Source organism: Biomphalaria glabrata, chromosome 7 (genome assembly GCF_947242115.1).
Source record: "Biomphalaria glabrata chromosome 7, xgBioGlab47.1, whole genome shotgun sequence".
Lineage (NCBI taxonomy): Eukaryota > Metazoa > Mollusca > Gastropoda > Planorbidae > Biomphalaria > Biomphalaria glabrata.
The window spans coordinates 9,859,910-9,930,827 of record NC_074717.1 but is presented as its reverse complement, the minus strand read 5'-3'; the positions used below and the strand labels follow the sequence as shown (position 1 = coordinate 9,930,827).

At 37.6% G+C, this 70,918-nt stretch overlaps 6 protein-coding genes across 8 annotated transcripts; all 6 read left to right on the top strand.

Moving 5' to 3' along the window:
* The first annotated feature begins 7,586 nt into the window (after positions 1–7,586).
* On the top strand, positions 7,587–11,340 carry LOC106073978 (uncharacterized). The gene is made up of 4 exons (XM_056034274.1): positions 7,587–7,747; positions 8,765–8,906; positions 10,053–10,276; positions 11,184–11,340. Exons 2-4 carry the CDS (start codon positions 8,769–8,771, stop codon positions 11,221–11,223), a joined length of 402 nt encoding a protein of 133 aa, XP_055890249.1. The 5' UTR covers positions 7,587–7,747; positions 8,765–8,768; the 3' UTR covers positions 11,224–11,340.
* Positions 11,341–18,297: 6,957 nt separating this feature from the next.
* LOC106073980 (uncharacterized) lies at positions 18,298–20,332 on the top strand. The gene is made up of 4 exons (XM_056034269.1): positions 18,298–18,449; positions 19,005–19,149; positions 19,761–19,984; positions 20,186–20,332. Exons 2-4 carry the CDS (start codon positions 19,009–19,011, stop codon positions 20,235–20,237), a joined length of 417 nt encoding a protein of 138 aa, XP_055890244.1. The 5' UTR covers positions 18,298–18,449; positions 19,005–19,008; the 3' UTR covers positions 20,238–20,332.
* Positions 20,333–26,401: 6,069 nt separating this feature from the next.
* On the top strand, positions 26,402–28,770 carry LOC106063397 (uncharacterized). Its single transcript, XM_056034268.1, has 4 exons — positions 26,402–26,558; positions 27,409–27,553; positions 28,218–28,441; positions 28,635–28,770. Exons 2-4 carry the CDS (start codon positions 27,413–27,415, stop codon positions 28,684–28,686), a joined length of 417 nt encoding a protein of 138 aa, XP_055890243.1. The 5' UTR covers positions 26,402–26,558; positions 27,409–27,412; the 3' UTR covers positions 28,687–28,770.
* Positions 28,771–33,961: 5,191 nt separating this feature from the next.
* Positions 33,962–35,775, top strand: LOC106073979 (uncharacterized). Of its 2 annotated transcripts, none has more exons than XM_056034271.1 (4): positions 33,962–34,015; positions 34,538–34,682; positions 35,230–35,453; positions 35,632–35,775. In XM_056034271.1, exons 2-4 carry the CDS (start codon positions 34,542–34,544, stop codon positions 35,681–35,683), a joined length of 417 nt encoding a protein of 138 aa, XP_055890246.1. In that variant the 5' UTR covers positions 33,962–34,015; positions 34,538–34,541; the 3' UTR covers positions 35,684–35,775. The 2 variants fall into 2 exon arrangements, with proteins under 2 accessions (XP_055890246.1, XP_055890245.1); XM_056034270.1 differs by having other exon boundaries at positions 33,966–34,033.
* A 5,259-nt stretch (positions 35,776–41,034) lies between these two features.
* Positions 41,035–43,819, top strand: LOC106073981 (uncharacterized). 2 transcript variants are annotated; one of them, XM_056034272.1, is made up of 4 exons: positions 41,035–41,194; positions 42,044–42,185; positions 42,973–43,196; positions 43,651–43,819. In XM_056034272.1, the coding sequence occupies exons 2-4, from the start codon at positions 42,048–42,050 to the stop codon at positions 43,688–43,690; spliced, it is 402 nt and encodes a 133-aa protein (XP_055890247.1). In that variant the 5' UTR covers positions 41,035–41,194; positions 42,044–42,047; the 3' UTR covers positions 43,691–43,819. The 2 variants fall into 2 exon arrangements, with proteins under 2 accessions (XP_055890247.1, XP_055890248.1); XM_056034273.1 differs by having other exon boundaries at positions 41,061–41,189.
* A 9,949-nt stretch (positions 43,820–53,768) lies between these two features.
* LOC129927104 (uncharacterized) lies at positions 53,769–63,340 on the top strand. The gene is made up of 4 exons (XM_056034267.1): positions 53,769–53,891; positions 54,752–54,890; positions 61,379–61,602; positions 63,215–63,340. The coding sequence occupies exons 1-4, from the start codon at positions 53,815–53,817 to the stop codon at positions 63,243–63,245; spliced, it is 471 nt and encodes a 156-aa protein (XP_055890242.1). The 5' UTR covers positions 53,769–53,814; the 3' UTR covers positions 63,246–63,340.
* Positions 63,341–70,918: the final 7,578 nt, after the last annotated feature.

Sequence of the window (70,918 nt, the reverse complement as noted above, 5' to 3'; positions counted from 1 at the left end):
TATATATCTTGAGGCCTTTCTCTTGACAAAAAGCGTTTTCTTCTATTCTTCACTACAGAAACGCATTCTTATGACATCTCCAGCGCATTTTTCGTCCTATTAAAAAGGACATTTTGAATAATGCTTAACTTGAAAATATTCTAATATGAATTTACAGACCCGCACTACAATACAACAGATTTGTTACACATTGAGATTAAGACTTTGAGAATCGCCGCCGAAAAACAAATAATGAAAACAATAACATTTATAAAAAAAGCTCATTTGTTAGTGATACATTTTGTTCAATAGACATGTTTGTAACTTTGTTTTGTTAAAGAACTATAATTCAAAGCATTGGCGTAGCCAGGATTTTTTTCGGGGGGGGGCGGTTTGGAGGGGATTTTTTTCTCCCCCCCCCTCCCGTCCCCCCCCCCCGGCAAAAATTGTTATATATAGAAATATATATATATATATAATATATATATATATATATGTATATGTTTGTATGGATAAATGTGTGTGTGTACATAATTAATCTCTATTACATTCTGACCCTTCATTCTTTTGAAAGACGTTTATTGTGCCCTACATAGGTTCTTCCTGGAGTTAGTGAAAAAATTGTAGACTCCTCGCCCTTGCTAGCAAGGGGTCTGGGGGAGCGCTGAGCGCGGGGCGAACTTCATTACAAATGTTGCATTGGGGTCTCTGCTTGAACTTTTGAAGTATAACTCTACCGCAAAATAAGCGTCATTCTCTTTTCTTTGATTAACTTTCTTTTGTTCGAAGTCAATGTTCATGAGTTGGTCCATAATAAATTTATTTCCATTGACTAGAATTCGATGGCGTATTATTGGCGTGATTAGATCTTCACCAAAGGAATGTTTGATCTCACAATGGTGTTTCAACGCACTGATGGACAGTCAATTCATTTGTTGAAAAATGTAATCTGCTACAACGGAGATGTGGTCTGCTACAACGGAGATGTGGTCTGCAACAACGGAGATGTGGTCTGCAACAACGGAGATGTGGTCTGCTACAACGGAGATGTGGTCTGCTACAACGGAGATGTGGTCTGCTACAACGGAGATGTGGTCTGCTACAACGGAGATGTGGTCTGCAACATCTATTTTTGAATGAGAAATATACAAAATCCAAAGAAAGAAGAACCAATAAAATCAAAAAGGTCTACTTTTAAACAAGGATGTTACATTCATTACAAGTGCACTCTGTATCCTCTGGAAGTATGTCCTTGTTTATATTCGTCACCAACACTTTTTTTTTTTATTGAAGCTTGACGATCGTTTCATAATTTGTTTGGTAATAATGTACTTTGAGTAATGTCCCTTTCTACTACATATATTCATGTATATGTATATATTCACTATGGTACAAATATGTATGTTACAACACATTAGAGACAAACAAATACAAATTCCGATTAAAAAATTGCCAAAACCCCCCCTCCCCCCCCCCCCCCACACACACAATTTTCCCAAAGGGGTCGCGAAACACAAGGTTGAGAACCCCTGATGTAGACAACACAGGTTGAACTGAGCATTATTATTGCTTGAAAAGCAGCCATCGTAGCCTTGGCCGAGTAGTTTGTTCATGTGTAAAATGTACATAATGTATTCGCTGACAATGAAGTTAGTCACAGGCTCTGCGTCTCTCTAAACAACAGTGACAAAACCTATGAATTCTTCTCGAGTACAATCGCCATCAACAAATCCAACTCTCGAACACATCAATTCAGTGCTAGAGATATCTCCATTTTCATTACCTAAAATACCCAGTACATGCAGTTCATTAATTATGCTTCTGCTCGTATTAGTTTGTTTCATGCTACCGCCAGTGCTCCGTCGATACTAATCAACATTTTGACTCAGACAATTGCCTGTAAAGAACGTTCTTGTATTTCTTCTGTCGTAAACTGATGGACGTTAACCTCCTATTTTATCGATCGCTAACGCTGACCGCAATGAATTCATTCTATATTGATTTCATTGGTCTATAAGTAGAGCTACGATCCTTGAGAGATTGTTATTGTAATCAGATGCCCGAGTTTTGATGTCTAATCGCAAAAATACTGTACAAGGCAGTGTCATAGTTGTGTCTATTTAGTAGATGAACAGTTGATGCTTTATCTACTATTACAGTTATTCTGATTGCTTTTTTATTAAATTTATATTTCTGTTAATAATTGATCCCAGACATCTCCTTATATTATTGAAAGAAAAGGTTTATTTTGTCCATTTCAAAGCCATGTTAGGAGTTCAAAACACTAGGCCTTAACTAAATACAATGGTAATTAGAATTATGTAAAAATGAAAACAAATCGTCGCGATCAATGTGCTATATAATATTGAATGGCAAGCCTATAATAAAGCGTACACGGTCGGACATGAACTAAAGATGAGCCAATTCTAGTTGAATACACCAACAGCTTATCCTTATAACAGTATTTCAGTGGAAGCACTGCATGCTAATTTGCTCGCTAGCACAAGTTAATTGATTTGGAAGTGTAAAAAATTGCTAAAATTTTGGCTACGCAGAATTCAGACGAGTGCATGTACATAGACAGCCATCAATTCATAATAAACCTAGGCTAGTCAACTATAACTGTACTTCAGTCACCAGTGGAAGCACTACTTGTTCAGTTGCTTTTTAGATTTTAATTAATCTGATGGTGCAAAAAAAAAAATGGCTAGAATTTGGCTACTCAGAATCCAGGGGGGTGCAAATGCCGATTGTGCGCAACTAAATACATTGGAAATGAGTAAAAATGTTAATAATATCTCCAGCGTAGTAGCTTTTATTTGTATCAGATCTACTTTATTATCGCTTGGTAGTTGTTCATGAGTTTTTAAATAACGTATAAGTCAGACGTTCTTAAACTTTTTTCAGTTTGGGGACCCTTTACAAGCCTAACGATATTAGCGCACACAGCCTGATTTGTCTGCCCTAATCGCATGTTTCTAAGGCTACTGGTATAATCAAACTCTCAGCAACCGTGTCTACTTTTGCGCTATTTGCAATGTCATAATGTATGAAGCCTTAAGAGTTTTTTTTTATTCACTCTTGTCGTATTGCTAATAAATTTCTGTTTATTTACCTTCAGTCTTTCAATATCATTTGTTTAAGAACTAAACAGATTTGTCTATTATTTCATTATGATTTATTACAACATGAAGCTTCAATGTTTTCGTTCGATAAAGCATTCAAACAAACGGCACATTTTTGGCTGATCACTTTTGCATTTGTACAGTATATACTAATAGATATATCCCAGTTGTAAATATTCAGGAGCATATTTACATAATCCTGTCTGACGAGGTGCGGCCTCTCTTACGGTATCGTGTCTCAGTTCATTGCCACTATTTCCACTATACTCTTTCTTTCTTCTGGCGTCTACCTTACGCTTGAAATCATTCATTGGCCTCCTTCAGTCGTAGAACGACTATGGTTCATCTCAGATCACACTTCCTCATGTGGCTGTGGAGCCCTATTTTGGAGAGACACTCCCGTCCACAGATTTGAGATGAAAGCCTGGGCATTGTTTATGGTCGGAACGATGTCGCCCACACGGCAGTTCCCCCCTCTCCGCGCAGCTGATGTGACGAAAGGAACGGAATATCCAATACAGTTTGGGATCAGTAGCGCCGCAGGATCTGCCAGGCTGTAGCACGGTGTGCCACAGTCTGCCTAAGGGTCACCAGCTCCTGATTTTCCCTCAGGATTGTCTCCCGAAGTCTTTCCCGTGTTTGGGTATAGCCGCAGGGCAGCGGATGTTTGGATTCAGAGTTTTCCTTCTCCTAGATGGATAGCCAACCAAGGCTAACGAGCCCCTCCTGCCCGAAGCTTACTGGTTTAGGCGCCAGTTGCTCGCCTTTGCCCCTTCTCCTGTCTGTAGTAACGGTTCCTCCAGGCTCAGTAACTGAGCCACACGTGAAGGCCAGGAGTTGGACTGGTTGTCAGAGGCTATTTGAGACGCAAGCCATTCGAAGCACTTGAAATATTTATCCATATTCTAACGATTACATGGGCGTGTGAAAAACAATTTAGCAAACACGAATTACCAATGTATAACTTTATAAGTAATTGTAGAATGTGCTCGATTTATAATGACCAGACTGATGTTGGTGTGTCGTAGAGTTTAATGGTCGTCGATTGGAAACTTGAAAACGAGGCTTTGACTAGTTCTTTTGAATGGCGTGATGAAGAAGGGAAATTGAAAGACCCACTCTGATTAGCTTGAAAAAGCAGGGAAATTGAAAGACCCACTCTGATTGGCTTGAAAAGAAGGGAAATTAAAAGAAAGATTGGTTTGTAAAATAAGTACATTTGCTTTTCATGAGCTAATTACATTTTTTTCCAGGACTGTTAACAATCATCGTTGTTTTGACAAGCTGTGTCAATAAATGACGTCGTCGCAGAAGAGTTCGTAATAGACATTTTAAAAAGCAATGAGGGGCCAGCTGATTATTATTTCAACTATCCGATCGCTGAAACTAACGTTTACCTAAGAACTTTTTATAATTGTATACACTTGTATATATTTGCGGACCCTCACATAGTTGGAAAGTTGAATATTTTCTTCCATATTGAAATAAATCTGTGCTACAAATGGAAGAGTTTAAAACATTTGATTCTGCAGAGCTAAACGTGCACAGAACTTATCAAAGAGTTAAAAAAATAAATAGCTTATTAATACTTCCTTTATGTTATACACCGGATACACCTAAATGCTAGCTATTTATAGCTTTTCCGACATATATGAAAACCTCTAATAGGAAAGGACACCTTAAAAAATCAAAAGCACCACGCTAAGGGTCGGATATGGCCCGCGGTCCGTATATCATTGAACCTGACGCCCTAGAGTTACAGAGTTCAATTGATCTTATCAGTAAGTCATAATTTTAATTTCAAGATTTGGAGCACATTTAAAATGAAATGATAGTCTAGTGTCAACTAGTACAGAATTTTTTAGCATTTAACGTTTTTTGTTTTGTTTTTTACAGATCACATGATCACATTATTTTTTAGCAAAAGTGTGGACCTAATTAATCTAATTACATTTCAATCCATTAGCTCCATTATTTTCATAAAGTTTTCTGTTGTAAAAAAAATGTGGGCTTGACATATGATATGGTTTTACATGTTGGTTAAACAACAAAACTAAAGTCGACATGATAAAGGAAGCTACACGCAAACTCGAAGGCGAGCCATGGGGCCAGTTGTACTTACAAATTACGTTATATACATGCAGACGCAATTAGATATAAATTGTATAAACATCTGAAGATAAAATTCATTTCATGAAACTATTAACACAAACTTCCTTTCAAATATTTGATTTTCAGTTTTGATTTTTAAATATGTGCAAACCTATGATTTTTTGTGCGCCGAAATATGTAAGTCACAGCTGGGCCTATGTAGACTCATGTTACACATCACACTTAAGTAGTTATTGGGCTTGAAAACCAAAGGGTACTATTCATCATGTTTCGCATGTGGGGTGCAAGTTGCCACCTATGGCTCATAGTTGTAGCTTCAACTTTTTTTATTACAGAGAATATTAAGTTCACTGTAACTACTTGTTTCATGAAATAAACAACTAACATGTAAACAAACTATTTACTGTACTTGTTGGTAAGTTTAGCCGTGCGGCCCGTGCAGAACAACGGCCCATAACAACAAAAAATGCCAACTCTGCCAAAAACTGTCCATAAGTTTACTACTGAATTGCTTCTCGTTGCGATGGACAAGCCGGCGATGAACGCTAATCTGGCAGTTCTGATAAGTTTCTGTACGTTGCAGCTCTTGCATCGTTTTAGGATGTAAACAAAACAGGTTGAACTGAGCATTATTATTGCTTTAAAAGTTAGACGTTAATGAAGAAACTAACGCTTCAAGATACGTAATGTAAAGCCGTGTTCTGGAATAATCCCAAATTCAAAACATATGTTTTTTTCTCGTTGTGCCTGTCGACTGCAAATTCTCAGCTGCGTCTACTCAATACCCCGTTTGTCTACCAGCATAGTTGCCTTATTCAGGATGTCATCAATGAAGGGTTCCTCAGCATGGTCAAGTTTGTTTTTGGTTTATGTCATAAATGTCACTATTGATGTGCTGTTGAGCGACAACTTAGGCTACGATGGACAGGCTGCAACAAGAATGGACAAATAATTGACGACAATTAAAAACCAATCAGAAACAAAGCAGGCACTTATTACACATATGCAGTTTGTCTGGTTTCACTTACAACCGTTATTTTTAAAATCCACCAAATAGTCAAAGATCTTCTCAAAGTTGTGACTTAAAGGGCGAATGAATTAGTATTTCTCTGTCCATCGTGTCTCACATAGAAGTGGTAAATTTAGCACCAACGCTTGGGACTGTTACGAAAGAAATAGATAATCTTCGTGATGACACCCACAGCATTACTTATACCGGAATCGTCATTCAGGTCAATAATAACAAGTTTAAGCGCGCAATGGACAAGGTCTGCTTTTGGATATTTTTCACGAATCCTTGCCTGAATACAGATCTGAATGCTACCCATCACGGGGCAGCCATCGTAGACTACGTCGAGTAGTTTGTTCATGTTTAAACTGTACGTAATGTATTCGCTGACAATGACGTTAGTTTCAGGCGTTTCTCTTAACAACAGGGACAAAACCTATAGATTGCAAGGTCTGAATAGGAGAACTTCACTTTAAATAACCTGAAAGAAGGTTGCAGCACTGCTGATAACAAGTCTTCCTGATAATTGTTATGTTGATGTATTATTAATGATCTGTCGTATCTTACATCCTATATTTTACAAAATAATTTTATTTTTACTTGCCAGACATATCTAAATCTTGTTTTAAAATACATTTTAATGTCAAGATTACTAATACTTTCCGATTGAGACCTGGTTTGATTCTTTAGCTCAACATCATTAACAAATTCTAGCTTTTGCTTCTGTTATTTATTATTAATTTTTACTTTCTCGTTTACAGTTTAAAAGTAATGTAACATATTGGATGGGAAGAGGTTTCAATAATTTCATTTTCCTAAAATGGTTTGCTAATGTTACAAAAATTAAAGTTTAATCTATCGAAGATATTTAATTATAGATGTAAATGTTTGAAGCTTGATGGGAAAAATGTTCATTGCCTATCTGAGGTCTCAGGTTCGAGTCCAAGTCTTGATTCTATTAGAATATTTAAGTACTTTAATTCATACATTCAGCTGATAGCCTCGCATCTTTAGTCCAGAACACTGAGATAAACAGCTTTCCTTTATATTAGCGTCTTGCGTTAGTAGTCTTAAATTTATTTTTTTAACTTTTGATTGCGGTTAAAAAAAAACATTTTAAAAATCACGATTATCTCATTTCGTTAATGACATTTCAAATTTACTTACGCCCCCCCCACCCTTTCCTTTGACTTTCCACTGCCCTAGTTTTAAAAATATGATTACCAAAACTTAAACCTAATTCAATATTTTGAAAAAAATAAAGACCCAAAATACTAATCACTGGACTATTCTTCCCCGACCCCCAGATAACAACCTGCGAGGCCGACTGGCCCTGCGTTCGTGTGCTAGTAGTTTGATGAACTGGCACCGGAAAAGATGAAAATGTCACACGCATTTAAAACATGCTTTTATTCTTGGCCTAAGGTATAAATATCTCGGTTGTACAAGTCTACCAAACCAAGTTCACTAGTCATTGACTCTGTGCTGTGATATCTTCCTTGTAGCCTAAACCCAACAGAAGGTAATTAGATGTTTGTCAAGCTGGCGTAGTGCTTAAAAGTGAAAAGAGCTCATACTGAGCTATAATTCTAGAGGTGGTATAGGACATTATGAGATGGTATAGGACATTATGAGATGGTATAGGACATTATGAGGTGGCATAAGACATTATGAGATGGTATAGGACATTATGAGATGGTATAGGACATTATGAGATGGTATAGGACATTATAAGATGGTATAGGACATTATGAGATGGTATAGGACATTATGAGATGGCATGTGATATTATGAGATGTTGTAGGTCAAAATGAGATAGCATAAGACATTTTAATATGGTATAGGACATTACGACATAGTATAATAATAATAATAATAATAATTTTATTTATAAAGCGCTGTTAACAAACAAAATGTAGGCTCAAGGCGCTGTATAGGGCATTATGAGATGGTATATGATATTATGAGATGGTATAAGCCATTATTAGATGACATAGGACATTATGAGGTGGTGTAATACGCTTTGAGCTGGTAAAAGACTTTATAAAATGATATAGGACGTTATTGGCAGCAGTATTTCAAGACCATTATGACCCTAAACCACTGCTAACAGTTGTTGAAAGCAAAATATGTAATTTATAAGATAAGAAGATAAGCAATGCTGCATGATCATTGTCCCGGCCACATGGTGTACATTAACATTTAAACATGTAAATAGATAAATACGTTGAAGGTACTGGCGGAGCAATTATAGTATTAAATGTATTGAAAATCTTCTTTTTGTATCTAGTAAAATTAAGTAACAAGTTATTTTGTTTAAAATTAATCTGTAGCACCGAATTATACAGCTTCCTGTTAGCATAATATTATTATTACTTAAATATTCAAACCAAAGTTGGAAAATCTTTAAGTGTACCCTGTAATGGAATGTCTGTCAATGACAGAAAACATTCAGTGGACCAAACTCTTGCATATAGCTATGTATCTTGTCTGGAGTTCAGATACCTTATAAATATATATATTAAATCTATCTCCATAGAACCATGTTCGCCTACGCTTTGTTGATCTGCTTGCCAATGTTGGCATTCGGCCAAGATTTTTTGGCCAACCAAGAGTTCAACAGATTTGATGTTGACGGTGATGGTAACATTGAGCCCAGAGAAGTCCAACAATACTTCAGAGTAAGCTGTTTATTAACTTTATTTTTTTTTAAATGATTCTTTTTTATTTCTGATGGTTCACGCTTATAGCATGCTCAGTGCGCTATGGTCTAACCACTTTTGTGGACCTGTGGGGGAGGGGGCTATCTAAGATAAGGTTTTCACTCTGTCTTCTGGAGCTCAGCAAACACAACTCAGCACGAGCCGAGATTGAACATCTGTATTTATAAATGGTGCCTGATTTTATCTAAATTTTATCTAAAGTCCAACTTTATTTTACGTTGACAATTAAAACTTTCAGCACAGAAGAGTAAAATACTAAAAGATCAGTTTGGACGATAAGAAAGCTTAGCAGAACATAAAACTATAGTGAATAGATAAGAGTAGGTAAAGAGTGTTTTCCATGTCGAAAATCTTTTCTGATTATTTATCTTATAAAATTGGATCAATAATAATAATAATGATAATAATGTAGTGTAATTTATATAGTAGTTTACTAACGCAAAAATCAACAACATAAACTTGGGAGTTAAAATGGCAAAGTATCCTAAATACGTTTTAAAATGATAGGCCTTAATTTTGTTCTTGAATATAGTGATGCATAGTGTCTGAGATAAATACGTTTCAAACCTTTGGACTCATGCACTTAAAAATCCGTAAAGTTTGAGGGAAAACACCACAGCTAGATTCAAAAACATCATGCATAGAAGTTGGAACAATAGAGTTTAGACTCAGACAATTCCTATGTGAAAATGTTTCCACTACGTTCCTAACACTTAGATCTGGAATTGTAGATCGACAAAATAACTTATACAAATTTTGGAAAATAGAATTCAATGTGACCTTCGCATAGTAAATATTAAGAAACGCAACTTTTATGATTGAACCTTTGAATAGAAACGCACAGAATTATACTTATGATAATAATAAACAAAAATGTAATTGTTAATGTTTCTGTATAATTTAAGAATGTTTGAGATACTTACGACAATGATGACATAGTCCAAGACTCTAAATAGATCTTTAATGTTAACAACTATGTGAAAGTCTCTAAAGCCTTTGTATTATTTAGTACTATTTAGGCCTGATGTTAAAGATAAGAGCTTATATTATTGATACACGTTTGAAGATGTTGCCTGCTAGTAATTTAACGAAATATTTTTTTAGCGCTTTGACGCTAACGGAGACAATGAAATCTCCAGACAAGAGTACAGACAGGAAGTAGATACTCATCACATCAACAACCCAGAAGCTCACCGCGCCCTCCTGCGTCTCTTTGACGAGATTGACTACAACAATGACGGAGTCCTTGACCAATCAGATTTTAACAAACTCTTCACCAACGCTGACGCCAACCAGAACGACCTCGTCAACCACAACGAGTTTGTGACGTAAGTACATAGTGAACTAAGTACATAGTGTACTGTTAGCTAGATCAGCTTGTTAGCTCTTCTTAGAGAATTCTCATCATTCGAACAATTAAGTTTTCTGTTATTAGAGAATTAGTCGTGAATCACTGAAACAGCCGTTCTCCATCATAAGATTAGTGTATGGATGTATGGTGTCTGGAAATTTAGGCACCTGAAATTTAATCACCGGTCATTAAGGCACCAGGAAATTTGGGCTTCCCGAAATTTAGGCAACTGGAAATTTAGGCTCATGCAAATTGGGCATTTTATGGCAAGGCAGAATATAAGTCACAGGAAAATTGGGTACTCTATACACTGTACACACTATAGTGATAATAAGAATTTGTCTCATTCAAACACATAAACAACGCGCTTAATGCCCTCCTTCCCTCCCCTCTCCAGGCAATTTTCTCGAGGGTTGATGTTGAAATTGTTTGTAGAAATTACGTTATGAGTCTATATGCTGCACAATAGGTAAGGGATATGAAATCAGATTAGTACAAAGATGCTAGAAATAAAATTCTTGGGATTATAACAAGCACCATACTTATAAAAACCTTAACAGAGCCAAATGTTATTTTCAGTGTACATATCCTTGTGTTGAAGTGAGACCAATCGTTACAGTAGGCCTAACCGCAGACCTGTGACGTGGTAACGAGTGGTCAGTCAGGCCCACTGTTATGATTGGTCTCGGTTGAAGCCTTATGGAGTTTCTTTTTAAATACTGCCATAACTGAGTGTGAGAAAGATCTAGTTTTCAAGAAAATTATAGAAAAAGAAACACGACCATTTATAGGGTATTCAATAAACTTAAAAAGACAATTTTAATTTTTCCTAAGAACATAGTTGAGATAAGTTTAATGTTTGATTTTTTTGTTTCATCCTCTAGATACTTCCACCAGTTGACCGGAGGCCCAGTTATCGGTTAAATCAGACAAAGCACCATCCATGATCAAGACTTTGGTTTGAAGCATTTAATGTGACAGTGTTCGGGATTTTCTGAATGTAAATGTGAACAATACAATAAAACTTATTTGAATAATCAATATCTTTATGTGTGCCTTAAGTTGTGTCGACATTAGTTGAGCATAAATACGTAGTCAAAACTACTACGCAAAGCTAGTGGTATATCTCGAAAACGCCTCAAACGATCTTCCTAAAAAATTAACAGGTTATGTATGTGTTTGAGTATAGAATTACTAGCTAATTGGCCACACAGGGAAAACTCTGATTAGACCATTATATTTTTGTTTCAAAATACTATCATCTTAAAGGAGGCGCGGCGGCTCAGCGGTAAAGCGCTTGGCTTCCAAACATGGGGTTCTGGGTTCGAATCTTGGTAATTACCTGGATTTTAAATTTCGGGATCTTTCGGCGCCTCTGAGTCTACCCAGTTCTAAAGGGTACCTGATAATAGTTAAAGGAAAAAGTAAAGGCGGTTGGTTGTTGTTTTTGTCTCATGACACTCTCATCTGCAAGGTCCGAAAGGGAAACTTTATTTTGTACTTTCTATCATCTCATAATTAAATTTGGCTTTCATATTTGAGGACCAGAAAAAATCTGTTAGGAGTGGGGAAGATCAGTGATGCCCAGCCTAATTCGACCTGCGGGCCATTTTAATTTCAAACTCTCGTGTCGCGGGCCACATGACCGAAAAGATACAAAAAAGAAATGAAATGGAACTACAACTATTTTATTAGAAACACGTGGATGTAGCACTGACATTAATTAGTGAGATGTTTAAAGTTTATCTTCTTTTATACCCTTCGGAAAAATAGCTTCATTTCTCTTCTTAAAATGTGAGCTACATTATATCTAGCTTAACCGTCTCTTTTTGGCAACTATATTCAGTCCTATAATGTCTAGGCGTGGTTTAACAATATTTTATTCGCGACTCAATTCAAGAATGCTGCCACATTTGTTTTTTTGTTGTTTTTTTAAACAGACAATTTTTCTTTACATGTTAAATACATTGGCTTATTATCATGTTCCACAACAAAGTAAAGATCCGTTCACTTTTTCTGTTAGATTATACATCTAGTCCCATTTCATAAACACAATGTTAAAGGTCATGGTACCAAACTACCAATCCATCAGAGAAAAAGTTAGGGCGCAAACGTATGTAAAAATAACTTTATCAACCCTTTGGAGAGGGGATTTTCTACACTTTGTGCCGCCGTTTCGGCGGGCCGGATGGAACCACTTCGCGGGCTGGATCTGGCCCGCGGGCCGTATTTTGGGCATCACTGAGTTAGATCGTAGCACAGCACAAGTATCAACTAGTTAGAATATAATAATAATAATAATAATAATAATAGGCCTATTCTGACCTACAAAAAGTTAGATTTCAATCGACCGATCTTCTGTTCGTTAATAAAAAAGAAAAAAACCGCTATCAGTATCGACATCGCCGTACCATTGTCTCATAACTTAAGAAAAACTAATATAGAAAAACAAAGAAAATATGGGAACCTAGGCTTAGAGATTAAGCGTATATGGAAATTGTCCAAAATAACAATATACCTCATTGTTATATCAACTGAGGGGATAACAACAAATGACCTCACAGACACCTTCAAGACCCTTAACATTCCTAGGAACATCCTCGTTGCCTGTCAGAGGGCGGTACTGCTGCAGACCTGCCACATCACCAGAAAACTTCTCAGTGGAAACTGTTAAAGAGACTACGATGAATTTTGTTTCTCTTTAGGTTTGTGCAAAATGTCCATCTGTCCATCTGTCCGTCTGTCACACTCAGATCTTGAGAACTAGAAGAGATATCAAAAATATTATTTCACCATTAAATGCGGCTTGAAAAGTGTAGGTGCAACGGCTACTTTTAGTTTTCTAAAAGCAAACCGTTTAATTTATAAAATTAATTATGCAAGCGATTTTTCATAAAAATACACCAATTCTAAAACAATTCTAAAACAATTACGTAAATGTAAGGAAGGCAATGTTACAATATGCTAAAAAAGAAGAACAATTCTTTGTGTATTTCCAGTATCACAAAGTCAAATATATTCATAAAATGTACTAGAAATGTTTACAACAAATATAAATAATAGTTAAAGGTGATTTTTCTGGTCAATTAGCTGTTTGTTTATAAAGGCTAAGAATGCACTTTGTATGTAAATATCACAGACAATTTTTAAAATGGATTTTTTATGCAGCGACTTTTGTGTAGTAGCGTGAAGCCCGGCCATGTCATGGTGGTACACCAATTTCTTAAACTTGTTTTAAAAATCAGATTTTATTTATTCTTTATTTTGTGCCCCCATCAGAATGAAAGAAGCCTATTTTTGTGCGTTTTGTCTGTTGGTCGGTCTGTCCGTCACGGTTAGCTTCAAAAAAATAGAACTAATAAAACATTTTTAAACAAGAAGATTTTATTTTTATTTTTTTGTTTATTGCCCCATCAGGATATAAGCCGCTTATTTTTGTGCGTTTTGTCTGTTGGTCGGTGTGTCCGTCACGTTTAGATTTTAAAAAAAAAACTAAAAGGAATTTAAAATCTGATTTAACCTTTCATGTTCCTTCCGAAACATCTCTATAGTTTTGAATATCTATAATAGCTTGTTCCGGATGGTTTCGTAAAAACAAATCAATGTCAAAGAATGTATGTTTGCTCTTCTAATTAATATTATATCTAATTTTCGTGCTTAAACGTTGCAAAACACTTTATCAATCATATGTTGTTTCGGTTTTTTAATGTCAATAGAATATAAATGCTAAATGAAAATCTCTATACTGAATATATATATTTCATTAAATATGAAGTTGTTCCTGAAATTGTTACATAAAAAATAAATTATGTCAAATGATTGTTTGAAATCACATCAGTGACTCACATTACACTTGTATTCTTTGAAAATATGTCACTATAGTTTAACTATCGATATCAAATCGTTCCGTATTTTCAACTTAAAACAAATTTATGTCAAATGACTTTTTTTTGTTTTTAAATATCGATAATATGTCGTTCAGAATTTTTTTAAAAAAGGAAGTAATTTACTAGAAACGATTATTGAAAAGCACTTTTTAGACTTATTTTACATTGAATTTTCTTGCTGAAACATAACAGAGGTTTTTTTTTATATGTTAAGAATGTTCCGGATTTGATTTTGAAAAAGAAATCAACCAATATTACTTACATTTTCTTACAAATTGTCGCAAAAATTGTTCCGAATTTTATATAAAAAATTTACTAACACAAACAACTGTTTGAAATCCCTCTTCTAATAAATAAAACAAATAATTTTCTTCTCATTTACGAATATCGGTTGTTCCGGATTTTTAAGAAAAACATTCTAACTCTATTTATGTAAAATTGCACTTCTGTCGTATATTACAGTTAATTTTCTAGCTAAACGTTTTAAAATTTAATTATCGTTAATAGTATGTTCCGATTTTAAAGGAAAACAATTTTCTAACACCTAAATATGGTTAAAAAATCTCTCCGGAAGGCTATGGTACATCTAATTTTTTATACGAAACCATTCCAAAAATTTAATTAACGGTTTTTAATTTATCTAGAATTCAATAGTATCTTCCGATTACATCAACAGAGTAAAAAACTTAAAAATCATCATCATCATCATCATCAAACTCCATTTGAGTGAGGGCTTGAGAGGCTCAAATCATTTCTTGCAAAAGCCCTGGACAGAAACCCTGCTGTCTTGCGTAGTGCATAAATGTCGCCATACAGGTTGAGAATTTTGGGTTTCCCAGACCTGTCGAGACGGAGATCAGCAAGTCTGGGGCAGTCAAACAGAATATGAGGCACGGTTTCCTCTTCTTCCCCACAGCGGGGGCACCGTGAGTCAAAATTTGGCCATAGCCGCGAGAAATATGAGCCAACAGGACAGTGGCCTGTCTTGCACTGTGCTATAATAGCTTGCTCAGGCCTGGACAGCCTCCACCACGGGGAAGTGCGGTCAGGGCGCCTCATGCGCTCCCAGACTCCACGGGCTTTTTGGGACTTGTCCCAGCACTCAAACCACTTTTTCATTTCTGTTTTTTGTATTATAGCCAGGGCTTGATGAAAGCTTACAGCCTGATCAGTGGGTGGAATTTGCCCTACCTGGTGGGCCAGAGAGTCTGCTATTGTGTTGCTCGGTACCCACTGCATTATTACAGGGGTGCCATAGCGTTGTTTGATGTTATGTGAAGCCATGATGACAGTGTTGATATTGGGGGGCTATGGTCCAGGGCTTTGCAAAGCCTGTAGTACAGATTTTGAGTCAGTGACCACAACAATCTGTGTTGCCCTCAAATGTCCCTCGCCGAGTTCAGAGTCAATGACTTTTAAGGCTTCGCAGACTGCCATGGTCTCCGCATCAAAACTGCAAACACTACCACATGGTCCAAAGATTTTGACTGTGTAAGAGCCAAGAAAGTCGATGTAGGCTCCATAGCCTGCTCTTCGAGAATCTATTGATGCCGACCCATCAGTGTATGCAAAAATAGCACTGGGCTTGAAGGTATTAATGGTCTCCAGAGCTAGGATTTGAAGGTCGTTAGATGAACGGCTTTGCTTAGTGGCATTAGGGTCTACTAATTTCAAGCGTATGTCTGGGGTTGTTGGGCGACACCAAGGGGGAAGATGATGAAAGCCTTGAATGTTTTGTCGTTTGGTGGAGAGGCCAGCTTCATAAGATAGTCTAGTGACATGATGCATAAAAGACTGCATCTGGATACGTCTTCTGCATCTCCAACCATCCACTAGTTTTCTAGCTGGGAGGTATTCATCCAGCCTTTTATACCGCTCATAGCAGGTCAGTACTGACCTTTCCCTCCTAAGGGTTAGTGGGCCTATATTAGCCATTATTTCAGCCGCATTTACTGGACTTGTCCTAAAGGTTCCACAGACAAATCTTAGTGCTTGGGACTGTATTTTATCAAGTTGTTCAAGAGCAGTCCTAGAGACATAAATTTGCACAGGTCGGCTGTAGTCTATTTGTGATCGGACTGCTCCTAAATACAGGGATCGGAGTATGTCTGCTCGGGCTCCCCACTTCGTGGATGCCAGCTTCCGCACAATGCAAAGTTTCCCTGAGGCCTTTCTTACAACATCCTGGATGTGCTCACACATTTTTAGTTTGCGATCTAAAGTTACACCAAGGTACTTGGGTTGCTTTTCCATGCTGAGAGCCACTCCGTTGAGGGAGAGCTGGAAAGGCTGCCCGAGAATGCCAGTCCCGAGCGTGAACAGAGAAAAGACCGTCTTGGAGATGTTTATTTCTAGCCTCCTTTTTTGTGAATGAGCAGAGCGTATGGAGGTCTTCTTGTAGCACTTTTTGTATAGAGGTTGCTCTCCTTCCGGATTTCCAAAGGACAATATCATAAGCATATAGCAGCTTTTGGCATTTTAGCTGAGCCGGTAGGTCATTTATGAAGGCCGTGAAAACGGCGCATGACAGGACGGAGCCCTGGGGGAGGCCGTGCTCGAGGGTCATTTCCCCTGAGACTTCTCCGTACATCCTTGTTCTTATTGTACGCTCTTGTAGGAAGTCTCTAATCCAGTAATATATCCGTCCCCGCACCCCCACGGCTCTTATCTTATGAAGCAAACCAGGCCGCCATACTTTATCATATGCCTGTTTTAAGTCAATGAAGACTGCGTATGTGCTTTCGGTCCTTTGGAATCCATCTGCTACGCTCTGCACAAAGATGTTGACTTGGTCTATAGCGGACATTCCAGCCCAACTTAAAAATAGAAAATGGGATTCCTGAACTCAATTTTAACGTTGTTTCATTCTTAAATTAGAAGCGAACTCATTTGTCTATATCTAGTTAGCCAGCTTTAATTTTGTAATTTTTAAACTTGTTTTTTTGTTTCACTTTCTTCTTTGATCTCCATGTCCCACTTAATGCCCAGCGCCCCCCATACAGTCCCCATTCCCCATTTCAAGAAATCGCCCCCAAGAGAGAGTGAAAGAATGGGGTATTTGGGTGATCACTTTTTAAATGAATTTTTTTTTAAAGTGAAAGATCTTCTCATCCTTCTCGTCCTCCTCAAGCAAGTAAAGGTAACCATTGTGGTAAGTAAGAAGATATTTATGGAAATAATTCTATAGTTATTTACAAACTTTTCTTTCTACAAACAATAAAAGGGGGTCTAATTCAGCTTATACCACAACTTCAGTCAAGTATAATTTTTTCCCTTGTTCGAGATACCAAACAAAATTGCTTACCAATAGTAAATTAACTAATTTGTTATTTTGTATTGATTTTTGTTTTTACAGGTAAAAGAAATAATTGTGCCAAACTACAGCGTGACCCGAGACTGGGTGTCGGAGTAATAAGGTGTACAAACTTTTTACCGGATAGACAGCCATAGATTGACAGAGTAAGTTGATATAAGCTTTGTAAAAATTGAACACGTGAAACAAACATGTTCACGAGGAACTGTACTTACGTGATACTGTGGATATGTTCAATGCCAGACAGAGATTAGTCAATTGAGATCACGTGAGCCATTCATGCACAACACTTTCCTTTTTTCACCAGTAATGATAAACAGCTTTCCATTTTACCACTTCCTCTATAAGTGAACTTTCTGTCGTATTTAGACGTAAAAGGTCATTTTGAGGTAGAGGACATTTTGAGGTAGAGGTCATTTTAAGGTAGAGGTCATTTTGAGGTAGAGGTCATTTTGAGATAGAGGTCATTTTGAAGTAGTGGTCATTTTTAGGTAGAGGTATTTTTGAGGTAGAGGTCTTTTTGAGGTAGAGGTCTTTTGAGGCCCTTTATGAGTCCAGATATATGTCAGAGCTAAACATTTCTTAGGGGCCTTATCTTGTACTGCCTATAGATTACCTTAAGATTGCTAAAAAAAAAAACATGACCACTTTTATTCTTGTTAGTTAACGTTTTAATATCAATAAGCACTTTCACAAAAACACTCATAAGTTTTCACTTCCCAACCTTTAGATTATACAAAAATTTTCTGGGACGCGTGACCCTTGAGTTGGAATGCTAGTAGTTTGATGAACCGGTGCCGGAACAAATGAAAACATTACGCACAGTGCAGACGTGACAGTTATTTTTACAGAAAGTATATATAACTCAGTTGTACATGTCTACAAACTAAGTTCACAAGTCTCTGCCGCAGTGGTGTGATAGCTCCTTAAAGCTAAAACTAAGCAATCAGGTAATTAGATTTTGTAATATTTTGCGTAGTGCTGAATAATTGTGTCTGCCGAACTAAAATCCAAAAGAAGCTGGGAGTTACACTTGAGTCTTTCTGAGCGCTATTGACTAAAATATACTAAAAATATTGGAATGAAGAGTTTTTATATTATTGTAATCTAAGAGTGTTAAGAAAATATTGACTAGAGTTTTCTGGTGTTATCTGTTTTAAAGTTTATTGAGAGATTTATTTATTATTATCTTCATGGTAGAGAATAGAGACAACTTTTTCGGCTCCATTTTTTTCCAGAGCTTAGTCTTATGTTTTTAGATGACCACATATTTTTTTGTCACCTTCTTTCTCCCAAAAGTGTGGTCAAAAACTATATCTACCCAGCAGACAACATCCATGTTCACTTCTTTGAAATCACGTTTAATTACATGCGATGAAAGCAACCAGTTTTTCTTTGCCCATTGCTGTTTGTCTAAAAAGTTGTTTACATAAACAAAGAACATTCTCTTGCTGCTCTCTAGCGTTACTTATTTTTTAAAGTTTCTATTCTATCATTCTCCATAGAATTATGTTTGCCTACGCTTTGTTGGTCTGCCTGCCAATGTTGGCCTTTAGCCAACCAGATCTTTTGGCCACTCAAGAGTTCGATAGATTTGATGTTGATCTTGATGGTAACATTGAGCCCAGGGAAGTCCAACAATACTTCAGAGTAAGTTGTTTATTCTGTTAATAGTATAATTATCGTTTTAGATGGTGTTTACATTTGGACGATGTTGAACCAGACATTTAGTAAATTTTTTTAGCAAAAAGTTACAAATACATTTTTTTTTGTCTTTGTTTTACAATTTTTGTTTTTTCCGACATAAATAAAGACTACTACGTTCTCGACGTGGTGGGTGAGTGGTAGAGAGCTTGGCTTCCGAACCAAAGGTTTCTCGTTCAAATCCTGGTGAAGACTAAGATTTATAATTTCGAGATTTTTCGGCGCCTCTAAGTCCACCCAGCTCTGATAGGTACTTGACAGTTGTTGGGAAACAACAGAAATAAATGACATTTACACCATCTGCCCTATAGATTGCAAGGTCCGCTTTACTATTAAATACCCTACCTTCACATCTATAGGCGCAGATGACGAAAAGCTCAATTATTTCTATATCCGATGGTTTACGAGGTTGTCATTTAGACATTACATAGACAAACCGACTTTAGTTTTCCATCAAATGTAAGGTATCAACTTTTCGACAAAGATTGTTTTCTATTTAAAATTCTATAAATTTTCATCAACTGTGTCAAAGTCGTAATTTAACGAAATATTTTCAGCGCTATGACACTAACGGAGACAATGAAATCTCTAGACAAGAGTACAGAGTGGAAGTAGAATCACACCACATCCACAACCAAGAAGTACAACGCGTCCTTCTGCGTTTCTTTGACGAGATTGACTTCAACAACGACGGAATCCTTGACCAATCAGATTTCAATAAATTCTTCGCCAACGCAGACGCCAACCAGAACAACCTTGTGAACGAGAACGAGTTTACAACGTAAGTACAAAGTGATCGATCAATCATATCAGCTTCATATAGATAGATAGATAGATAGATAGATAGATAGATAGATAGATAGATAGATAGATAGATAGATAGACAGTCTATTGTTAAATATGACATTTTTACGATACAATTGCTATAATAGCAGCAATTTTTCTACTGAGTTAAATGTTAATTTTTATTTCATCCATCTAGCTACTTCCACCAGTTGACCGGAGGCCCAGTGGTCGGCCCAGCTGTTGGTTAAATCTCTTTCAGGTTTTCACATTGATCACGACTTTGATATCATTCAGTAAATTTTATGTAAACAATACGATTAAACATTTATTTTAACAATCATAATGTTATATGTGTTCTGAAAATTATATGAACAAAAGTGTATATGTATGAATGTCTTGTATGATTTTTATATCTAGTGGTGTATTTGGAAAATGACGAAAACGACGCATATAGTTTTTATTTTTATTTTAATGTTTTTTTCGCTAACTGAAATGCGATAGAAATTTTAAAAATATTTTTTTTTGTTTTGGCTGATGATGTCAGATAAGACCTGGTCCTTCTCCAAGCCTTATGTAAGAATTAAGGCTGATGTTTTAATATTAGCTGAAACATATGCTTAATCTGTTTGTATTTTCCATAAATCTATATTGAAATTTAAAAAAAGTCCCCTTTTCAGATCTTGCATTCTATAGGGCATATCTGTTTCCATGGCCGACGATTAAATTTGTTCTCGTTAGCTTTGGTAAGCCACCCTCCTATGAAAAGGAGATCAAAATCTAAGCCTCAGAAAATCTGATGAAATACCAGAGCCTTAGCAAATTGTGGCAGATCATGCGACCCTACTGATCCCAAAATATCATATCATTTAAACACATTAGCTTAATGGAGAGAGGGGAAACTGCCATAAAAAAAGACCAGAATTTTATCTCGTTTATCCAAAGCTCTAGTCTTGTATCTCGAGGATAGCTCAAGACAGTAACATTAAAAAGTGTTCTTTAAGATGAAACATAGTTGCTCAACGACTGTATGAAGCTAATAAAATGTCGCCAGCACAATGACAAGGAGACTAATTTATCTACATCTGTAAATGGAATGTTTGGCTGAACTAATTCAAGGTTAATGTTGAAAAGCAAACTTTATTTGTAATTTTTTAAAACCTTTTTTTTTTCTTTTTTTTTGTGTGCTCAAAGAAAACGAAAATTAAAAAAAAATAATTTTTTAAGCATTTTAACGACCCACAATAGAAGAAGAGCAGATTTTAGATGCACGTTAAATATCCTTAAAAGAAAACTGAACGTTTTAAAATAGTTTTCTATTCCTCTCTTAGACGTTGCGATCAATGGGGCAGAAAAGTCATTTGTTTCTTTGGCCAACTGTTAAAGAGTGTAGTGTCACGTGGCTAGCACCACTATTAACGTCCTTACTTCTCCAATTAAAGTCAAATACACTTTAGAGTTGGGTGCACTAAAAACCCCTAAATTCAAAATCCCAATCTTTTCAAGATTTGAACCCGAAACCCCATGTTTGGAAAGCCAAGCGCTTAACCACTCAAGCACCGCACCCTCAGTTTTCTTCATTTGTGACTCAAAACTGTCTCAGACGTCTTTTTCTGGAATTTTTTAATGTCCAACTTATGAGAAAAAACAAAGTAGTTTGTTATGTAAAATATTTTAGTTGAACTAAAACTTGTCATTTTTCTTGGTGAATATTTAATTACGGATTTATAACAAGATGAAAATCTAATACTTGTTGTCCATTAAAAAAGCTAATTACTGGCATCGCCTTCTCTTCACCTTTATTAGAACATTTTTTCCCAATTTGAAAAACACTGATTTAAAGTAATGCAATAAATTCAAAGCTATAAGCTGATAGTCTCAATCTTAGTGTCAATTTGTACAAATTTTTCCGTCATATCGTAGTTAAACTTGTATTAAAAGACTTGATTTTATTGTTTAACAAAGTATTCATCCAGTGGCGTAGCTAGGGTAGGGTAGGGTCCTGGTTTAAAATATCACGGGCCCCTACTTAAAGTATTCCTCCAAATGAGTGTTAGAAATGTATTTTTACTTTGAATATTTTTGACATTATTTCATTTCAAGACGCCAAATGTCAAAATGAAGGCCCCTAAAGAGGTGAAGGCACCGGATCCCCTAATCCCTAGCTGCTCCACTGTATTGACCTAATTAAACTAATTCAACTAAAACCACTACATCCATCTACACTAATTGGTTAATTGTTTTTAATTGAATCCTTTTTTGTTGGGTAAAAGAAATAATTGGACACATTTTCAACTTGACCCAAGTGTATGAGAAATAACGTGTACAAAACTTTTACCAGAAAGACAGACAGAGTTAGTTGTTAAAGGTTTTGTAAAAAAAAAATCGACCTTTAGGGTTCAGGGCTCATCAAACAAACATAGAAAACGCTGAGCCAGCGAAGTGCTTACGAAAATATAAGACTCCTTCTGTCTCGGAAGATAATGGGTGCGCCTAGATAATTTCTGGCTTTGCTTACGTCTTGAGATAGGGCAGTATCTGTAGTGACTGATCAAGCCTATTCTGAAGTGGCAGATATTGCCACAGTTCGTGCATGTATATGTATCTGTCCTAGGGCTAACTAACAGGCAGCTTTCTTTTTCTTTCTCTTGGCTGATGCAGCTACGTTTCTTTTGCATTTGGTAAAGTTCGTACCAGCAAGTACAGTCTCCATGTTGTCCAGTCTTGGGCTATCTCCTCCCACATACTTTGGTCGATGCCCGTGGCTCTCATGTTTTTCTTACAGACATCTCTGTAGGTTAGTCTTGGGCGGCCCTTGGGTTTGACTCCCTCTGCAAGCTCAGCTTATAGGATATCTTTAGTGATTCTTCGATCTGGCATGCGAGTGACATGACCAAGCCAGCGTAGTCTTCTCTAATGAAGGAGAGCAAAGATGCTGTGCATATTGGCCCGTTTCAAAACGTCCTGGTTGGTGACACGATCCCTCCAGGATATGCACAGTATGCGTCGCAGGCAGGTGGAAGCTATTTAATCTATGTTCTTGGCGCATGTAAGTTACCCAACTCTCACTGCCATAAAGAAGTGTGATCAGAACGCAGGCATTGGGTTTTTGTTGTCTTATTGCCATTGCTTCAGAAGCCTTTCCAATTCTTTTTATCAGCTCAGTGTCTATATCTAGGTTTCTGTCTATTGTTTTTACCAAATATGTGAATTTCTGCACCACCGTAAGTTTGTGATTTCCAATATGTGTCACTGGTATTTCTGCGACATCTTTTGCCAGGATTTTGGTCTTGGAGAGGCTTATTATAAGACTAAACTCTTGACAAGCAGCTGCCAGAGCATTCACAAGTCTTAATCCTTATGCGGCATAATCGGCAAACAGCAGTTCCTTAATTAGGATACACCTTCTCTTTGTTTTAGCTTTAAGGCGTGCCAGGTAAACTAGCTTTCCATCGGATCTACTGTGGACATATACTCAATCTTCCAGGGATTTAAAAGTGCTGGTGAGTACAATTGAAAGAAGATGCCGAATAGTGTTGGAGCCAGAACACATCCTTGTTTTACTCTGCTCTTGATGGAGAATGGTCTAGAGGCGAAACTGTCAAACTGTACGGTGCCCTGCATATTTTCATGAAAAGCTGACACTAGTTTCTGTAGCTTGTGTGGACAGCCGATTATCTCTAATACGGCAAACAAGCCGGTTCTGCTGACAATGTCAAACGCCTTGGTCAAGTCAATAAAAGTCAATAAAAGCTATAAAGAGGAACTGCCTTTGTTCTCTGCTTTTCTCCTATAGCTGCCGCAAGGTGAAGATTATATCTGTTGTTATCTACCGGCCCTAAAGCCATACTGCGATTCTGGGTAAACTCGTTCTACCAAGACCTCAGTATTACTCTGGCTCAAGCCAATGCTAAGAAGTGAAATTCCTCTAAAACTGTTACAAACGGAGCAGTCGCTTTTAATTTTGTAAATTGTTACTATTTTGGCTTCCTTCAATTCCTGGGGGGGGGGGGGGGGTGAAGATATATGTCAGAGCTAATTTTTTATTTAGCTTGTGTTTATTTGCGTAGCCTGGGGGGTTGGGGCTCAACCCCGTCCAACATATGGTTTCAAAATCCCCTCTTCAAGTACAGTCACCTAATTCTATGAGCTTAGCTAAGGGGGTTTAGAGTTTGTTAAAAAAAACTCCAGAGATTTTTTACCTTATAATCCCCCCGAACAGATGATTTAGACGACAAAACTTCCCTTTTCGATATAAAATCTAGAACAAACTTCAGGGGAATTTTTTGACTGATTTATTTTCGATGCTACTGTTTATTTTAGGTGAGATATTACTATTAAACTATCACTTTCCCAGCGTAGCAATAGGGTTTGAGTTCAAAATTCCCTTTAGTGTGGTTTTGCTGTTAAACGCCCTTATTCTGTAAAACGAAAAAATGCAAACAACAATCCCCAAAATCCACGAGCGTAGCCAAGGTGGGATTTTGATTTTAAAACCCCTACCAAATTGTTTTTACGATACCCCACTCCCCAATTAATATAAGACTAAAGCATACTTCAGTCAGCAGATTATATTCTATTCTACTCCCGAGGAGTTTGAGTTACCCACCATTTAGCTGGGTTTTTTAAGCTACAAACAACCACTTCAATATAAAAAAAGGTTTAAAACCCCTTCAGATGTTTTGATTTTATGATCACCCTACAGATAGTTTTGAGGTTGAAAACCCCTCTTCAATATTATTCTAAAGCAAGCTACAGTCATAAAATTTTATGAGCGCGCTATGGGGGTTTTGAGTTTGCTTTAAAAAATAACAGAGATTTTTTAAAATTTAAAACCCCCCAACAGATTTTGACAATAAAACTTCCTTTTTGGATATACAATCTAAAGCAAACTACAGTCATCAATTTCCAAGAGCGTAGCAAAGAGAGGTTACAAACTTCTACCGGTCGCTGGGCTTCATTAATTAATAAAGTGCAGTGATTAGAATGGAAGTCATATGCGAAATTGTAAAAAGACTAAATGTGGCTTAACAAAGATGGCTAAGACGTATTTTCGGAATCATTTATACAGTCTGGGTCTCAATCTAGGAAATCCTATGCCAATCTGGGAGTCGACCACTTAGTAAGGTTGTAACAGAGCGTTGCATTAGGTTTGCAGGACATGTGACAAAATGAATTAGGCATTCCAAGAGTTACGATGACATTGAAGCCATTACGAGGCAAGTGCAAGCATGAACATCCTAGTATAACGTGGTATAACACTTACATGGAGGACCTTAGAGCAGTAGTCAACAAGTGGGAAGAGGTTACAGATATTGCCAGTGACAGATTTTTGTGGAGATAGCTTGCTGCCCAACGCTCCTAACTACGTGGAAGGATCTAAATCCTAAGTAAGTAAGAATAACAGATTAGGTTTTTGAACTAAATATTTTTAAAAGCAAGATAATGCACTGTAGATACCTCAGTATATGCATTTTTTTGTATTTTAAATATTTAAAAAACCGGAAATAATGCCTGAGTGTGTGGCTCAGCCCCGAACACCGCTGGCGAAACTTACAGCAATCCCCCAGACCCCAGGGTGGTGTCTACAGTTTCTTCACTAAGTTCAAGAACCTATTCTAGGGTACAATAATCGTCTTCCGAAAAAATGAGGATCATAATGTAATAAAGATAATATATGTACACACACATGCACACACACATATATATATAAAAGGTGGTTGACGTAACAGAGGTTCTCCGATGGAAACCCTTTAAAGACCAGATTAGGCCTCCTTCTGACATAGAAGATAGCATCTGTTTGCATGCGGCCTCAGAACGAGACAGCTGGAAGTCATTCACAAAGACCGCGAGATACACATTTGAGTAAAATAAAATCCGTTGCCGAGGACAGATGCAGACGGCGAAAAGAAAATCTTAATTGACCACGGCGGACAATGGTTATGCTTGCCCTATGTGTGGCAAAATATGTAGGTTACAGCTGGGACTGCGTAGCCACGGGAAATGCTTCATAATAATATTATATATATATATATATATATATATATATATATATATATATATATATATATATATATATATATATATATATATATATATATATATATATATATATATATGCCGGGGAGAGGATAACAAAATTCCCCCCCCCCCCCGAGAAACATCTTGACTACTCCCATGCTTGTGTTACCTACTGTCAGATCCGGCCCTGAGATAACTAAACTTATGATTGAAAAAAACAAAACAACAACAACATTATCTCTTTTATTCCTTGTTAATTTATGTTTGAATATCCGTTCGCACTTCACAAAAATAAAAACACTCTAAAAACACTCAATCCCCAGCTGCAAGATTATAAAAAACTTTCTGGGACGCGTGACCCCTGGCTTGGAATGCTAGTAGTTTTATAAACCGGTGCCGGAACAAATGAAAACATTACGCACACGTATTGACGTGACTGTGTGTTTGGCAGAAAGTATAAATAACTCAACTATACAAGTCTATTAAACCGAGTTCACCAGTATCTGACTCTGTGGTGTGATAGCTCTTTGAAGCTGAAACTAAGCAATCAGGTAATTAGTTTTGTTATGTTTCGCGTAGTGCTGAAAAATTGTGTCTGACGAATTGAAATCCAGAAAGAAGCTGGGAGTTACACTTTAGTCTTTCTGATCGTTACTGACTTCAAAATATTTAAAATATTGGTGTCAAGAAGTTATGAGATTATTGTTTTACTTTAGACTTTTATGAAAGTATTGACTAGAGTTTTACTTTAGAGTTTTTGGAGAGATTTCTTTATTATTATCTTAATGGTAGAGAAACCAGTCTTTTTTTTTCGGCCCCCTTTTCTTCCAAATCTGAGTCTAATGCTTTTTAAATGACCACATATTTTTCTGTTAAATTCTCTCTCTGAAAAGTGTGATCAAGAACTATATCTACCCAGCAAATATCATCTATGTTGACTGTTATTAGGTCACGTTTGATTACGTTTGATGAAAGCAACCAGTTTTTCTTTGCCCATTGCAGATTGTCGGAGGCGCGGTGGCTGAGCGGTAAAGCGCTTGGCTTCTGAACCGGGGATCCCGGGTTCGAATCCTGGTTAAGACTGGGATTTTTATTTCGGGATCCCTGGGTGCCTCTGAGTCTACCCAGTTCTAATGGGTACCTGACATCACTTGGGGAAAAGTAAAGGCGGTTGGTCGTTGTGCTGGCCACATGACACCCTCTTTAACCGTAGGCCACAGAATCAGATGACCTTTACATCATCTGCCCTATAGACCACAAAGTCTGAAAGGGAAACTTTCATTTTTTTCTTTTACTGCAGATTGTCCATAAAGTTGTTTACATAAAAAGAAAATTAACTTTTTATCTTGATGCTCAATAGCTTTAAATCTTTTTAAAGTTTTATTCTATCATTCTCCATAGAATTATGTTTGCCTACGCTTTGTTGGTCTGCCTGCCAATGTTGGCCATCGGCCAACCAGATCTTTTAGCCACTCAAGAGTTCGATAGATTTGATGTTGATCTTGATGGTAACATTGAGCCCAGGGAAGTCCAACAATACTTCAGAGTAAGTTGTTTATTCTGTTGATAGTATAATTATCGTTTTTGATAGTGTTTACATTTGGACTTTGTTGAACCAGACATATTGTAAATTATTTAGCACAAAGTTACATAAACATTTTTTTTAATTTCTTTTACAAGTTTTGGACTCTCCACTATAAATGAAAATTATTAATTACTTGACAGTGAGCGATAGAGGGCTTGGCTTCCAGGTTTTAAGTTCAAATTTTGGATCTAGGCGGCAGATGATGAAAACCTTATCTGTTTCTATGGCCGATGGTTTACGTGATTGTCATAAGGCCAGTACATAGACCAACCGACTTTAGTTTTCCAACAAACGCAGGGTATCAAATAGAGTTAGGTGGACTTAGGGCGTCTAGAAATTCCGAATGCCAATATACATCGAAATTCGAACTCGAGACTTCTCTGTTGGGAAGCCAAGTGCTTTCCTCTGCTTCATGTTTCAAGTTTTTTTTTCTAATATTCAAATGGTACCCACCTGCGTTTTCATTAAGAAATCTGTCTTTTTAAATAGAAAAAAATCTGTTAGTTAAATTATGTGATTTACTTTATAAAAGCTTATACCATCTCTTCGACAAAGATTATTTATATAAAATTCTATGATCTTACTTCAACTGTGTCAAAGTCGTAATTTAAAGAAATATTTTCAGCGCTATGACACTAACGGGGACAATGAAATCTCCAGACAAGAGTACAGAGTGGAAGTAGAATCACACCACATCCACAACCAAGAAGTACAACGCGTCCTTCTGCGTTTCTTTGACGAGATTGACTTCAACAACGACGGAATCCTTGACCAATCAGATTTCAATAAATTCTTCGCCAACGCAGACGCCAACCAGAACAACCTAGTGAATGAGAACGAGTTTACAACGTAAGTACAAAGTGATCGATCAATCAAATCAGCTTCATATAGATAGATAGATAGATAGATAGATAGATTGATTGATTGATTGATTGATTGATTGATTGATAGTCTAACGATTGTTAAAAATGTCATTTTTACCATATAATTGCAGCTATAGCAGTATTTTCTAAATGTTTGATTTGATATTTCATCTATCTAGTTACTTCCACCAGTTGACCGGAGGCCCAGTGGTCGGCCCAGCTGTCGGTTAAATCTGTTTTTCATATTAATAAGAAATTGATTTTATTAGGTGAATTTAATGTAGCAATACGATTAAACTTTCATTTTAACAATCATTCTGTTATATGTGTTGTGAAAATTATATGAACAAAAGTGTATGTGTATGAATATCTTGTATGATTTTTATATCTAATGGTTTATTTAAAAAATGACGAAAACGACGCATATAGTTTTTATTTTTATTTTAATGTTTATTTCCCTAGCCAAAATGCCATGGAATTTTTTTTTAAATTTTTATTTTGGCTGATGATGTCAGATAAAACCTTGTCTTTGGCCAGGCCTTATGTAAGAATGGAGGCTGAAGTTTTAATATTTGAAACATTTGCTTAATTTGTTTGTACTTTTATATACATCTATATTGAAAAACAAAAAGTAAAGTCCCCCTTTCAGACCTTGCAATCTCTAAGGCATATCTGTTTCCATAGTGGACGATTAAGTAACTTCTAGTTGTTTAGCCACCCTCCTATGAAAAGTAAATCAAAATCTAAGCCTCTGAAAATTTGATGAAATACTAGACCCTTAGAAAATTGTGGCAGATCCAGTGACCTCACTGATCCCAATATGTCATATCATTAATTTAATGGAGAGAGGGTTACTGTGTGGCAACATCGTTCTAACTATAAATAATGACCAGAATTTTATCTCGTTTATCCTAAGCTCTAGCCTTGTATCTCGAGGATAGCTCAAGACAGTCACATTAAATGGTGTTCTTTAAGATGAAACATAGTTGCTCAACGACTGAAGAAAGCTATAAAATATTGCCAGCACAACGACCAACAGGCTTAATTATCTATATCTACAATTAGAAAGTTTGGCTTACCAATACGAGGTCATCAGACATTTACGTAAAATATCCATAAAAGAAAACTGAACGTTTTAAAATAGTTTTCTTTCCCCTTTAAGACGTTGCGATCAATGGGGCAGATAAGTCATCTGTTTCTTTGGCCAACTGTTAAAGAGTGTCATGTGGCCAGCAAAACTATTAAACACTTTTACTTTCCCGAATTAAAGTCAGGTACCAATTAGAGGTGGTGCTAAAAAAAAAACACTAAATTCAAAATCCAAGTCTTCCCTAGATTCGAACCCTTGACCACAGGTTTGGAAGCCAAGCGCTTAAAAACTTAGCCAAATCGCCCCAAGTTTTCGTCGTTTGTAACTTAATACTGTCGAAGACTTCTTTTTCTAAAATGTACAATTGTCCTACTTATAAGATGAAACAACGTAAAATATTTTGATTAAAAAAAACTTTCATGATTATAATTTAAGCACAGATTTATTAGAACAGTTTTCCCAATGTGAGAAATGTTGATTTAAAGTAAAGCAATAAATGTAAACGTTATAAACTGATAGTTTTAGTCTTAGTGTCAACTTGTACTAAAATTTCCGTCAGATCGTAAGTTAAACATGTATTGAAAAACCTGATGACTATTTTATTGTTAATCAAACTATTGACCCAGTGGCGTAGCTAAGGTGAGGATGGGGGTGTCCTAGTTTAAAAATCTCACCTGGCCCCTACTTTAAGGAGTCACCCAAAGGTGTGTCAGAAATGTAAGTAAAGTAAAGTTCCCCTTTCAGACCTTGTGGTCTATAGGGCAGATGATGTATAGGTCTACGGTTAACGAGGGTTTTCAACTAATGTTAGGTACCCATTAGAGCTGGGTGGACTCAGAGGCGCCCGAAGATCCTGAAGTTAAAAATCCTAGTCTTTACGAGGATTCGAACCCCAGACCCCGGTTCGGTAGCCAAGTGCTTTACCGCTCAGCCACCGCTCCTCACGTCAGAAATGTGCTTTTACATGAAATATTTTCGCCTATATCTCATGTCATGATGTGCAAAGTCAAAATGAAGAGACTCTAAAGAGGTGAATCCACCGGACCCTTCATCACTAGCTGCTCCACTGTATGGACCTAATTAGACTAATTCAACTAATTCAACTAAAACCTTTACATCAATCTACACTAATTGGTTAATTGTTTTAAATTGATTCCGGTTATTGTTAGGTAAAAGAAATCATTTGACATAATTTCAGCTTGATCCGAGTGTGAGAGAAATACCTTGTACAAAACCTGTACCAGAAAGATAGACAGAGTGAGTTGTTAAAGGTTTTGTAAAAAAAAAAATAAGGTACCTGAACTCGAATTCGAGGGTTCAAGGCTCCTCAAGCAAACATACAAAACTCTGAGCCAGCGAAGTGCTTATGAAAAAGAAGGTTTTATATTTACCTATTTTTAGTTTCAAAATTTAAAGCGGCGACCAATTTCTCTCAAAGGAAACTACTTTACTACCGCATCAGTCAGTTCGTATCCCGTATGGGAGACGAACGTATGCCAAAGGCAGTCTTGTTTTGTGAGCTAAAAGAGCTAGGGAAATGCTTCAAAGACCAGCTTAGGCGCCAACTTACTTTAGCTGACGTAGAAGAGGGCAACTGGTTGCATGCGGCCTTAGAACGAGACTGCTGGAGGTCACTCACAAAGGCGGCGGTATACACATTTGAGACCAAAAGAAATCCGCTGCCGAGGACAGACGCAGACCGCGAAAAGAAAATCTAAATCGACCACCTGCGGACAATGGTTATGCTTGCCCTGAGTGTGGCAAAATATATAGGTCACAGCTGGGGATGCAAAGCCACCGGAAGTACTGCATTCCTCGCTAATCTTAGGACTCGAACATAGGCCTTATTAATGCTTTGATCCATTTAAGGTTTGAGGAAATGACAAAAATTAACAACAAGTGAAAATAAATGTATCTGAATATGTAGAACAAACATTATCATAACATGAAGAAAACACTTCAACACATGAACTTGAACGTAAGAAACATAAACACATTCAAAAACAAATGTTCAAAAATAGATTTTATCTAAATAATAGTATCTTCATGCTCCATGCAAGGTGGTTTGAAGGTCAATTTTCATATGCCTGATTTCTAGATTTCAAATCCCAGTCTTTTATGTATTTTTAAAACTCTTGGAAGACAACGGCCACCCACTCCATCAGAACTACGTCAGGTCGTCGCGATGTGGACGACTGCTGTCAATCAAAACAAGAACAGAGCGGTACAAAAACTCGTTCGTACCTCACTCGGTCAGACTCTATCACCGCCACTCATTGATCAGGGAACATGAAATGCACCAAGATACCTGTGTGTAGTCGCTGAATGAACTCTTTATGTTGTGTCTGTTGTATGTATGTGTATGTTTCTGTTGTGTTGTCTTTATATGAGAAAAGAGTCCTTGTAATCAAAACAAATTTCCGTAAGGATCAATAAAGCAGTCTTAGTCTTAGTCTTAGAATTGACACATCCAGTTGGATACTTGACACTGTAAATATTTTTGACACAAGAAAGTGATTAGAATAATGATCAACATATTTTACTTCGAAAATTAATGAAAAACAGCTTTCACATTGACTAGCGATAAAGAAACAGCTTTCAATTTTTCTACATTTATATAATTGTAACTCCATGCCTTTTTTTTAGACTTGAAAAGGCACTTAGTTATTTAAATATGGGGCCCCTTTGGAGTCTTCTATGAGTAAAGATATACGTCAGAGCTAATTATTTATTTAGATTGTGCTCATGAGCGTAGCCAGAGGGTTTGGGGCTCAACTCTTCCCCCCCCCATGAAATCCCCACCCCGTGGGGAAGTGGGGAATTTCGTGACTAATTTTTTTGCTTTGATCTTTCTTATTTTAGGTGAGATTTTAATGTTCAGCCATCACTTGCCCCAGCGCAGCCAATGGGGGTTTGAATTTAAAATCCCCTTCCAGGTTTTTTTTATAGTTAAACCCTCTCTTCTATAAAAAAAAAATAATGCAAACGACAACCCCCCCAATCCCAAGAGCGTAGCCAAGTGGGCTTTTGTGTTTAAAGCCACCTCCAGAAGAGCTTGAGTTTAAAACAACCCCCAGCTATGTTTAAAGCTAAAACCAACTGTTCAATATAAAAAAGCAAATTAAATATTCAAAATTCTATAAGCGTAGTCAAGGGGGGGGGCGAGTTAGTTTAAACTTCCCTCCTCCAGATAGTTTTAAGTTTAAAATCCCCCTACAGATAGTTTCGAGGTTGATTTTTTAGTTTGAATCCCTCCAACAGATGGTTTTGACGATAAAACTTCCCTCTTCTATATAAAATCTAAAGCTAACTACAGTCACCAAATTACAAGAGCGTAGCCAAGAGAGGTTACAAATTTCTACCAGTCGCTGGGCTCCATTAATAAAATGCAGTGAAGAGCATGAATGTCATTCGCCGAAATTGAAAAATTACTAAATGTAGCTCAACAAATAAGGCTAAGACCGCTTTTAGGAGTCAGTTATAGAGATCGGGTCTCAATCATCGAAATCCTATGCCGAAATGGGAGTCGACCACTTAAGTTGTGAAAGAGCGTCACTTGAGGTTTGCAAGACATGTTCTCCGACAAATGAATTACGCATATCAAGAGTTGCGATGACATGGAGGCCATTACGAGAAAGGTGCAAACATGGTCATTGTAGTTTAACTTGGCGCCATACTTTCATGGAGGACCTTAGATAAATGGAAACCAGGTGGGAAGAAGCTGCAGACACTGCCAGTAACAGATTTTAAAGGAGACAGCTCTTGCTGCCCAATGCGCCGAACGGTGCGGGAGGACCTAACTTCAAAGTATGTGAGAATAGCAGATTAGGTTTATAAACTAAAAATTTTTAATAGCAGGATAATAAAATGTACTGTAGATACCTCAAAATACTTTTTTTAATACCGGAACTAATGTCTGGCTTCACCCAGAATCCAGCTGGGAAACGCTCTCTCAGACCTCCTTGATGACAAGGGCGGAGAGTCTACAGTTTCTCCACTAACTCCAAGAAGCTATTGTAGGGTACATTAAACGTCTTTCGAAAGAATGAAGTGTCAGAATGTAATAAAGATTTATTACTGACACACAAACATTTACATATATACCTATGTCGTTACCTATTAGCAAATCCGGTCCTGGGTTAACTTAACCTATGATTGAGAAAAAAAAATATTCTATGTTAATTTACGTTTCAATATCCGTTCGCACCTTCACAAAAAAAAACTCTTAGAAACTCTCAAGGACTTTCAATCCCCAACCGTAAGATTATAAAAAAAAAACTTTCTGGGACGCTTGACTCCTGAGTTGGAATGCTAGTAGTTTGATGAACCTGTGCCGGAACAAATGAAAACATCACGCACACAGCAGACGTGACTTTTTGTTTGTCAGAAAGTATAAATAACTCAGTTGTACATGTCTACCAAACCAGGTTCACTAGTCTCTGGCGCAGTGGTGTGATTAGCTCCTTGAAGGTAAAACTAAGCAATTCGGTAATTAGATTTTGTAATTTTTTGCTTAGTGCTGAAATAGATTTTGGCTGCCTTACTAAAGTCTAAAGAAGCTGGGAGTTACACTCTAGTGTGTCAGATCGTTATTGACTTAAAATATTTAAAATATTGGAGTTTTATGATAGTATTGGTGCTTTCGACTTTTAAGAAAACATTGATTGGAGTTTATATAGAAATTTATTTGTTAATTTAATGGTAGAGAAAAGATGCATTTTTTGTTTGGCTCCTTTTTTCTTCAAGGGCTGAGTCCAATGATTTTTCACTGGCGCCATATTTCTTTGTCACATTCTTTCTCCAAAAAGTGTGGTCTACAACTATATCTTCCCAGTAGTAAACATCCATGCTCACTGCATTGACTTCGTGTTTGGTTATATGCACATATCGGTGATAAAAACAATCAGTTTTCCATAAAGGTGTTTACATAGACAGACATAGAACTAGGGTTGTAAACATTATTTAAAGTTACTATTCTATCAATCTCCATAGAATCATGTTTATCTACGCTTTATTGATCTGCCTGCCAATGTTGGCCATTGGCCAACCAGATCTTTTGGCCACTCAAGAGTTCACCAGATTTGATGTTGATGCCGATGGTAACATTGAGCCAAGAGAAGTCCAACAGTACTTCATGGTTAGTTATTTATTCTGTTGATAGTATAATTATCGTTATAAATGGCGCTTGAATTTGGCCGTTAATGAGCTAGGCATATTGTAAATTATTTAGCACAAAGTGACAAAATTATTTTATTTCGTTTGTTTTACAAATTTTAAACGATCCATTAGAAACGAAGTTTCTAATGTCCTTGATCTAAGTCCTTCGGGAAGACAGGGGATGATGCCGTTAAGAGTTCAAACTCAGGGTTATCAGGAGACAGTTCGAATCATATTCCACTACACCAGCAAGCTTTTTTATTTATTTTTTTTTTGGTTTTAATCTTTTAACAACAAACTATAATGTCAGTGTATACATATTTTTAAATTTTTTTATATGGAATCCACATTGTTTTTTCACAAAGACGTTTGCCTTTTTAAAATAGAAAAAATATTTTTTAGTTTAAATTATGTGGTTAATCTTATATAAGCTAATATTATCTTTTCAACGAAGATTATTTTCTATTTAAAATTCTATAATTTTTCATCAACTGTGTCAAAGTCGTAATTTAACGAAATATTTTCAGCGCTATGACACTAACGGAGACAACAAAATCTCCAGACAAGAGTACAGAGTGGAAGTAGAATCACACCACATCAACAACCAAGAAATACAACGCGTCCTTCTGCGTTTCTTTGACGAGATTGACTTCAACAACGATGTAGTCCTTGACCAATCAGATTTCAATAAATTCTTCGCCAACGCAGACGCCAACAAGAACAACCTAGTCAACGAGAACGAGTTTACGACGTAAGTACAAAGTGAACGATCAATTACATTACCTTCATATATTTAAGTCGTTTCTAAAAATAAATAAACCATTAATTATCTTTTGTCTTGCTTAGTAGATAGATAGATAGCTAGACCATAGCAATATTTTCTAGGCAAATCTTTACTGAGTTAAATGTTTTATATTTCCTCCATCTAGTTACTTCCACCAGTTGACCGGAGGCCCAGTGGTCGGCCCAGCTGTCGGTTAAATCTTTCAGGTTTATACATTGATCAAGACATTGATTTCATTCGGTGAATTTGATGTAAACAAAACAATTAAACTTTCATTTTAGCAATCATACTATCATATGTTTTGTGGAAATTATATGAACATAAGTGTCTGTATATGAAGGCCTTGTATGATTTTTATATCTAGTAGTGTATTTGGAAAATGACGAGTACTAAGCATATAGTTTTAAGTACCAGGCGACCGAGCCTCGCTCAGTTAAATAATTTCCTACGGAAGGATGTATACCCGAATTCATTTTGGGAATTATTTTGTTATTACAAAAATGAATGATTGGGTAAAGACCAACATTCTGAAGAGTTGCTTTCGTATTCTGTTACTTCTTGATGTCTCTTAAGTCCTTCTACTATTTAGAAACAACACATCATGTCCTTTTACATTGCATGTTTTGCGTAGAACTGTTGGCCTATTATTGGCTTGGAAGAAAGTCTTTGCAGTGTAACTTCTCAAATGGTTATGTTCAGATATTTTAATGCTGCAATTAATATCATGGCTTTTGCACGAAACATCTCTGTTACGCCGACCACCTTTCAGCTTACTAAAAAAGATTGGCTTTGGCATATGTTCGTCCCCCACACGGGAGTGCCCTGCCCACAAACATTATAGTTCAATTAAAAGAGGCGGCAGTGTACCGAACGTCGTTTACCGCGAGCTGGATATCATTTTCAGTGAGCGCAAGTAATGCGTAGAGAAGCTGTGTTATGACCAATACCTTTGTTTTGGTACGGGACAGTAGACTCCGAAGCTTGTAATAATTCACCAGTTAAAAAACAAATAAGTTAAAGCTACGTACTCCGCTCTACGCAACTAAAGTATAAACAATTTATAAAGCACTTAAAACACATAACTAATCCTACATTGGCAAATTTAATAACATTATTTCTCTTCCCAAGTCTCATAATAAATCAATCTGCAATAAGATGGTGCGCAAATGTTTAATTAGACCAATTGATTCATTGAAACTCGTTGTAAGCCTAGTGACGTGAGTGGTTTCAACAAAAGTATTTTTCCCCTGTGACGTCGTGGAAAATATTCCTTCATAAAACATTCTAGCCAAAATTATTAAACATTTTCAAAGCGATATAACGGTCATCCTAGAGTTGTCCCCCTGTGGCAAAAAGGTGAGATCTTTTAAAAAAAATCGTTAGGGTCTTTTTCGAAATAAAATTTATGTATATTGTTGTAAACCTGTTCCTCCAGACTAACTACTTTTTTCCTAACACGGCCACTGGGATGATAAGTTTAGGGATTCCTGTTAATCTTGCTGCCTGTTTCAACCCCCACGACACCGGCAAAATCTAGTTTTCCTGGTTCTGAGATTGGGTGGTGGCTTGCTGGCTAGCTACCTAATCCATCTCTTCCTCTCCGACGGCCTGCAAATCTTCAAGTACAGTTTCGTTGAATGTGGCCAGGAGCATGGCAATTCCTGCATCGAAAGACCTGTCTGTTTTTCTCTGGGCATTAGCTGAGACCACCGGTCATCTATAGTTTCCACCACCTGTATGATTCTATGTGTGAGCTCCTCGTCCTAAACATTGAGCCCCCGACTGAAATGTTTCGTTTTCGCTGTGTCTTTAGCTGCCTCAAAAAATAAGGCATATATCAAAATCGCTTGTCTCTATACAGCCCCAAGAGAAAGAAAGGGAAGTTCACCGAAATTACCGAAGGATTGGGAAGGCCCATATCGGATTTTGAAAAGGATCAATGATTTTGTGTACCGGATCCAGAAGGGCCTTCAAACCATATGCGAAAAAGTGAACCTAGATCGGTTGCACTGTTATTGTGGAGATAATGGAGTCTGCCGGGACGCACAGACATAGGGAGGGGGGCTGTGTTGTAAACCTATTCCCCCCGACTAACCATTTTTTCCACGTGAGAACTCTCTGAATTTTGTTTACGCTGTGGGGCGAAAATGACCTGAGCGAGTGTGTTGATGTGTTGAGTTACTAGAGTTATGGTCGTTGACTTGTTCGACGGAGGATTGTTTTCCTTTTATTGGTGTTTGTGACTCGGGATATGTACATTTCATTAGAAGTATCGTGAAATTATTTCTTCTTACTGGGAGCATTGACTGTCCATAGTTGGATTGTGCTTCTACAATCAAAAAGATATCGGCGACCTGAGACTCGGTGAGTTCACTTTCTTTAGTCCACTCCCTAGTCGTAACATAAATAAATACATATAAATACACACATATATATAATATATATATATATATATATATATAATATATGTGTGTGTAAAAGAATTGCTCTCTTAAGAGTATAGGATGTATATTTTAAAGTTAATTTCGCTAACCGCAATGCGATTGAGCTTACGTATTTCTCTTTATTGGCTGATGATGTAAAAATGGCGGATGAAATTTTAATATGAACTGAAACATTTTCTTACTTATATTAATATTGAAATTAAAAAAAAAAAAAGTAAGGTCCCTCTTTAAAACCTTGCAATCTATAGGACAGATCTGTTTCCATGGAGAACGATTGAAGAGGTTCTACTTAGCTTTGTTTGGCCACCCTCCTATGACTAGGAAAGCTGATTCCAAACTTCTAAAAAAAAACCTGTGAAAATAAATATCAGAAGGTTGTGACCCTAAGCAGATTGGTGCATATCCTGCGAAGCTACTGCTTCCATAATATGGTATATTTGCCGCTCCTTTGGTCACATCAGCTTCGTGGAGAGGTGGGGGGGGGGGGGGCTGTGTGGGCAACATCGTTCTAACCATAAATCATGCCCAGGGTTTTATCCCGTTTATCCAAAGCCCTAGCCTTGAATCTCGGAAATACAGCCACATGAAAAAGTGTTTTACGAGAAAAAAAACATAATTATTCTACGACTGAAAGAAGCCAAAACATGTTACCAGGTAATTCAAGCCTTTTCCGGGTCAAAGAGTCATGAATGGACAATTTCTCGACTCTTAATGACATTTCGATTGTACTGCACAGCTATGTGAAATACTGCACTCCGTAACGATTTTTAGAGTCGACGACAAGCTTTTTTTTACCGTATATTCCCACATAGACGCCGCATACGTGTATAAACCGCACAAATTACAAAATAAGTGAAAATTAAACCGTACTACCCGCACCCTTATATGCAAAGCGAGACTAGCCGTAAACTACATGCACATAAAGTACAATCATCGGTCCTACTCGTTTTCTTTGGGTCTATAGTCTATAGTGAGATATTCATAAAGCTATTCAAGTTACATGTCACAACAATATAGCTAAACATAGGAGGTATAAAGAACACCAGTAGGTCCAGAGTTACTATACTTATGAGTGCAATAAAAGTTGGTCAATCCCGCATCTTTGTATACCCCACTTATTCGCTTTATGTGTATGTATGTATATATATATATATATATATATATATATATATATATATATATATATATATATATATATATATATATATATATATATATATATGTATATGCTTCGTGTTCGCATTTATACAATAAAGTTTGGGTTTACTCCCCACTCAAAAGTTCTGGATCCGCTAGTGCCTTACAGACACCTAGAACTATACGTACTACTAATATCTACGTCCATTGATTGAAACAGAAACGATGACTTAAACTCGTATGAAAAAACAAACAATTTAAATTTAATACCAATTTTTTTTTTTTTTTAAGTTCAATAAAATAAAATCAAACGTTAACCATCAAACGAGCAATGATTTCATGAATGACAGCGAGAGGTAACATCATTTTCCAGTGTTACCTGTCAAGTTTCTATTTTTTTACCCATTTCCCATGTTTATTTGGTCTCTACTTTGCTCTAGGTCTGACTTGCTAGTGCTTTCTATTTCAGCATTTCCCGCAAACTAACAGAATGCAGAGTCATTCATGATTGTTAAAGATAAGAGTCCCAAAAGAATGCTCTTATCTTCATAAGAACACAGAAAAGAGAAACTAGATCTAGATATTCGTGTTTATAGCTACGTCAACAGAATGTGGACTGACAACAATACTTCTCTATGGGATGTGGTTCAGAGTAGATGTCCTTTGCACAACTGCATCAAGACCTTTGCCTAATGAAACCAGGGCCTGACATAATGGCTGTGTGCGACTGCTCAAGATCTTGAGATTTAAGAGCTAGTAAAATTTTTTTTCTCTTTTCTTTTTAGCCTACAGATACAACCTCAAGATAAGTAAGGGATTGGCTTTTGAGGTCACAGTATTTGAAAATGTGTATGTACGTTTTGTGAGAGGCTAGAATTGGGTGATGAAGGCCAAATAGGTTAAGTTGTCACTGACTGACTTAGCTGAGGCTTCACAGCCTGACACAGCCTGATACAGCCTGATACAGCCTGATACAGCCTGACAGACACTAAGTGTCAGATTTAGGAACAAATAAGTTTTTCTACCCTTCGGTAATACCGTTCTACAGTATTCAATCTTCATCCACTTCTTCATAGACATTTCCTCAATCCTCTTTCCAAACCTATTTCTCTACTTCCTTAAAACTTTTCAGCAATTCACCCTTCACTTTCAACTATCCCTTAGTCTGTTAAGCCGTTTGACCCTTTGGGGTAACACACATAATCTGTCGTTTATCCATTAATCTATGTCTTCCCATAGCTTTATATAAAAAAATTTCCTGGTACAGTTCCATGAAAGAAGGTCTTTGCAATCTCTCGTGTTATGGCCATGCAGATTCATTTTGCTTTTTTTCTGACTGTGGTGAGCAGGTCATTGTTGGGCTAAGTGACATTATGACTGTGGTGAGCAGGTCGTTGTTGGGCCCCAGTGACATTATGACTGTGGTGAGCAGGTCGTTGTTGGGCCCCAGTGACATTATGACTGTGGTGAGCAGGTCATTGTTGGGCCCAAGTGACATTATGACTGTGGTGAGCAGGTCGTTGTTGGGCCCCAGTGACATTCTGACTGTGGTGAGCAGGTCGTTGTTGGGCCCCAGTGACATTCTGACTGTGGTGAGCAGGTCATTGTTGGGCCCAAGTGACATTCTGACTGTGGTGAGCAGGTCATTGTTGGGCCCAAGTGACATTCTGACTGTGGTGAGCAGGTCGTTGTTGGGCCCAAGTGACATTATGGCTGTGGTGAGCAGGTCATTGTTGGGCCCAAGTGACATTATGATCCTGTTTCCAATTTCCCCCTTTGATATGTGATCTTTGTAAAGTAATTAGGTTGACATTTTCCAAGTCCCTGTCTCTTACCCTTGTTTTAAAGAATACGCCTTTGTAACTCTGTATCTACTGATATGAGACTGTCAGAGTTCAATGTAGGACAATCAAAATAGGACATTTCTCAGGACACCCAATGACCTCTCACCGAATGGCTGCAATTTAAGGCAATTATCTGTCGCAGGAAACATCTGGACATAATCTCATGGGCACTAGCGACATGCGTGCGCTGGGAATTATATAAATTACAACATTCAGAAGAGTGGCTCAGTCAAGATTCAAATCCGTGTTATAACATTCTTCAATCACACATCACAAGTGTAAGGTAATTATATACTTATATATTGATTGTCGTGATCTAACGGTTCTCAAACTTGTGCTCTTTATAAGTTCTATGATAAGTAATCAAAGCAGTGAATGGTTATTATGATATTTTTATAACTCTATCTTCGAGAAAAAGTCCTCTTTAAGCAAGCGAATGTATAAATCTACTACACTAATATTCTAATGAAATTAGATCTAGATGGTCCTGAATATTAATTCCTTTCTAGAGCCTACATGCAGAAATATTTTAATTCTGCTATTCCTTGTATTAACTGATAACTCCCTTGAGATAAACGAATTAAGGCCTTAGTCGAAAGATCGAATTCCATATCTATAAATCCAAATCAAAACAAAATTATAAAATGTGAAAAAAACAAAACAAAAAAAAAACAACAATTTTTTGAATAGCTATTTTCATAATTATTATCACAAATAATAGTAATATAACCAGTGCTTTTATTGTACCGGCACCTTTTTTTTTAGTGTGGGGAAAAATATTACTTTTCTTGCATTTTAACGTTTGTTATTAATTTATTAGTAGTTAAAAGGTAGGCAATCCATCACTGAGTACCGGTACTGCTTTTGTTTAGTCTATGACTGGATGGCTGCCTGGTCGTGCGGTTTGCGCGCTGGACTGTCGTTCGGATTTATCGACGGTCGAGGGTTCAAACCCTGCCCGCTCCCATCCCCCGTCGTCCTGCGGGAGGTTTGGACTAGGAAGTAAACTATCTTCAACTCTGAATGAACATCCGAAACATGCATAATGGCTACTGGAAATGACACTACAAATTAATAAAACTGTTTAGCTTTCAGGTTAAAGTTTTAAAATAACTTTCTCTTATATCCATAGAACCATGTTCGCCTACGCCTTGTTGATCTGCTTGCCAATGTTGGCATTCGGCCAAGATTTTTTGGCCAACCAAGAGTTCAACAGATTTGATGTTGATGGTGATGGTAACATTGAGCCCAGAGAAGTCCAACAGTACTTCAGAGTAAGTAGATGTAGTTGCAGTGATCGATCGTCCAACATAATTAAAAACCTAATCTAAAGATAGGAAGGCGCGGTGGCTGAGTGATAAAGCGCTTGGCTTCTGAACCGAATGGTCGTGGGTTCAAATCCTGGTGAACACTAAGATTGTTAAATTTGAGATCCTTTGAGAACCTCACAGTCTAATGGGTACCTATCATTATTTGGGGAAAAAGTAAAGGATCTATGACATTGTGCTAGCCACCTGTGTCTCCGAATTTCCGTGGGCCACAGAAACATATGAAACATATATTACCCAATTCGAACAGTTAAATTAGTTTTGGGATTTTACATATTTTATTATTTATTATTGCCTTAATGTGTTCAATGCTATTTGAATTGTTGTCTCGATGGTCTAAGGATCGAACCCTGCTCGCCCCTACCCTCGCTGTTCTGTAAGAGGTTTGCACTATGGTGTACTAATCTTCAAATATAATGCAACATCCAAAACTCATAAACCAAACTAAGAAACAAGAGACCAGTAAGAGGTTACAAAGTAGACAAAGATCCGTTCCTTTGCACCAAGGCAAGATGCTCTTTGCCATAAAGTACAAAAACAAAACTATCAATGGCTGAGAAATGAGCTACATTAATTCAAATTGGTTGAAATGCCCTCAGTCATTGAACAAGGTTCCTTCATTATTTTTGTGAAATACTTAAACCTTACTCTGGATGTCAGTACAAGAGTTTTATGGTTGACAAGATTCAAAGACTTCTTATAAATGCTTATAATTTAACGCCTTACTTTCCAGCGCTTTGACGCCGACGGTGACGGCAGAATCTCCAGACAGGAGTACAGAGATGAGGTAGACACCCACCATATCAACTTCCCAGAGGCCCACCGCGCTCTCCTCCGTCTCTTCGATGAGATTGACTACGACAACGACAACCATCTTGACCAGTCCGACTACAACACTCTTTTCAACAACGCTGATGCCAACCAGAATGACCTCGTCAGCCACAACGAGTTTGTCACGTGAGTCACATCAACACACACACACACACACACAGAAACATAGAGTTACAACATACACACCTTCCCAGCCTCTTAATACTCATACATATACATACACATACATACAGTGACAGTCACACACATATATATACTCACTAATAAACATCAATACATGCATATCTTCAAACACACATACAAATATTCTAACTTACATTTTCATGCATAAATACAAAGATAGCCAAAGAGATCGATATAAAATCGGTTGATTAAAGGATTGATTGAAAGATAGATATAGATGATAGAGATAGATAGATAGATAGATAGATAGATAGATAGATAGATAGATAGATAGATAGATAGATAGATAGATAGATACATAGATAGATAGATAGATAGATAGATAGATAGATAGATAGATAGATAGATAGATAGATAAAATGAACTTGCATTAATTGTGTATCTTCTCTCCGATCAGTTACTTCCACCAACTTACTGGAGGACCAGTCCTTGGTTAAAGTCTTTGGTTCAAGTCCTTGGTTAAAGTCTTTGGTTAAAGTACAAGACATTTCGCCACCGTTTCCGTTTGTTTTTTTCTACAATGTATATAAACATATCAAAGCAATTAAATTAATTTGCTACTTAAAGTTAAATGTTTGAGTCATGTGTTTGATACAAACTTAATACTTAACACATCAGTCTGACCTTTTATTTATATTTTTTAGCCATTTTTTGTTAAAACAGAATTTCATTTTTTTTCTCTACTTTTGAATATAATTGAATGTTGTTATTCTTACTAAAGTCTGTGACAGTGATATGTCGACGATAACATAGACATAAAATTTAAAAATAAATTAATTAGTTAATCAATAAATTTATTAATTTTGTTGTGTATGGAAACTTTACTAAATAGGCGGCGAACGACTTATGACCATATACCCGCACAGTCACAAAGAAACAAAAACTTTTTAACTAACAAGACACTAATAAAAAAACAACGTATGAAACTAGAAGTACTTGAATTGCTGAGTGGCGAAACATGTCGGCATTCCTTCATGAAGCCTCAAGTTTAAATTCAGACACGAGCAAATTTCTTTTCTTTTTTTTTTTAATCACTTTTGAAAAGGCACCATAGAAACTTTGCACAACCTAAGTTTAGATCAAATCATTAAAAAGCCAACTAGATTAAACAACACATTAGATCTCTTCTTAACCAACAGACCTGGATTAGTAGTTGATTATGATATTATCCCTGGTCTATCAGACCATGATATCATAAAAATATACAGTCAGATAAAAGCAGTAGCCAATACAAAACCCAAAAGAAAAATCTTACTCTGGAATAAATGTAACCTAACTCAACTACACCAAGCTGCATTAAACTTTCAACAAACATTCTTATTAAAAAAAGACATTAACCAACCAGTCAATGACCTCTGGAATTTCATTAAAAACCATCTTAAAAGCATTATAGAAAAACATACCAACTAAATACACATCAAACAAAATAAATAAATGCTGGTTTAATAATAGACTAAAGAAGCTTTGTAAACAGAAGGAAAACCAATATAGAAAATTTAAAGAAACTAAGGCAGAAAGAGTTTACAAAAAGCATATAAAAATTAAACACTTAACCCAAAAAGTAAGCAGACAGCTGCAGAGTGAATACATAAACAATGTAATATCTAAAGATAACAACAAAAACCTATGGTCATACATTAAGTCTAAGAAAATGGAAACAACAGGCATAGCGCCATTAAAAGATGAACATAAAATAATACATAATGATAATGAAACTAAAGCAAACATCCTAAACAAATACTTTGCATCAATTCTCAGCCCCAGGAGACAAAGACATATTACTGAATTTGAACCAAGTAGACAACATAGAAGATATAGTAGTACAAGAAAAAGGAATCCAAAAACTATTAGCCAACACCAAACCAAATAAAGCGTCTGGACCTGATGGTATTCCTACTAGATTACTCAAAGAACTAAGCAATGAGATAGCACCAGTGTTCAAAATACTCTTTCAGGCTTCGCTTAACCAGGGCAGAGTACCAACGGACTGGAAAGAAGCTAATGTCACCCCCCTATTTAAAAAAGGAGAAAAATCTGACCCAGGAAACTACAGACCAGTATCCCTTACCAGCATCACATGTAAAATCCTAAAATACATAATATGTAGCAACATCATAAACCACTTAGACAAACATAATGTCCTCACACCATACCAACATGGCTTTAGAAAATATAGATCATGTGAAACACAACTAATAGGACTAATTGATGATTTTTCAAAAGTTTTAGATAATAGTGAACAAATAGATGCTATCTTACTAGATTTTTCTAAGGCTTTTGACAAAGTTCACCACCTTAGTTTGCTTAAAACATAAAATAAAGAACAATAAAAACAACAAAAGACACAGATATTTTTAAGAGTAACAAAAAAACTAAAACAAATTAATTCCACTTATCTTATTCCTGGCAAACCAGTAACACAGACTAAAAACGAAAAATACCTAGGTGTTATAATAAATGAAAAACTGTCATGGAATCCAAATATTGATGAAACTATAAAAAAAAAAATCAAACAAAGCATTAGGATTTATTAAAAGAAATTTCTATAAATCAAATAAGAACATAAAACTAAAATGTTATTTAACCTTGGTTAGGCTAATTATAGAATATGCATCCTCCGTTTGGGACCCCTCAACTCAAGAAAACATTAAGAAACTGGAACAGACACAAAATAGAGCAGTGAGATTCATAACAAACGAATATTCACATTTGACTAGAGTAACACCTTTAGTAAAATCACTAAATTTAGAAAGACTTCAGGACAGAAGACTCAAAAGTAAAGTAGCAACTATACATAAAACACTGAACCATAATCTTCAAATACAAAAACAAAATTTAATAAAATACTCTGAAAGACACAAAGATAAAGGCACATTCCTCGTCCCATATGCTAGGACAAATTTGTACTAATACTCCTTCTTCCCTAGTGCTAATAGAGCATGGAATGGGTTGCCTGAGCTAGCCAGGAAAACCAGTGACTTGGCAGAATTAAAGTCATTGGTTAATATGCATGACTGAATGCATGACGCGTAGGACGTAATCATCTTCTTTTTTGAAGTAACGTCTGTATTATATAAGATAAGATAAGGCAGCACAGTAACCTCCCAGAAATCATTTCTGTCCCCTCCCCACCAGCTGGTCCACAAAAGTGATTGGACCTCAGCGCACTAAGTGAGCATGAAAGTTGCGCTAAACAAGATTCATCCAAAATATAAGTCAACCAAAAATTAGACACTGACTAGACTAATTCTAATAAAATTCTGGGATCAAACTAAAACTCAAAATGGCAAAGTCCAATGATTAATAGGGATTGTCAACGTATAATATGTAAGCATATATTTAACTAGTTACTAATGTAAATCTCTCTAAAGTAAAGTCCAATCTGGCTTAAGTAGTGATTGGATGTATGTGTTCATGAATTTCAGACCAACAACTGGTCATCAGGTTTGTAATTTAAAATCCAAGGACCGGTTCTGGTTCTGGCTTCAAGGGCTTAATACTGATAGTAGCTTTTAGTTAATAGTTGGAATCTGAAGCGTTGTAGGTCAATCTTTATTGTTTTAAATTAATTCATTTGCGGTAAACGATATCTTATTAACGGCGGGAACATCAATTATACCAATTTATAGCTTGAACCTTAGATGATGCCAAAGCATAGATTTAATTGTAGTCTGTAGGCCTATTATTGAGATCTGTTTAAATATAGATCCAAGAGCATTAGGAAAACCAAATATAGAAGAAAAAAAAAAACTCATCGTAGACAGTAATATTTATAGACAGTGTAGGCAACGTGTAAGGTGTGACCTCTAGAGAGTATCAGTACGCTGGCATTAAACCTACGTCCATCGTATTTAACCTGTGGTTACCTGTCTATCAACGAACTCAGTGTGATGGACTAAACAAATAAAAAGGGGGTGGGATGTTTATCTGTACCTGTGGAGATACACCCGCATAGCTAGACAGCCGTCTGGTCAGCGTAGAGCGCATTTATAATGTAAATTTTCATTTATATTTATATTAACACGCCATGTCTTCATAATAAAAGATGTTTGATACATATTAATATAGGCCCTATTTTTAAGCACATTATTATGTTTTAATATAAAGCGACATTTTTTTGTTTTTTTACCATTTCCATATTTAACTTGTACCTTCGTGGACACTAAAACTTTAAACCTTCTGGATCTAACAAAAAGGGCTTAAGATTTATTTTCCTAGAAATTTGAGAGTTAATTTATACCGTTATGAAAAGAATGACTAGTTCGTTGCTCAGACTGGAAAACTCTAGTTTCACAATTCCCAGCTCACTACGGTCCAAAAACCTGCTTTATGCAGATGACATTGTCCTCTTGTCAACCGAGAAGAAAGCCGACCAAATTCAGGCGGCACTTCAAGCAGACCTCCATACCATCTCCTCGTATTGCGACAAATGGCAGATTCAGATAAACGTTGCCAAAACGACCTGGTCCCTGTTCAGCCTAGGGATCGACATTCTTAAGGATCCATTCGAGCTTCAACTCGGTGGGCTGCGACTTCAACGTGAAAACACGCCAAAATATCTAGGGGTGACCCTGGACAGAAAGCTGACAATGCTCTAGCACGTCCAGGAAGTTGAAAGAAAAGCGTCGGAGAAGTTAGCGTTACTAAGAAAGCTGGCCAGCACAAAGTGGGGTGCCAAAGCTGACATGCTACGCACATTGTACTTAGGGGCAGTCAGATTACAAATTGAGTACAGCTATACAGCTCAAGTATACGCTAGTAAAACTGCCATCGAATCACTAGACCGAGTTTAAGCACAGGCCCTATGGTTCATTTGTGGCACCTTTCGGACAAGCCCAACAAACGCTGCTGAAATCTTAACAAACGTGGCACCCTTACATCTTAGGAGGGAGAGGGCAGTACTTACGGCCTACGAGGGTCGCCCGTAATAGAAGAGGCAATCGGCACCGCAGATAACATCCGCCGAGCTATGGGAGCTGTCGTTTTCCTGCAGTGGGCGCCTTCACATTGCGGCGTGAGGGGCAATGAAATGGCAGACGCCCTCGCAAGGGAGGGTGCTTTGGCAGCCACACACTTCGAAGCACCAAGCACGTATTTACAAGCAACGGCACAAATCCGAGCACTCATTCATGAGAAGTGGTTAAAGTCCTGGGAGGAATCCGACAGAGCAAGTGGTGTCTGGCAGCACATGCGTCACCCAGATCGCTACGATCTATGGTGGCGACTGAGGAGGTCAGAGCAGTCAATTATTGCGCAGTGCAGAACGGAACACTGTCCTATTGGGCATACTTTGCCCTGTTCCGCACGAACTTTGACTCCCGATGCCGTCACTGTGGAGAGAGCGTCGAAACAGTGTCGCATATCTTGTACGAGTGTCCCCAGCTCCGCGAGCAAAGGGGGGACCTGTCTGTGCAGTCACTCGACTTGTATGGTAGCTATGAGGCACTACGCCGGACGGCTAAGTTTCTTGCTAGAGCACTACGGGAGGACTAGTCCTTCCTGCTCTGATTTTTTAATAGGAGTTCATCTCAGTTACACCGTTATAATTTTTCATAGTATAAAAAGAAATAAATTGAAATTAGGCTTAGAACTAGAAAATATTTATCGTGAACAGAGTACAGGTCTTCTGCTATCCACTTAACTAAGCGTTTAAAACTTCATGTTCAGGAACATTTTGCACACCATCTTCCAATTCTAAGTTGCAATCAGATGCGTAGCTAGGATATTTGATGCCTTGTGCGGCAGTTCCTCATTATGCCCTCCAGAAATATTTTTTTTTTAAACAGTGAAAAGTTTCTAATTTCGAAATAAAGTGTATTCATTATTTGAGCATTGCTGTTTAGCAAAAAATCGATTTACAAAAAAAAAAGATAATACAAGTGAATCTCACGTGCTTTATCAACGGCAAACTATCGATACTTTTATTGAAATCAGTTTTTTTTTTCCACTTGGTCTTGTTCAATAGACGAAATAGCTAAATTAGTGAGACGTAAATTCGTCATCGTTGATTGTAAGTATTTCTTCATCAAAGTAAATTCTGAAAAACTTCGCTTGCATGTAAATACACTTACCGCAATAGTAAAAAAAAAAATATGTGAATCAAGATGGCAATATTCGGGGAATGACATTTTTTTGTATAATACTCTAAAGCTCAATAGATTTTTGTTTTTGAAAGGTCGAAGACTTCTGAAGAAACTGTGACAATTAGCCTACCTGGAAACCCCAGAATCATCGAGATTGATTTTCATCTGATGATTCAATAAGTGCAACTAAATTCATATTTATCATGACGTTATTCATATGGAGTTATTCATGAACAATACGGTCCAAGGAAAGTTTTTTCATCCATAGCTCTTTCTTGTGTGTTGATAGAAAATCTATCTTCATCTTTTTTCGAGTGGCAATTTTTTCTTGTGGCCAATACGTCTTTGAGGCTTTTATCTAGATTGTACATTTTAATTGTACTGTGAAAAATAATCGAGAAATATTTGCTTTTTATACTTTCTGTATGATTTTTATTTGTTTTTATAATCACTTATATTACAATAAATTCGTTTTTATTTTGTTGGGACATGCAGATGTTCGGTCTCTCAAGAATAAATCGTACTTGAGTAGTAATTTCACTCCAGGATATTTCTATGATTTTGTACTGCCAATTCTTCTTCAACTCATTCGCCATGCCCACGGAGTACCAGATTATGCTGTAAGAGAAAACACATGATGTCCAAGATTCTCTACAGATAATCTCTCCACATTTACCCCTCTTGCTTATTTTAATCTTGAGCCTTGCTGTCATCATTGTTGCCTAGCCACAGACAGATTTCAAGTTCCGTACAAGCAAGTGATGCATGGCTAAGAGGCTAAAACCGCTTGGTCAGGGCTTGGCCACCTTACAAGAGGTCTTGAGCTAGAATTCCGACTCTTGCAAGGTTGTGTTTGCTGAGCGGTTGGAAAACCTTCTCCCAGCTCCTCCCCCCACTGGTCCACAAAAGAGATTTGACCATTACTAATTAGTAGTTTTAAAAAAAAAAGCACCATTATGAAATTGTCAATAACCAGTGCATTGAACAATGAAGTAACATCATGGAATTTTTCAATAAAAAAGTTTTAAAGTGCGTTGCCTCCAGAAATGTAAACAAATCTGATAAAATTTGATTTGAGCTGGTCTACAGCTTACATTTAATTAAATTTAAAAAAGACTATAGAACATCAAATCACCAAAACAAACCAATATGCTTGTTTTTATTTATGTGTAGTTTTACTGAGAAAGTTTGTCTTCATTTTGATGCCCCCTCCACTACTTGATTTTATGTTTTATTTTCTAGCCTTTTCGACTTCAATTATTAATATTATATATATATATATATACCATGGTCGTAGCCAGGATTTTTTTTCGAAGGGGGATTTTTTTCTCCCCCCCCCCATCCCCCCCCCCCAGCCGCGAAAATAAATTTATATGTATTTATGTGTGTGTGTGTGTGTGTACATAATCTTTATTACATTCTGACCCTTCATTCTTTCGGAAGACGTTTATTGTGCCCTAGAATAGATTCTTCCATGAGTTAGTGGAAAAATTGTAGATTCCCTGCCATTATCAGCAATGGGGTCTGGGGGAGCGCTAGGAGCTCCCTCAGTGCGGGGCGAAGCCCCGCCGCCAAGCACTATTTCTGATATTGAAAGCCAACAAAATGCATATTCTGAGGTATCTACAGTGCATTTTCCTGCTATTAAAAAGTTCTATTTCAAAAACCTAATGTGCTATTCTTACTGACTTAGACCCTCCCGCGCCGTTCGGCGCATTTGCCGTCAAGCTGTTTCCATAACAATCTGTCACTGGTATCGACTGAAGCCTCATCCCACCTGCCATGAGGACCTCAATGAATGAGCGGCGTCAAGTTGAACTAGGATATCATTGCAACTCTTCTTATGCGTAATTCATTTTGTCGGAGAACATGTCCAGCAAACCTCATGCGTCGCACTCTCACAATCTTACTAAGGGGTCGACTCCCAGTTTGGCATAGGATTTCCTTGGTTTTAGACCCGATCTCTATAAAATGACTCCTAAAATCTGTCTTAGCCATCTTTGTTGAGCAACATTTAGTGTTTTTCAATTTCGGCAGATGACTATTCAATGCAGTTTATTAATGGAGCCCTGCCACTGGTAAAAATGTGTAACCTCTCTCTCTCTTGAATACGCTCTTGGAATTAGGTGACTGTAGTTTTCTTTAGATTTTATATCGAAAAGAGAAGTTTTATCGTCAAAATCATCTGTTGGGGGTTTTCCACCTCAAAATGATCTGTAGGGGGATCTTAAACTCAAAACCATCTGGAGGGGTTTTAAACTTTAAAAAAAGCCATCTGAGAAGAGGGGTTTCAACTCAAAACCCCCGATTGGATTGGCTACGCTCAAATAATTTTAGTGTGTAATTTGCTTTTTTTATATTGAAGAGGTATTTTTAGCATCAAACCCCTCTGAATGTGGGTTTAAACTCAAAACCCCTTATGGCAACGCTCATAGCATTTTGAGTGTGTAATTTGCTTTTTTTTTCTTACACTGAAGATGTATTTTTTAGCCTCAAACCCCCCCTGGCGGAGGGTTTAAACACAAAACCCATTTGGCTACGCTCATAGATTTTAGAGTGAGTAATTTGCTTTTATTTATATTAAAGAAGTACTTTGTAGCTTCAAACTCCACTGGAGGGGAGTTTAAACTCAAAACCCCTTTGACTACACTCATAACATTTTGAGTGTATAATTTGCTTTGTTTTTTATTATTAAAGAAGTATTTTTTTTTTACCTTCAAACCCCGCTGAAGTGGGATTTAAACTCAAAATTGAGTCAAAACCCATTTAGCTACGCTCATAAAATTTTGAGTTCGTAATTAGCTTTTTTTTTATGTTAAAGAGGGGTTTATCGTAAATTTTAGAGGGGGTTTTAAAATCAAAATCTTTCTTAACTGTGCTCTTGGAATTAGGGGATTTTCGTTTGCATTTTTTTTTTATTTTGTTTTATAGAAGAGGGGGAGTTAACTGCAAAAAACCCAGGTAGGGGTTTAAAACTCAAACCCCTGGTAGGGGTTTTTAAACTCGAACCCCTCTGGTAGGGGTTTTAAACTTGAACCCCCTGGTAGGGGTTTTTAAACTCGAACCCTCCTGGTAGGGGTTTTTTAACTCAAAACCCCTTTGGTTGTGCTGGGGCAAGTGATGGTTTAGTATTAAAATCTCACCTAAAATAAACAAAATCAAAGCAAAAAATCAGTCACTAAATTCCGATCTCTCCCCCTTAGGGGGGAGGGGGGGATTTCATTACGGGTGGGGGGGGGTTTGAACCCCCCCAAAAAAACCCTGGCTACGCCCATGATATATACTATATACTATACTATATTAATATTATTAATATTTGAATCTTTCATAGAATATTTATTTTTCTGATCAGTCTTATATGGTTACAAAGTGAATTGAGGTCAAAGTTCGAAACGACCGACCTTGGACTTTCTCTATCTTTTTTTCTTTGTTTTCTGTTGATTTGAGCTTCGTCTCTTGGCCTTGACTTGGCTGCTCGATTATGTCTGACAATCTTGACGATCATTTCGTTTAAAAGACAAGAGCTACAATGTTATCTATCATCTTTGTATTTCTAAATCATATTATACAATACCTAAACCTATGTAAAGATTCGCTTTGTTTTTATTAGAATTTAATCTACTCTATATTTGTAAGTTACCACTAACTCGTCGTTAAGATCCGCATGAAATTTCGTACACAGATTTTATCCTCTAGAAGCTCAGTGAGAACAGGTTTTGAGAGGTTTTTGATAGGTTCTGTACCTGGAGACCGCTATTCGCGAAAAACAAACTGGCGGTTTCAGAGAGAGAGAGAGAGAGAGAGAGAGAGAAAGAGAGAGAGAGAGAGAGAAGGTTAGAGAGAGCGGGACGTAAAATTGTAATAGATACACTAATTCACTGGTTAAAAAAAAGTAAATTAGGTTGATCTTTAAAATATGGCCCGTTTATTACAATAAAAAAGTAGTGTTCAGGCCTTAATTATCAATATGAAGCCTGGTAATAAATCAACGGACGTAGCAGGTGTGTACTGTTTAGACGTACATATTAATATTATTTTGCTTATTTTTGTGTTTTTTTTTTTGACTTCAATATTTCTAATTTTTTTTTAAATTTCCTAACAAAAACCTCATCTCTCCCCCCCCCCCCCCCCCAGTTGTTCAATGTAAATCATGCGGGGTCATTCAAACTCTGGACTTATGAAAGTCAAACTCAGTGGTGACCAACCTTTTTCAGCAGTGGGGGCGCCATATTAACTTCTAAGAGACGAATCACAGGAAGTGTCATATTAACTCCAATGAGAGCTGGTCTCAGGGGTTTCATTATGTACAATAGACCATAGGAAAGAGTTTCTATGGGCCGTATAGCGCAAGATCTCAGTCCGGATATGGCCCACTGGTCGTAATTTGGGCAGCACTGGTCTAACCTATTTGCTTCTTTAGGAAACATCTGGAGATGTTCCCAGCTCCTATAACCTTCGAATTCCAGTGGACGATATAAATGAGAAAGCTTTTACAATTCAACTCAAATATTGTGTTTTTTGTGAACACTAAACTCAACTTTAACTCAACTCTCAGGTAATCTTGACATGTATTTGATTATTAACTCCTGTATTTTTTTTTTGTCCTGATTTATTCTACTCACAATTTTGTAAACTGTAAAATTGATGTCATTTGTTTAAAACCGTCTTTGAAATATCAATTTTAAGTTGGGGGTTATGGGAACAAGACCCCCTCACACCCACCCCTCCAAACAGTGAACTTCTAACTTTCAACTTTCACCTGTATATACAAATATATGAAGTTTTGCTCACTGGACTTTTTTTTTACCATGCCTAACCCAAAAACAGAAAACTAGAATTTTTTTAAAAAGCCTAACTGGCTGAGGATAAACCACAAACTATCTAGCCGAAGGAGGCGCGGTGGCTGAGCGGCAAAGCGCTTGGCTTCTGAACCTGCGGTCCCGGATTTGAATCCTGGTGAAGACTGGGATTTTTAATTTCGGGACCTAATGGGTACCTGACATCAGTTGGGGAAAAGTAAAGGCTGTTGGTCGTTGTGCTGGCCACATGACACCCTGGTTAACCGTAGGCCACAGAATCAGATGACCTTTACATCATCTGCCCTATATATCGTAAGGTCTGAAAGGGGAACTTTACTTTTTTTACTTTTTTATCTAGCCGAAGGACTCGGGAAAGAATCATCCCAATAGCAATTGAGGAACTACAAAAAAAAAAAAAAAAAAAAAGAAAAGTAATTTAGATAATAAAATAGTAACAATTTAATTCTTTTAATTAAACACTTGATAAAAATACATTAGCAAGGGAGAACATTGTCTATATGTAAAGCTCGTTCAAAAATATCAAATCTGATAGTTAATTTTTTTTGTTACTGTTTACTTGTAGTCGTAAGAATTAACAGAAGAAATTTGCTTTTAGAATGCTCACCTACGCCTTGTTGATCTGCCTGCCAATGTTGGCTTTTGGTCAAGATATTCTGGCAAACCAAGAGTTTATCAGGTTTGATGTAGATGGTGATGGTAACATAGAGCCCAGAGAGGTCCAGCAGTATTTCAATGTAAGAGAATTACCTTGAATCAATTTCATTTAATGCATTTTGTATAATACTTTAAAGTAATGTGCCTACTATAGCCGTAGTTTTACTTACAAAGCTTAAATCTACTCACTCTGTCAGTCTGTCTGGTAAAAAGCTTGAACATGATTTTTTTCTCCCAATTCCCAGTCACTCATCAAGTTAACACTTTACACAGTTATTTATTGAACTTGACAAGACAGGAATCATTAAAAAATTTAAACAATTAGTCAATTAATTGTTGGTGATTAATTAGTTGTTTTTTTCGAAATAAGGGGAATAAAGTTTAATGAATGAGAAATTGTGGATATTATATATATATACATATATGGATTTAGTCCCCTTGATACATTTTGACACGTCCTTATTCCCGTTCTTGGATCAAGTTGAAATTATTCATTATCGATAACAATATACAAATCTATCAAAAAATGAACCAATTTATTAATCAGTACCAGGTGACCGAGCCTCGCTCGGATGAATCACTCGTTAAGGAAGGATATATACCCGAATTCATTTTGGGAATATTTTTCTAATTACGAAAGTAAAAGATCGGGTAAAGACTATCAATTTGAAGAGTTGCTTTTTTAGTTCTGTTAGTTCTCAATGTAATTGTACATGGCGATTAGAATAGAAAGTCTCTTAAGTCCCCACAACTGTATAGAAAACCACATCTCACGTCGTAACGTTTTACATTGCATCTTTTGCGTAAAACTATTGGATTATTATTGGCTTGGAAGAAAGTCTTGGCAGTGTAACTTCTACAATGGTTACGTTCTAACATTTAATATTGCAATTAGTATAGTCATTATGGCTTTTGTACAAAACATCAAGTGATACAAAATCTCTACGTTATAGGGTAAAACGTGCACCTTGTAACAAAGTAAAATTGCGCATTTTTTCCTAAGAGACTTAAAAACATCGCGTTCTTATAGTTATAATGTTTTTTGTTTGGTGTAATGCACAAATTGTAAGACAAATTTCCTTACGGATAATAAAGATTATTATTATTATTAGTAGTAGTAGTAGTAGTATTCTAAAGAGGAGTTATTGTGGGGCATCTATGTTACGTCGACCACCTTTCAGCTCACTAAAAAAAGATTGCCTTTGGCGTATGTTTGTCCCCCTTACGGGATAAGTGCCCTGCCCAGCGTGACTGTCGGACTTTAAGAAGTTCATACCATTTCGCAAGAACATCACTGTTTGTAGTGCGGTCTTGCCAACGTATGTCCATGATGGTGTGCAAATATCTTTGGTGAAGGCGTTCAAGAAGTTTTAGTTCCTTTCTCAGGGTTGACCCACGAAAGCCATGTTTGGGTATAGTTGCAAAGCAGCAGAGTTTTGAGTCAGGTGGGTAGCAAGCCAAGGCTGATCAGCCCTTCCTGTTCAAAGCTAACTGGTTAAGAAGCCAGTTACTCGCCTTCACCCCTCCTCCCTAAGTGAAAACAGTTCCGTGGACTCAATATTTGTGCCACACGTGAAAGATCAAGAAATACACTAGAAACTGCTCTTTGCGAAAACTTTTACAATGATACTTAAGGCACATTAATTAATTAATATTTAATGTATGAAGGACTACTTCATAGAACAACAAATTCCCATTTGAAACATAATATTCGTAGCAACGGATGATAAACCTGGAAAAAAAAACATTTCCAGTGTGTCTGGTGATTCCAGGAATACATATTAATTGTTATTTTAATTGGTTTAAATTTGAATATCATCAATAAAAAAGATACATCCCTATAACTTTATTTGTAGCTTTAAATTATTTTTTCACTCTACAACTCACTAAAGTTAGAAATTAGTTTTAAAATAAAGATGAATTGGCAAAAATGCAATACAAGTTAAGCAGGGGGTCTACCAAATACCAAAAAAACATGGCAAGGGGTCTACGAGACAAAAAAGTTTGGGAACCACTGCTTTAAAGCATTGCGTCATTTGATACTATGCTTCCCAGATATGTGAAGTTGTCTAAAACGTTAAGGGATGATTTTGGGCTAAGTAGGTTTTATTTGGCGACATCTGGAACATGACTTCCGTTTTACCGAGGTTTATAGGTAAACCAAAAGAGGCGGCAGCGTAATGAAAATGCGTTGATCGCGAGCTGGATATCATCAGGGCCGGCCTTAGGCCACTGCAACCTATGCGGCCTCAGTGGGCCCCGAACTTTCATAAGCCCCGAGCTAATTCTAGGTGTAAATTATTCAATTAAACCATTATAACTTATAATAGGGTTTCCGTGGTCTCATTGTTTTCAAGGCGCTCCTGGAAATTCCATGAAACTCATAAAAATGTCTTTAAAATAGACAAAATTGTCTTTTTGGGGTGTCAATCAATATGGTAAACGCTAATCTTAAGCGTGATAAAAAAAACGGCATCGTCAGCTTTCATTTAATAAAAATGTAATGCAAAGACGAATTTATTTTCTAATATAAAATCTCAATTTTCACTTATTATCCGTATCCCTACTCTGACTGGGCCGCGCGCAATCCAGTTCACATAGGGCCCCGCGAATGTTAGGGCTGGCCCTGGGTATCATGTTCAGAGTGTGCAAGTAAGGCGTAGATAAACTGTGTTATGACCATTTCCTATGTTTTGGTATGAGACAGTAGACTTCGAAGTTTAAACACATTGCAATAATTCACCAGTAAAATAACAAAGTAAAGGCTACCTACGGGTCTACGCAATTAAAGTGTTAACAATTTATAAAGCCTTTAAAACACAACTAATCCTTATTTTTCTTCCATAGTTTCATAATAGATCAAGCTACAATAAAATGGTTCGCAAATGTTTAATTAGGCCAATTGATTCATTAAACTTGTTCTTGTTTGCGAAGAAATGTCTTAGTGTACTGCTGTGAGCCTAGTGACGTAAGCGGTGTCAAGTTTTTTTCCCTTTGACGTCATATAGAAAATGTTAATTTATAAAACATTCTAGCCAAAATTAATTTCTCGATAATGAAACATTTTCAAAGCGATGTGGCCAATGAGTTGAGATTTTTTTCTCATTTACACATACCTTGAAATTTTAAAGAAAATCGTCAGAGCCGTTTTTGAAATAAAATGTATATATTACAGGCTAGGTACCCAAGCGCGAACCAATGTGCGTCGCTGAGAAATACAAATTTGCCAATGAATTAAATGATTTCTACAGCCGATTTGACTGCCACAACTTCGAGAAAGACCACTGTGATTTATTGACATCATTTGAAAACAGTAATATAAATCAGTATCAAGAACTGTTTAATAAACAAGAAGTGATTAAAATATTTAAACAAGTAAACACCGCCAAAGACTCGGGACCCGACAAATGAAGTGGCAAACTTGTAAACTATGTGCGGAACAACTGGCTTATATCTTTTGTGCTATCTTCAACAAGTCCTGGCAAACGCACAAAATACCTTCCATTTGGAAGACATCTGAAATAATTCCAGTACCCAAAAAGAAGATTATTGCTTCCAACAACGACCGACGTCCCGTAGCACTTACATCAATTCCAATGAAGTGCCTGGAGAAAATGATTTTAAAACATCTACTGAAAGAAGTCAAAACACGTCTTTACCCGCACCAGTTCGCTTACAAACCGTCAAGAAGTACAGAAGATGCACTGCTATTCATGCTGAATTGTCTATACCAAGGGTGGGCAACCTTTTTGTTTCGAGGGCCGCATTAAAAAAAAAATTGGGAATGGGGGCCGCATATTATATACATACATACATACGTAAATACTCACAACTTAGAAAAATGCGCTATCTAGCTGTGTATAACGTCTTTTAATTCATATTTATACTGTATTATAATTCACTGTTCATTTTTACACCAATCCCAATTGAGGAAGTACAACAAGAGTTAGCAATATCTGAAACCAATTTTTCGTTTTAACAAAAAAAAAAATACTATTTTCTTTTTACATCTCATTTCACAACAAATGTGTAAGTTGTACTTAGTTTGAAGTATCTCATTATTTACACTCATGTGTAATATTCCAGAATTGTGGAACTAGTTTACTAGTTGTTATCCTTGTGACTGCTGTCAAATTACAGTCAGTCAACATCGACCTTTGATTACACTTGTTTAGTTTCCACACACACACACACAAAATGCTTGTTGTAGTAAGTGTCCACAAATGATGTGAAAGTTTAGCTGCAAGTTGTTTTGTTTTTTTAAGTATAAAAATACAGCTTCAGGTCCCCTTAAAGTTTTTAACCATTTAACTAGAAATAGTTTCACCTTTCAGCAAAAGAAAATGACAAAACCTGTTTTACTTGTTAGCTTGGAGAAATGGGAAAGCCTTTTTTTTTAAAACATTTAACTTGCACTTACATTTCATATGCAAACTACCCATTGCAATAGTCAATATGAAAAAACATGAAATCTGTCTTCCACTCTTCATTAGGAATATTAACAACAAAGTCACAGTCAATGTTCTTCAAGGAACATAAAAATTTCATTCTTGAAATTTTATATTCTCATTTCCTTGCTATGCTTAGCCAGCGAATACATAGGAATCTTTGTTTCTAAATCTTGACCTACTTTTCGGAACTGCCTGTGGTTAAGATGCTTAGCTCTGGCTAGTTTAATTGCTGAAACACTAGCGTCAATATTTTTTTTTATATTTAATGCAAGATTGTGTAAACTTTCCTGCTTAGAGTTTATGGTTGGGCTATTCTTTATTTTAAAAAATTGTTTTTCTCTGTCAAAGATCGAGCTTCATCAGTTATTACACTTGTCATCTTGTTCCACACTCCCATCATAAAATTTGCTGACGACATAGCAATCATTGGCCTTACTGCAGATGACGAAAATCTGTACCATTCAACAATTAACACTTTTTACCAATGGTGTTTAGATAACTTTCTAATTTTAAATGTTCAGAAAACTAAAGAAATGATTATTGACTAAACATAAACATAAAGGCCATATTGCAGAAATTTTGATAAACAATCAAACCATTGAACAAGTACAAGAATATTAATATCTAGGAACAACCATCAACAACAAATCGAAATGGAGCGAACGCTCTCAAAACCTCTACACAAAAATTCACCAGCGACTCTTCTATCTCAGAAAGCTAAGAAAATTTAACATCGACAAAACAATCATTAAACTTTTTATACAGCATTCATCACCAGTCTAATTAACTTTGCTCGAATACAGCTATCATCTCTTGAAGAGCTTTTTCATGAAAGATACCTTTCCAAAACACTCTCTATTCTTAATGATTTCCTGCACCCATTAAACCACTGTTACATAAGATCTGAACGAAGTGGTTAGGACTAAAACAGAAAGATTTAAAAACTCCTTTATCCCACTTTCGGTCAGAGTGTTACAAGATCAGCTGTCGTCATCGAGAAGGTACATGGAAGTCTAATTCATAAAGCGCAGGTTGTGAATGTGTGTGTGTTTCATGTGTGAATGTCGTTCTAATTTTTCATCTATACTGTTATTTTATAGTAGTTACGCTGATGTTGTCAATTGTAGTCAAACTGAATTTCCATTTGATTGGATCAATAAAATTATCTTATCTTATCTTATATATATATATACGTACATACATACGAGAATAGCTCACTTAAGAGTATGGGATTTAATGGTAATTATTTAATTCTTGTTTTATATATAATTGTCAGATAAATGGTAGTTACTACTGGTCGATGGTGCGACAGCCTTCCTAATTATACAAAACGCATTATATATAAATATCGCCTAAAGTATTTTAAAATAGGTTTGTGTAAAATGCATAAATAGGTATCTGAAAGTCTTATCTATAGCTTTATATCTATACATAAACAGAACAGAGAAAGTGTATTTATGGTGCTCCCGATAAGTTCTATGATAATTGTCTGCATTTTTTGACGTCTACGTAATAAACTGCCATTTGGTCTTCAAGTATTTTTTTTTTACCATTTAGTTGACATTTTTGAAATTCAATTTAGTTTCGTGACATTCAAAAAAGATTTTATGCCCTTTTTTTTTTAACAAAACAATCAAAATTTGAAATGCTGAGCACAATGTGATTTGGCAAAGGATGATCCATTATTATCAATTGAAAAGGCCTCTTTGGGGGGTTGCACATGCAACTGGGAAGTCCCGAGTCATCTCGCATACAATTTTCTGTGCTGCAAAAACTAATTATTTAGGCAAATTTCAACCCAAGTACAGTTCAGGAGGAGTCGCTGTGGTTGAGCGGTAAAGCGCTTAGCTTCCAAACTGGGAGGTTGTGCTGGCCACATGACACCTTTGTTATCACAAACAGATGACCTTTACATCATCTGCCCTATAGGTCACCAGGTCTAAAATGGGAATTTTACTTTTTACTTAATTTACAGTTCTGGAGATAATTACGAGTTACACAATTAGCCCCCACACACAAAAACTTTGAGCCTGTGAAAAATGCCTACAAAACATGATGAACAATTTCAAGTATTTCCCACTAGATCTGGAGCTAAAATTTTCCGACACATTTTTCAGCGTTTTGATAGTGACGGTGACGGCAGAATCTCCAGACAAGAGTACAGGCATGAGGTAGACACACATCACATCGTCAACTCAGCTGTCCACCAGACACTGACCCGTCTGTTTGATGAGCTGGACTACAACAATGACAACCACATTGACCAGTCTGATTTCAACAAATTTTTCCACAATGCGGACACCAACCAGAACGATCTTGTCAACCACGCTGAGTTTGTCAAGTATGTCTCTCTCTCTCTCTCTCACTCTCTCTCTCTCTCTCTCGCCTTCACTCCATCTTCTATCTTTGACTCCTTCGTCTTTCTCTCTTAATCATCTATTTCTCCCAATCGACCCTCGTTTTTACAAAGCTTCTATCAGCTCACTCTGTCTGTCTGGTAAAAAATTTGTACACGTTATTTCTCCCACACCTTATCGACTATATATTCGCGAAACTATCACTGATCTATTGCGAGATATTTTCAACTGCCGTACGTATCCGCATCAAAATTTCGTACACAGGTTCTTTTTACCTCCTAGGTACTCACTCTAGTACAGTGGTTAGTGGTTAGTATAGTGGTTAGTGGTTAGTGGTTAGTATAGTGGCTAGTGGTTAGTATAGTGGTTAGTGGTTAGTATAGTGGCTAGTGGTTAGTATAGTGGTTAGTGGTAAGTATAGTGGCTAGTGGTTAGTATAGTGGCTAGTGGTTAGTATAGTGGTTAGTATAGTGGTTAGTGGCTAGTATAGTGGTTAGTGGTTAGTATAGTGGTTAGTGGTTAGTATAGTGGTTAGTGTGAGGGATTGAGGAAGCTAGAGCGCTCGAGTTCAAACCCAGGTCGTTCAACTTAATTTATAAATACATTTAGAAAGCGATCCTGGTATTATTTACCCAGATACCCCTTCTTTCTTCTCCCAACTGGTCCGTTAGATTGTCTAAGAGCTAAGCCGAAGGCTCTTCGAGCTCTAAGTTTGAAAAAAAACCTGTTTGAGCGTCATACATTAAAAAAAAAACCTGTGTGAACACACAGTTCTGTCTGGAAGAGACCCAAGTCAATGCCTATGTAAAGCATTGCTATTTCCGATGCATCTGGCCCCCAACACATGGCCGAAGGCCGAGTACACCGGGAACCTCCGCCATTTTTCTATGTTGTACCAAGCTAACCGTGGAGGACTCGCCATTAGTGTAACGGTCCCTTGAGGAACGGCGCATAGATTATTGACAGGGTCGTGAGGGCTCTCTTTCATCTCCGCTCCATGCAATGGGTTGACTCTCGCCTACCCGTGGACACCCCCACGGGAGTCTTGTGTTGCTACCCATTTAGCCTAACCACTTCCTCTAATTGTCGTTTCCACACGAGCGCCACGATGAGGCAGAGTAGCGTGCTCGCGCCCAACTGGTCCAGACCAGTGCTTGGATCATGATATAGTGAAGAAGCTCAGCCTAAAAACATGAAACAGCGTTCAACAAAAACAATAGCTAAACATATTTCTAATCAATCAGATTTACTACTGTTAGTCTAGATCTGTTTCAAATTTTATGACAAGTCTGATCCAAATTAAGTGATACAACTACACTTATTATAATCTTTGTTATTTTGTTTTTCTTTTCTATTTTTTTTTTACTATATTTAAAAAATATCTTGTTCTCTTTTTCGTTTCTCTCACTCTAATCGCTCTCTCTCTCTCTTTCCGTCAGTTTTAGTGGTCTCGACCCTCTCTCTGTCTCTCTTTTTCACTGAATATCTCAATCTATTTTCTCCACTCGTGCAATTTATTATTTAAGATTTCATAAGATTAAAATGGTAGCTAGAAAATAGGCAGTTTCAACATTTATATTTCCTTTTATTTTATAGTTACTTCCTTCAACTGACTGGCGGATTTTAGTCACGCAAGAGTTGGCTTACAAATTCCTTTTTTGTTTACTGAAAGATTGTTAAATAGAAACAAATGTAATAAAACTTGTATTTATGCCCCTTTAACAGCTTTGTTTTTTTTTTTAATTTGTCCATTGGAACTAGAGACATGGGATGTGTTTCTTGGTAGTAGGTTGGTATCTGGGTGTTACAGACATCTTCCCGAAAATGTAAAGAGTGTTTTTATAAAATTGAAAGCGACACTCATCAGCAGTGTGTACTATTGTCAGCCTGTAAGTGTCTATCCAGTGTATGAGACTATCCTTACGTCGGTTTCATTTTACGAATATCTGAATCAGAGTAGCTGTCGAAAGAAAAGTAGTGCTTCTAAACTCGATTGTTCAGACTTTCTTCTAGTATTTCCAGCATTTTCCTTTAATAGAGCGATTAAGGAGCCTTATATGTCTTCTATAGAGCTCCTAAGCAGAGGCTTAGTGAGCGAAACTTGCCCCTGGGACATTATTGGCACTCCTCCATTTTCCATTAACATCACATAGAAATACAGGCTGCTTGTGGCGCCCCCCCCCCCCTTCAGGGTGGCGCCCGGGGGTCGTTTCTCCTTGCGCCTCTCTCACTACGCCTCTGCTCCAAAGCCTCAGAACCACACAAGTATTGTGGAATCGCCGATGCTTTACACTATTTACAGACGTAGAGTTTTTTTTTTAGGTAGGCCTAGAGATCTATTCCGACATACTGTCGTTTGGAAGCCATCAAAAGCACTCGACGCATCGCTGGACACTTAACCCCCTCCTATTAAGCCCCTATAATGAGGATATGTCAAACCTGCGCTCTATAAAGGTAGTTTGTTATTTTTGAAACTTATAACTGTGACAGGTGGGGAAATGTGACGTGTGTTTGGCGCGTTAAGTGTCTAGGGGATGATTATTTTTAAAGCTATCACACCCCCACATATCAGCATATGAATCGGGAGCAGGCACGCAACGAGGCAAGCAATGAAAGATAGATACAAAAGTTAAAATAAAGAATATTTATTTACATAAATATACATATAAGGATAAAAAGGGGGAGGGTTTGCATCTATCTCTAGTATATTCTATGTTTAATCATCACTCTTGCACCTAATAAGAGAGTATGTCACTTTGTCCTCTGACTTAGCTGGTATTTCTGTTGATGTCGCAGCTGGCTGTGTCCTGGCTTGAGGTTCTGCAGCTGGAGGTGGCGCTCTAGCGGATAGAGGGACGCCGGTGATATAGTTCTTGTGGAGTCTCAATCCCCAAAATCTAATATCTGTAGTGGGCACAGTAGGGCGGGTGGCCGGCTACCGTGGGCACAAGGTTACTGCGGGCAGAGCTGATCTACCGTGGGCAGCGTAGTTGACAGGATAAGTCCAGTGAGTTGCAGGGGGTTGGCGTAGCTATGACGTCTCACACAGATCTGAATCTATAGGGACGTCGCACCTAATAGCTTGACAGGTGGGCTGTCGAATAGGCGGGCAATGCCGATAGCGCCAAGTGGTAGAGTTGGGTAGATCTCAGTGGGCAAGTGCAGCGCTGAATAGCACTAAGCACAGATGCAGGTAAATAGATCGTTGATCCAATAAATAGGCAAGTAAAAGGGCAATAGGTGATTCTTGATAGCAACTAGGCAAGTGCAGCGCTGATTAGCACTAAGCACATAGATAGGCCAGTAGGCAAATAGGCAGATAAGTGATATAGTCCAGACTCGAACGACAGCGATAGAGGAGTGAAAAATTCTGGCTTGATTTGAATCTACTTATATATGCCTGGGAAATGTGGGCGGACACCGGAAACGTCCTAGGCTAAGAATTATCATACACGTGGGTGAATTTGACTCGAGGTGGGAGCCGCACCTTGGAATATCACGCGGTGTGTTGACCAGGGTAATCTCTTAGATCAAAGAGAGACGTGAGAGACGGGGGGGGGGGGAGAAGGATTAGCTTGCATTCAAACCAAGGTGGGGTCAACCGCGACCGTCCTTCAGACATCCGGCGGGCAAGACAAAAGAGATTGTGTGTCTACCTTTCCCCGATCAAGGGCAGATAAATGAAAGGACGCGCCTTAGCTATCTCCAAGGTGGTCAACTAAGTCTAGCCTGGAGAGGAAAAGGTGGCGCGGGTGAATGATTTAGGGGTAGGATGGACAAATAATTAAAATAAAATAAATAAATAATGAAAAATAATAATTAATGCTGTGATAATTTTGAGTGACTCTGACAGCGAGTTTTTGACTTGTCACATACGCCGCCGCCAAGATGGATCTATCGCAGAAAGATCCATAAAGTGCGAGCAGACTGATGTCACTCTAACTTTAAGATCAGTTGTTATCACAGCATTAGAAAAAAAAATCTGGAAAAATAAAGGGGTAGCCATGCCAGGAGGAGAGTCTGTCCAAGTCTGTCCGTGGTCTACTTTCCGTCCCTGATTATGTAGTCACCTGGGTGAAACATGTGGGGCTGCTGGGGAGAGTAGATTGGGCGATTGAATGAGTTATATTTCCTTCCTGGGGCGGATTGGGGAGGGTGATTGGGGCTTAGGCAGGGTGCCCGAGGCACGTGTGCTCGTTGGGGCTTACCTCCGAAGCCGCTGTGAGGCGCTTCTTCACGAGAGTAAGTAGTCAGTTTACCTCGGTATCGTCTGACAAGATCAATGTCAGGGAAGAGTGGCCTGACAAAGAATGTGGAGTCCTGCCGGAGAACGTCCCCACGAGTGCGATAACTTGGCTTACATCGTGGCTTCCTGACACGGTCAATGCCAGGGGAAGGTTGATATTGAATGGTGGCTGAGGAGCCAGGGTGAGAAGAGTCTTCACGAGCGCGAGGGTTCGGCTTACCTCGTGACTTCCTGACACTATCACTGCCAGGGGGAGGTTGATTCGGAATGGTGGCTGAGGAGCCATGAAGAGGAGTGAGTCCACGAGAGCAAGGGTTCATCTTATCTCGGGGCATTCTGACACTGTCAATGTCAGAGGAATGTTGCATGATTTTGGCTGAGTAGCATGGGTCAAGTAGACCCTCACGAGCGCGGGTAAACGACCTAACTCGTGACTTCCTAGCAGAGTCAATGTCAGGGCAAAGCGGTTTGAGCTTCGCTGATGAGTCGGGACTAGGCGTGTTAGCGAGGCGACCAGGGCTTCCAACCAGCTGGTTGCTGCCACGTTTCTGCTTTGTCGATCTACCGACGGGCAGAGAGAAGTATGGCTTATGGACTACTCCAAGAGGGACATATTTGGAGCCTAGAATGAAATCATACACTGGCGTGTCCATGACGGCCGCGTCAATGGTGCCATGTACGTACTTGCATTCTACGTGGACCCTAGCAATAGGAAGAACCTTTGGAGGAATCTCACGGTCAAGGGACTGAATCGTCACAGTTCTATCTGTGAGATCAGCTGGATCAACCAGTGTTTTGCAGATAACTGAGCTTACCGCACAGCCTGTGTCAAATAGGGACCGGACGTACCGCCCGTTAACCAGAATGGTCTCTATCCCGGGGGAAGATGAGACAGGGTGAGGAAGTGCCGGTAGGACTTCCGTTTTCGTAGGGCCAAGGGCAGTGTGTTCAGGGGCCACAGTCAGTGTTGATATGACGTATGGGTCGCCCGCTGTTCTATCAGTACGTGGTTGCTGATTAGACACAGAGGGTTTTTGGACCGCGGTCATTACTGAAATGCGCTGTGAGGCCTGCTGCTTTTGGCGGTTGGGTTGGTGGTTACGCATGCTGTCGTTGCAGTCACGGTAGGCACGGTTAGTTTTGTTGCCACGCGTGCTGTTGTTGCAGTCACGGTGGGCTTGATTGTTCTGGTTATGACGAGGCTTACGTGCTGGGTAGTTGCAGTTTTTGTGCAAGGCTGGTTGTTGATTGGTGCCTTTCTAGGTTGGGGTTTGCTTGAGGGCATGGGCTGGATGGGGGCATCGCAGTTTGCAGGACTATTGGACTGAGCAGGAGGGTTTGGCTGGGTAGACAATGTGGAATCGTCGAGAGGAGGGATATCAGGTATGAAAGTTTCATCCTTAGCAGCAACTTCTGAGTCCGTTTGGGCAGGGTACTCAATTTGGACATGAGTTGTGGTTTCGCTCTCCTCTGTTTCCTGGTTATGTCTTGCCGGTGGGATGCTCAGCTCCAAACTCTGCGGTCTATAGCGCTGTCTGATTTCTAGTATTTCCTGTCTAATCGCATTCAATGCCAATTCATGCTCCCTGGCTAATCTTCTTTCTTCCTCTTCGTCTTCCTTTCTTTTTTCTTCCTTTTCGTCTTCCTTTCTCTTCTCTTCCTTTTCGTCTCTATCAAGGGCCTCAAGTCGTTCCCTCACATATTCTCTCCGCTCTGCATCATCATCATATAGGAAGGCCGCGATGTATTCAAATTCATCTATCTTCTGTTCCCTGTCAGAGTCCGCTTTAGAGCGTGTGCGACTGGCCATAGTGATGAGGGGTGGGTAATGAGAGGTACTAGGATGGTGGAGGGGCAGATAGAATGGATAATAGGATTGAGCTAGAATTAAAGAAAGTGGGTTAGTGGAAGTGAGTCGCTGATTATAGGAGAGAGTGCAAAAGGAATGTGGTGTCTGCCTACGTTAATCACAAAGTTCCTGCAAGAAAATATTACACATGAAATGCAATAATAATAATAGATAAAATATGACAAAAGTGACACTCTTGATAATGCGAAGTGATGATACTTATAAATATTTTAAGAAAAAAAATATTGAAATGGAATTTAGTTATTGCTGCCTGTTCGTGCCTGCTGTACTAATGGGTTAAATCCACGGACGGGCTCGCCAAAATGTGACAGGTGGGGAAATGTGACGTGTGTTTGGCGCGTTAAGTGTCTAGGGGATGATTATTTTTAAAGCTATCACACCCCCACATATCAGCATATGAATCGGGAGAAGGCACGCAACGAGGCAAGCAATGAAAGATAGATACAAAAGTTAAAATAAAGAATATTTATTTACATAAATATACATATAAGGATAAAAAGGGGGAGGGTTTGCATCTATCTCTAGTATATTCTATGTTTAATCATCACTCTTGCACCTAATAAGAGAGTATGTCACTTTGTCCTCTGACTTAGCTGGTATTTCTGTTGATGTCGCAGCTGGCTGTGTCCTGGCTTGAGGTTCTGCAGCTGGAGGTGGCGCTCTAGCGGATAGAGGGACGCCGGTGATATAGTTCTTGTGGAGTCTCAATCCCCAAAATCTAATATCTGTAGTGGGCACAGTAGGGCGGGTGGCCGGCTACCGTGGGCACAAGGTTACTGCGGGCAGAGCTGATCTACCGTGGGCAGCGTAGTTGACAGGATAAGTCCAGTGAGTTGCAGGGGGTTGGCGTAGCTATGACGTCTCACACAGATCTGAATCTATAGGGACGTCGCACCTAATAGCTTGACAGGTGGGCTGTCGAATAGGCGGGCAATGCCGATAGCGCCAAGTGGTAGAGTTGGGTAGATCTCAGTGGGCAAGTGCAGCGCTGAATAGCACTAAGCACAGATGCAGGTAAATAGATCGTTGATCCAATAAATAGGCAGGTAAAAGGGCAATAGGTGATTCTTGATAGCAACTAGGCAAGTGCAGCGCTGATTAGCACTAAGCACATAGATAGGCCAGTAGGCAAATAGGCAGATAAGTGATATAGTCCAGACTCGATCGAAAGCGATAGAGGAGTGAAAAAGTCTGGCTTGATTTGAATCTACTTATATATGCCTGGGAAATGTGGGCGGACACCGGAAACGTCCTAGGCTAAGAATTATCATACACGTGGGTGAATTTGACTCGAGGTGGGAGCCGCACCTTGGAATATCACGCGGTGTGTTGACCAGGGTAATCTCTTAGATCAAAGAGAGACGTGAGAGACGGGGGGGGGGAGAAGGATTAGCTTGCATTCAAACCAAGGTGGGGTCAACCGCGACCGTCCTTCAGACATCCGGCGGGCAAGACAAAAGAGATTGTGTGTCTACCTTTCCCCGATCAAGGGCAGATAAATGAAAGGACGCGCCTTAGCTATCTCCAAGGTGGTCAACTAAGTCTAGCCTGGAGAGGAAAAGGTGGCGCGGGTGAATGATTTAGGGGTAGGATGGACAAATAATTAAAATAAAATAAATAAATAATGAAAAATAATAATTAATGCTGTGATAATTTTGAGTGACTCTGACAGCGAGTTTTTGACTTGTCACAATAACTAAAACGAAGTTCGTATCAAAATTCTTTTTTTAAACAATATTTGAATCAGTTTTCTATTTAATGAGTTAGTTGATAAATGGAAAATATATTTTATAACGATCCATTGACACTGTTACCATTCGAGACCTTAAATGCAAATCTTTTGTACCAATGTGCGAATCTATGAATGAAGTCTCAGTTATTAATGAAGAAGTCCATAACCTTTTTAAAAAAGTTACCTCCCCTGAAGTTTTTCATTGAAAAGTGTTGTAATTTTTTGAAAAATCTGCTTGCGTATATAATTTTAAAAATTAAAGGGTTCACTTTTGGAAAAGAAAAAAGTAGCCGTTGCATCAGATCTTTGAATGATCTAAAATATCATGATGTCTGATTTTTATTTAATCTTCTAGTTTTTGAGATCTAAACGGGACGGATGGACAGACTGACAGACGGACGGACGGACAGACAGGCACACAAAACTAAATGCGTCTTTTCCCCTTTTTTAGCCTGCTAAAAATCAATTCAAAATCGCTAATAGAAAATCGTTTTTGGTAAACTTAACCTCTGTGGTTTCGAATTTGAAAATATCTTAGTTTTCGTAGACTAAAGGTAAGTGATAACTTTTTTTGTCAACGGCAATAGGGAGGATTAATGGGTCAGTGAGGACTTTTAAAGAATATATAACATGTTATGTCTTCGTTATGCATAACCAATTTAAGACATATATAGTAGCCTTTACCCTCTTTTGTACACAGCACATGTAATCTATCTTTTAAAAAAATAGTATCTTAGTAAAGTGCATGTCTATGACGTTTGGTATTTAGTCAGACGAAGGTAACATATTTTTCAGCGTTTTATTATACGAATTGAGCATTCCTCTATGGCCCTACAATTTACTAAGTGAATAATTGTTAATTAATGTTGCTTTACAGGACTTGAAATTAAAAGTATTTCAGGCCAAATGTGTGTTTAGTTTTTTTCGTTTTCTTTGCTTCAGTTTAAAAAATAATTCACAAATATAATCATACATAATATAGAGCAGTGATGCCCAAAGTACGGCCAGCGGGCCAGATCCGGCCCGCGACGTGAGTCCATCCGGCCCGCCGAAATGTCGGCACAAGGTGTAGAAAATCCCCCTTTTTCCAAAAAAAGTGTAAAAATGTATCTTCACTTACGTTAGGGGCTTAGGGCCCTCAATTTCTCTCCTGATGATAAGTTCCATGACATTTAACATTTGTGCGTTTATGAAAGAGATATCTGAAAATGTACGTATTTTACCAGAAAAAGTGACACGGTTCTTTACTTTTTTGTGCAACATGATAATAAGCCAACATATTTGTTTTATGAAGAAAGTGTGGCTATTTAAAACAAGCAACAACATATAAACGACATTATGAAACAAATATGACGGCATTCTTGGTTTGAATAAAAGATTGTTAAACTACGCCTAGAAATTGGAGGATTGATGGGAATATTTACCAAAAAGAGACAGGAAAATGACTCGGAT

Excerpts from the sequence above, each read along its gene's own strand:
- LOC106073978 (XM_056034274.1), top strand. The coding sequence starts at position 8,769 with ATGTTCGCCTACGCTTTGTTGATCTGCTTGCCAATGTTGGCATTCGGC. Across the intron at positions 8,907-10,052 it reads AAGTCCAACAATACTTCAGA|CGCTTTGACGCTAACGGAGA; the intron begins GTAAGCTGTTTA and ends ATATTTTTTTAG. Across the intron at positions 10,277-11,183 it reads AACCACAACGAGTTTGTGAC|ATACTTCCACCAGTTGACCG; the intron begins GTAAGTACATAG and ends TTCATCCTCTAG.
- LOC106073979 (XM_056034271.1), top strand. The coding sequence starts at position 34,542 with ATGTTTATCTACGCTTTATTGATCTGCCTGCCAATGTTGGCCATTGGC. Across the intron at positions 34,683-35,229 it reads AAGTCCAACAGTACTTCATG|CGCTATGACACTAACGGAGA; the intron begins GTTAGTTATTTA and ends AAATATTTTCAG. Across the intron at positions 35,454-35,631 it reads AACGAGAACGAGTTTACGAC|TTACTTCCACCAGTTGACCG; the intron begins GTAAGTACAAAG and ends TCCTCCATCTAG.
- LOC106063397 (XM_056034268.1), top strand. The coding sequence starts at position 27,413 with ATGTTTGCCTACGCTTTGTTGGTCTGCCTGCCAATGTTGGCCATCGGC. Across the intron at positions 27,554-28,217 it reads AAGTCCAACAATACTTCAGA|CGCTATGACACTAACGGGGA; the intron begins GTAAGTTGTTTA and ends AAATATTTTCAG. Across the intron at positions 28,442-28,634 it reads AATGAGAACGAGTTTACAAC|TTACTTCCACCAGTTGACCG; the intron begins GTAAGTACAAAG and ends TCATCTATCTAG.
- LOC129927104 (XM_056034267.1), top strand. The coding sequence starts at position 53,815 with ATGAGAAAGCTTTTACAATTCAACTCAAATATTGTGTTTTTTGTGAAC. Across the intron at positions 54,891-61,378 it reads AGGTCCAGCAGTATTTCAAT|CGTTTTGATAGTGACGGTGA; the intron begins GTAAGAGAATTA and ends CACATTTTTCAG. Across the intron at positions 61,603-63,214 it reads AACCACGCTGAGTTTGTCAA|TTACTTCCTTCAACTGACTG; the intron begins GTATGTCTCTCT and ends TTTATTTTATAG.
- LOC106073980 (XM_056034269.1), top strand. The coding sequence starts at position 19,009 with ATGTTTGCCTACGCTTTGTTGGTCTGCCTGCCAATGTTGGCCTTTAGC. Across the intron at positions 19,150-19,760 it reads AAGTCCAACAATACTTCAGA|CGCTATGACACTAACGGAGA; the intron begins GTAAGTTGTTTA and ends AAATATTTTCAG. Across the intron at positions 19,985-20,185 it reads AACGAGAACGAGTTTACAAC|CTACTTCCACCAGTTGACCG; the intron begins GTAAGTACAAAG and ends TCATCCATCTAG.
- LOC106073981 (XM_056034272.1), top strand. The coding sequence starts at position 42,048 with ATGTTCGCCTACGCCTTGTTGATCTGCTTGCCAATGTTGGCATTCGGC. Across the intron at positions 42,186-42,972 it reads AAGTCCAACAGTACTTCAGA|CGCTTTGACGCCGACGGTGA; the intron begins GTAAGTAGATGT and ends CTTACTTTCCAG. Across the intron at positions 43,197-43,650 it reads AGCCACAACGAGTTTGTCAC|TTACTTCCACCAACTTACTG; the intron begins GTGAGTCACATC and ends CTCTCCGATCAG.